The 59025-nt window shown below is 48.8% G+C and overlaps 1 protein-coding gene across 2 annotated transcripts; it reads right to left on the bottom strand.

Moving 5' to 3' along the window:
* Positions 1-14085: 14085 nt before the first annotated feature.
* On the bottom strand, positions 14086-32129 carry NCF4 (neutrophil cytosolic factor 4). Of its 2 annotated transcripts, none has more exons than XM_006207045.4 (10): positions 31845-32129; positions 26110-26194; positions 25603-25756; positions 23265-23335; positions 20520-20647; positions 19113-19170; positions 18318-18416; positions 16008-16138; positions 15673-15738; positions 14086-14462 (listed from the first exon to the last, which is right to left on the bottom strand). In XM_006207045.4, exons 1-10 carry the CDS (start codon positions 31874-31876, stop codon positions 14267-14269), a joined length of 1020 nt encoding a protein of 339 aa, XP_006207107.1. In that variant the 5' UTR covers positions 31877-32129; the 3' UTR covers positions 14086-14266. The 2 variants fall into 2 exon arrangements, 1 of the variants encoding a protein (XP_006207107.1); XR_012078645.1 differs by having other exon boundaries at positions 14335-14462; positions 15590-15738; positions 31845-32059.
* Between the last annotated feature and the right edge of the window lie 26896 nt (positions 32130-59025).

Here is a 59025-nt window from a genome sequence, read left to right as displayed (position 1 = left end):
TTGTCTGTCACCAGTGATGGGGTCTCCCTGCCAGCTGGGCAGATCCAAAACCTCACCTTTGTGCCTGCTGTCTTGAACCATTCCTGCCACTGAGTGTTACGGGTCAGGTTTCCCAGGAAGTAGGCTCTGAGAGAGTTTAGCATACAGGATGTTTAATCAAGAGTGCCCTTGGAATCAAAGACTGTGGAAGGGAGGGGATGGGAGAAGGACTAAGCAGACGGAGAAGTTGAACTGTGATTCAGGACTACAAATGCTCTGGCTGATCCCATAGGTGCTAGAATGTTCCTTCATAGTTGCCTGGAGTCTGACCAAGATAGCCAAGCCTTCATGCTGCATCCTTTAGTCACTGTATATACCCCCAACTCCACTCCCCTGGGAAAGGACAAGACCTTGGGCAAGGTGGAACTCCACAGCTATCCCTTAAGGGGCTTCCAGCTGAGCCAACAGCACCCCAGGCCCCGGGGTAATAAGTCCTCCTTGCTGGGGATGGTTCTCAGTGTTATGTCGGTGTCCACCACAATGTGGTTTTTAGCTTCTGTTCTCACTACCAGAACCTCACTCTCTCACCAAGTCTCCTTCATTCAAGTTCACAAAAGAGAATCAAACAGAATCAACTAATCCAGTATCACGGAAGAATAGCAAGCTGTGGGTTAGGATGGCTTTAGACGGGGTCAGATGCAGGGAAGGCCTGCTGACATTTGGCCTTCTAGTGTTTTTATCCATATGATGGCGATGTCCCCACCTACCTGTCACAGCGCTGTGGGGCAAAGTCAATGGAATTACCTATGCAGCATGGCTAGCATACAGTAGGCATGAAATTAGTGTAAGCTTTCTTTCTTTTTTCTTTTCTGTTTTTCCTCCCCCCGCCCCAGGGAGTGGGGAGGTAATTAGGTTCATTTATTTATTTTAATGGACTTAATGAGGATTGAACCCAAGGACCTCATCCATGCTAAGCACACGCTCTACCACTGAGCTATAGCCTAGTGTAAGCTTTCTTATCCTCTTCCTCCTCTTCAACTTGTAAACAGGAACTTGTAATTTCAACTCATTTCCTTCATGTCAACTCAGTTCAACTAAACAAATGTGCACTATGGCAGCCAGGGTCTGCTGTCTACTCTACGGGTTTGTGTTAGCTGCCTCTAAGATCACCCCAATGATTCCCATCTCCTGATTCATATTCATACAGTGACCAGTAGAATAGAGCCAGGCTTGGTCTGAGTGACCAAAAGAGCAAAAGTTAGTATACCGTTTCTGATATTAGTTTATGAAAGACACTGCAGCTTCCATCATGGCTCACTCTCTCTTGGTCTCTCTCTCTCTCTCTCTCTCTCTCTCTTCATCTCTCTCTCTCTCTCTTCCTCCTTTCTTCCTTCCCTCCCTCCCAACCCTCTTGCCCAGATCACTCACTCTGGAGAAGCCAACTGCCATGTCATGAGCAACGCTATGGAGAAGCCCACATAACAAGGAACTGAAGTCTTTTGCCAACCAACATGGAGGGATCTTGAAAGCAGATCCTCCAGCCCCAGTCCAGCCTTCAGATGATAACAGCCCAACTGACAGCTTGACTAAAACTTCATGAGAGATTCGGAGCCAGAACCACCTTGCTAAGCTGCTCCCATATTCTTGACCCTCAAAAACTATGTGAGATGATGTTTATTGTTTTAAATTGTTGAGCTTTGGGGTAATTCAATACACAGCAATAGTTTATGTATTCCTCCTCACCCCCACCTCCTCTTCTAACAGAACCATGGTTTTTCAGGTGTTGGGGAGATCCCTTGGGCTCAGAGAAAATGGGTCTTTATTGCAATCCACAAAAAGAAACACAATTTTTTAAAAAAAGAGTCACGACTGAATAAAGCAGTTTTGGAAACCTCTTCTGCTTGGGCAGTGATTGGCCTAAGGATGAACATCTGACCTGTTTTAACCAGAACAACAAGGGTAGTCTGCTGGAGAGAGCTCTTTTTCGCAAATAAAAAGACATAGGCTTGTGAGGAGATGGCTTTTTGCCCTCCCTTCTTCCCCCTCCTCTGTCCTTGAACATGGGTTTGAAGCCTGGAGCACAGCTATCTTCCAGCCATGGACCAACAGGAAAGAGGGAAAAGCCAAGAGAACGAACCATACACTGGACCTGACATTATCAAGGCAATGAACCAACGCTGGAATCCCCCTCACTTTCCCATCTATTCTGTGAAAGAAATTAAATCATTGCAGATGAATGCAACCCTAACTCAACAATAGATTAAGCTCCTACAGTGCTTGGGATGTGGTGCAGGCTTTGAGAACAGAGCTGTGAACCAAACAGCCGTGGTCCTGCCTCTGTGAAGTTCAAAGTTCTGTGCAGGACAGAGATAACAAGGAATGTACAATGGACCTTTTGAAGCTTTGTAAAAGGAAGAGTTTAACTGCTATAGCAGGCAAATTGCATGGCTGCCTGATCTAGCCTGGAGATTTGGGGATGCGCTCCCAGAGGAAGTGTCATTTGAGCGGAGACCGGAAGGGTGGGCAGGAGTTGGTTAGGGAGGGAAGAGTATCCGACAATCTCCCTAAGAGAGTATGAGATATCTGGGGAGCCAGGAAGAGTAGGGGATGTGAGGAGAGTGAGATACAGTGACCGCTCAGGTTCTGAGGATGCTGTTGGGCCACAGTAAGAATTTGGGGCTTATCCTCCAGACACTAAGAATCTCTAGGAATTTCGAGCAGAGGAGGGATATGATCAGATTTGCTTTCGGAACAGGTGATTCAGGCAGCTAGGCTGAGAAGACTGGAGATCGGGGCACCACTGGGCAGGAACTCGTCGGGAAGAAGATGATGCCAATTGGGACTCTCTCGTGGTGATACTGGGGAGAGAAGGTTGAGAGGATTCTAGACACATTTAAAGGATAGGATTACAGGGTCTGGGATGACATCATCATGTAACACTACGGGGCTGAGAGGGGTGGCACCAGGCGTTTCTCAGTATATCTGGGTGGGTGGATGGGAAGCAGGAGTAGGTCTCGGGGGAGATGAGACCTCCGAGGGCGGTTGCTCTCGGCCAGAGCTGAGGCCTGCACACAGAAATCATTCTTTCAGGGCTTGTGGTTGGACTTGGTTTCTCTGGCAGGGGGAGCTGGGTGGCCACATGGGGTCGGAGAATTTGTGTTTTGAGTTCCAGTGACTTCATTCCCTCCTCCCGCTGCCCTCCCTGGACCATCTCAATGGCTTTGCCCTGGATCACTAGCTCTTCCAAGGCCAGAGAAGCACCCAACACACATCTTCTCACTGGCAGGGGCACCTGAGTCTAAAATGGGGAACTGCATAAGAGGCCCCGACCCCCAAGCATGAAACCACCTGCTATTTTTCGAGGGTAGGCCAAGGCAGTGAAGGGGATACCAGGAACTCAACTGTGTGGTTTGGAGTCATGAGAAAGATAAGAGACTGTCAGCGTTTCATCTGTGCAGAGACTGATAAAACAACTGCCCTTGCATGATGAGATATAAGAAAATCCCTGCGTGAGAAATCACACTCCCTTCTGAGTGTTTCACAAGATCTCTGGGTAGTGGAGTTCAGAGCTAAGAGGCTTTGAGTAAATTAGTGGCGAGCAGCAGTTGCCCAGGGTCAGGGCTTCTTCACCCCTGGCTGATTATAGTGACAGGGAAAGCCAATTTCTTCTGAGGGGCAGGCTGTCATCAGGGAGCCCAAGGCCTGGCGCCCAGGAGTACCAGGTGCAAGGTTAGGAAGTCAGCTGGGGTGAGGGCATGGCAGGTAGGGTGAGCGGGACAGGCAGGACTCCATCTTGAGCTTTAAAGATTCTTTTTTTAAAAAAATGATTTTTTATTTTTAACAGATGTACTGGGAATTGAACCCGGGACCTCATGCACGCTAAGCATGCGCTCTACCACTTGAGCCATACCCTCCCCCTTACTCTAGTTTTTATAGTAAGTCAAATTTGGATAGTGTCAGTTCTCTGATTTGTTCTTCTCCTTCAATATTGTACTGACTATTCTCTGTCTTTTGCTTCTCCATATTAGACTTTAGAATTAGTTTGTTGATCTCCACAAAATAACTTCCTGGGATTTTGATTGGGATTGCATTGACTCTATAGATCTGAGAAGAATTGACATCTTGATGATATTGAGTCTTTCTATCCATGAACATGGACTATCTCTTCATTTATTTAGTTCTTTGATTTCTTTCATCAGAGTTTTCCTCATATATGTCTTGTACGTATTTTGTTAGATTTATACCTAAGTATTTAATTTTGGGGAGTGCTAATGTAAATGATACTGTTTTTAAATTTGAAATTTCACTTGTTCATTGCTGACATACAGGAAAGTGATTGACTTTTGTATATTAACCTTGTATTTTGCACCTTTGCTGTAATTGCTTACTATTTTCAGGAGATTTTTTTTGATCAGTTCTTTTGATTTTCTACATTGATGATCATGTCATCTGTGAACAAAGTTTTATTTCTTCCTTCCCAATCTGCATAGCTTTTATTTCCTTTTCTTGTCTTATTGCATAAGCTAGAATATCCAGGGCAATGTTAGAAAGGAGTGGTGAGAGGAGATATCCTTGCTTTGTACCTGCTCTTAGTGGGAAAGCTTTGAGTTTCTCACCATTAGTATGATGTTAGTGGTAAGCTTTTTGTAGATAATCTTTATCAAGTTAAGGATTATCCTGAGCTTTTTAGGATAGAGAATCTGTCATGAAGAGGAAGGTATGAATCCAACTGTCGGGCGTAAATGAGCCTTGGTTCTCAGAAATAAGGCTGGACCCAGAAGTGAGAACAGAATCTCAAGGAGGACTGGGGAACAGTTGTGACCCCATTCATTCCTCCTGTGGTGAATGGGAAAGGAGGAACTGGGACCATCATTGAGAAAACTGTCCTGTGGGGTTAAAAGCCATATTCCAGGTGAGAATGCAAGGACCTCTGGGAGACATCTTGGAACAAGGCCTGGACAAACAGGTTCCATGAATGTGACTCAAGGCATGAAGCTGCCTCTGACCGAGGGCATTCTGAAGGCAGAAGTCTGATGGAGCAGTCGAGCACAGTAAGTATGGTGTGCTGGGCTCAGAGAGGGCAGCCTAGGCTGGGACCCCGCACAGTCATGGGGAGTCTGGGACACTGCCACTGACTGACGGAGCTGACAGAGTGAGGGGAGGGAGATCAAGACCCTCGTGGCCCCCTTTCCCATCTTGGAAACTGCCATCCCACCCCATCATTGGCAGGGGACTGTCCATGACTGAGCAGGGAGTGCTCAGACTCTGTTCCTAGTTTCAAACACATCTTCCCTGGGGTCCTACATGAGATTCTGCTTTTCTCTAGCCTGTGGTTTCAGTCCTATCTCTAGGTTGCTGTCTCTGTTGCATAATTTGATTCTTTTGAATTGGTAGTTTCTTGAGTACAACAGAGGAAGTGGTAAGCATGTGTCTTGGGGTGATCAGCATGGGAGAGGGGGAGATGACTGGACACATAGGGTGTCTCACACCAGAAAGCCTTGGGTGATGGGGCAGGGGGAGGTTGGATTTTGGTGGAAAGGCAAATGAGGGGAGCTGAGTAGATTCACAATTTGTAATCCAAGGGGATGAGAGCAGAATGAGAGGACAAGTCAAAGGATTGTTTGCTTGATTACTTTATGTAGTATATACTTTATATACTGATCACTTTATATATTAGTGGTGGAATCAGGTCTGGAATCCAGACTTTCCAAGTCCCAGACAATGACAATGCAATAAATAGAATTAACTTATTTTGATTGTTTAAGTAAGTCAGGGTCAAATCCAGAGAAAGAAATTCCACTAATTATTTGACCAGAGAGAATTTAACATAAATGTCAAAAATAAAGTTGTTAAGTAAGTAACTAAAAGGCTAAAAAGAGAGAGAGAAAGAGAACTCTAAGTTATCATGGATGTAGCAACTGCCAGAAATAGCTACCAGCCTGAGGGCTGGGGGAACAAACGGAAGAGTTTGGAACTGTAAAAACTTAGACATGGAGTGAAGGGACCCCACTGAGGTGAGGCTGAGACCTCTGAGGAGGGGATACTGTTCAGTGGGTGCTGATGTCTTGGAAAGTGAGAGGTAGAGTTGCCCAACGAAGCTGGTTCTGCCAGTGCTAAGAACAGCACAAAATGGACTCAGCTGCTGCAATAGGAAAGAATTGCTGTGGCCAGGGTGAAGTAGAGTTCCCGGAGTGAGGCACACTGGAACTGCAAGGAGGCAGGAAGGAGCAAGTCCTTTCTCCCGCTTCCAGCCTCACAGCTCCTCTCCCGTGTCCCCGTTAACAGACACTCACAGGGAGCCAGCAGACAGAGCAGAAATGTGGTTAAGGAGTCCCAGGCCCAACATCGCAACAAAGCAAAGCACAGAAGAATGGGTTTGGAGCTGAGAGACCATAGCTTAATAATCAGCACAGGCAAGTTACTGATATGGGAGGAAAATAAGGAAATGGGTGAGAGTGGGTTGGGAAGGGGCTGGGTTAGCCAATAAAAGATGAATTTCAGAATTAATGCCAATGAACTATACGCTTAACATGACAATTTTTGTCCTGTATATTTTATATGCTTATTGTATATTTGAAGGAGATACAACTTAAAGAAATCTTCCCTACCCACCCCCTCCAAAACCACTGAATTCCTGTGGCCAAGTTGATCAGGAAATCCCTTGGTTCTCTGAGAGCTCCTGAGTGAAAGTCTTCCAGAGTTTAAAAAGCAGAGGACGCCCCCCACCCCACCCAGCCGAACTGTACTATTGCACAGTGCTAAGATGTGCCCAGGCCCTTCTGAGACAGCCGGAAAGTGATAAGCTGAGGATGGAAGTTTGCAAAACATATCAAATACAGAATTGATCTCAATATAAACAGTGGTATTACAAATACTGAAGAAACATGTGAACATGCCAATTAACAATAATTCACAAAGGGAGAAATGCAAATGCCCAATAAATGTGGAAAAAAATGTTTAACCAAGAAAATGCAACTGCATACCATTTTCTCAATAAGAATGATGAAGATTGAAAAGAATAGTAATACGCAGTGCTGGCAAAAGTCAGTGAAAGAAGAGGAACTCAAGTTCTCACACACTATTGGTGAGCATGTAAATTATTTTAAATTTCCCATGGGGCTACTTGTTAGTAAGTATCAGCAGCCTTAAATAAAACTACTCTTATTCCCTTCCCAGATACTCCACTTCTTGGAATTTATTTGAAGGAGATACTTAGATATCATGGATCTATACTGGGAAGTTCTTCAAAGTGCTTTTTGTAGCGTGTGTGTGCACACACACACATAGGAAACCACCTAATACTAAATGATAGTATCAGTTAAATCAGTTACAGTACATACTCAACCATAAAAAGATGTTCTCAATGTATTGTTGTCCCAACAGCCTTGACGAGATTTTCAGAGGAAAGCAGGTGGGGCATCTGGCTTTATCTGGCTTCATACATGGGCCACCCTTCTTCAATGGGGCAAAAAACCGTTTAACAATGGCTCCTACCAGACAGCCTCCACCTTCCCTGGGACAGGGGACAGGTAGCACCACTGATGGGCTGTCACCAGGTGACTTTCTACTTCAGGTTGCAGAACCGTTTTGTCCCTTTTGGGTGACTTTGAGCTCATCTGTCCCATGTTGGTTTGTTGTTTTGGAAGAGTCTGTCCTCTCACCCCCACCCCCAAACTCCACACTGATCTTCAGATGTTCTGTGACTCAGTCATGGGGATTCCAGGATTCTAATGGCCCAGGTTTCTGAGGTTATGAGATTTCAGCATCCACAAGAGCTAATATTGCATCTCAAAGACCCGCTTTCCAAACAGGAAGGACACAAGCCATGGACCAAAATCACCAAACATCCCAGCAGATGTTGTTTGGGTCCAAGTGGACACTGTTTAATGTCAGATGGGTGGGAAAAAGTCAATCTAGCCTTACAGGAAACCCGATGAATTCTCGACAGGCATGACAGGAAAAGGACACCGTTTGTGAAAGTTCACTTAACGGTAATGGCTGCGTCACAGGCACAGTCCCTGGATGGTTTCATGTTTACAGGAGCGGTTTTCTTCCTTGAGGGAATGTTCATAGAACGGATTGGCTGGGGTAGAAAAGGACAGTCGAAGTGTCTGTGGTTCCTTCCAGACCCCAGCCAGACTCTGCTGCGCCCTAGTTCCCCGCCAGACCACGGTTCCCCACTCAAACGCTGAGAGTTTCTGTTAAAACTTAGTGACTTCTCTTTAGGTGGTTTTCTTTTTATTAAGGCTGCATTTTGGGGTGGGTGCTGTGTGTCAAATAATGTACAAAATGTATTCCCTTACTTTCACAATAAGACAAAGCAGGGTGCTATTATTGTGATCCCATTTGATGCAGGAGGAAATTGAGTCTCTTACCCAAGTGACCCAGCTGGGAAGTGATGGAGACGGAACCCATGTTTTCACCCACGGGATCAGATGCTGTCCCTGCTTTCAGTCTCTCTGGAGCCTGCTCCAGGCGGGCAGCTGCTTCCCTATCCTTCCCCCTCCTACCTTCTGCCCTTCCCATCTGTCCCATCCCCTTCCTTTTGTCCATTCTTCCTTGCCCCTAAAGAAAAACCTCCAAATTGAGGCTATTGTGAAAGTTTATGGCACTGGCTGATGGGGAAATGGAACATTAACCAGAACTTCAAAGGTGGAAAGTCCCAAAGTTTACAGCCTGGGAAGAGAGTTCCAGGACAGTGTTTACTTGGATTCCTGCCCTGGCTTTTCTTCTCCAAGGCCAGGCTCACCCATCCACAACCTCATCCCACCTTATCTTTCAGAAAAAACCCACTTTTAACACGTCCTCAGCCAGGAGATTCAAGACAACATATTAAGGTCACATTCACGGATTGCCTATTGTAGCCCTGGGTGCTACAAAAATAGAAGTCATTTCCGCTCAGAAAACGGGCATCCTCCAATTATTACAGAGATGGGAATTGTCACCCTTCATGCCCCTTTTTGGAGCAGGAGAGAAAGAACTGATCAGTGTCACTTAATGCCCAAAAAGGTGCAAAGTGGCCCAAGGAGGGGAACCAACGCTTTCTTAGCATGATAATAGATTAAATAGTTAATTCACATAAAATGAAGCCAAAATTCCAAAAACCGGAGACTTTTCCCTTCCAAATTTTGATGAACAGAACTTCCTAAGTTTAATGTAATCGAATTTATTAATATTTATTTTTGTTGTGTTTAAGAATTCCTTCCCTACTCCAAGATTATGTAGACAATATCCTATATATCTTCTCAAAGCTTTGATTTTCCCTCCCACAACTTAATGCATCTAAAACTGCCTTTGGGAGTTGTTTGAATTAGGGGTCCAATATCCTTTGTTTGGGGTTCCATATAGGTGAGGAATTTACCCAAGTGCTATTCTTTGATTTTTTTTTTCCCTCCTCTCCCCGCCCAGTCTGCAAAGCAATTTCTATCATATATCAAATGCCATGTACATATGATCCAACAATCCCACTTCGGGTATATATCTGGAGGGAACTCTAATGTGAAAAGATACATACAACCCAATGTTCATAGCAGCACTATATACAATAGCCAAGACATGGAAGCAACATAAATGTCTATCAACAGATGACTGGATAAAGAAGTTATGGTATATTTATACAATGGAATACTACTCAGCCATAAAAAGAATAAAATAATGCTGTTTGCAGCAACATGGATGGACCTAGATATCTTCATTCTAAGTGAAGTAAGCCAGAAAGAGAAAGAAAAATACCATATGATATTATTCATATGTGGAATCTAAAAAAAAAAAAAAGGACACTATGAACTCATCTACAAAACAGAAACAGACTCACAGATGTAGTAAACAATCTTATGGTTACCAGGGAAAGGGGATGGGAAGGGATAAATTCGGGAGTTTGAGATTTAAAAATGTAAGCCACTGTGTATAAAAATAGATTTTAAAAATTTCTTTTGTGTAACACAGGAAACAATATCTTGTGATAACCTTTAGTGGAAAAAAATGAAAATGAATGTATGTATATATATGCATGACAGGGACATTGTGCTGTATACCAGAAATTCACACTTTGTAAGTGACTGTACTTCAATTTAAAAAATACCATGTACAAAACAAACTGTGGTTGCTTGGGGGATAGACGGGGAAGGGATAGATTGCGAGTCTGGAGTTAACAGTTACACATTATTATATATAAAGTAACTAAAGAACAAGGATGTACTGTATAGCTCAGGGAACTACATTCAACTTCTTGGAATGAGCTGTGATGGAAAAGAAACTGAAAAAATATATATGTATGAATATGTGTAACTGAATGGCTTTGCTGTATATTTGAAACTAATATTATAAATCGACTACTCTTCAATTAAAAATAAGAATAAAATATGCCATATATGCACAGTATTCCTGGGCTCTCTATTCTGTTCTGTTGCTAAACTGTCAGTCCCAGGGCAAATATTATACCATTTTCAGTTCCATTGCTTTACAATAAGTCTTACTGTCTGAAGGGCATGTCTCATCACTTTATTCTCCTCAGGAGTACATCGGCTATGTCAAGTCGTTTACTCTTCTAGTATAAATTTTAGAATACGTTTATGAAACTCTAAACAAAACAACAAAAGCAAAAAATTCACTGAAGTGTATTTTCTAATTAAACTCGTGGCTACCTGTGGGTCAGCGGGGAGAACTGACATCACTGCAGACAGAGCCTACATCGGCATCTGTGAATGTTGATTTTTCAGCATCGTTCGAAACGTTGGCAATTGTGTAAATGATGTTCTTAAGACTGAACTCTTCTGAGAGTGATGGAGGCTTAGACTCCATGATTATAGTGCGCACAGTCTGAAAAAAAGTGTCTATTTTTGCTCAGAAAGTCTTTGTACACAGGTGTAATACACAAGTCCCACTGGGGAGAAATCAAAGGAAGGGGGTGTGCAGAGCAGTTTTCCAGGAATGCTGATGACATCTCGCAAGTGTTTTTCTCCATTCTGGAGCATGCCTGCCCTGAGTATGCACCACTGGCACCAGGTGGTTGTTAACCAGTCAGAAAATATTTCTCTGGTTACCCACGCAGTCTTGTTTGCACAATAATGGACAGCATTTCTTATCTGAGCTAAAAAGAGGTTGGCTGCTACTTCACATCTGCTTTCTAAATGTCTCTTGCAAAATGTCTCTTCTGGCCCACGCTAACCTGGATCCATGCAGGGAAGGAAATTCTTGGAAATGTAATTCCAGTTTAGCGAAGTCAACACAAGTACAAAAATTATGTTCACCATCATTTTTGTTCATCATTTGTTCTTGCATCTCAGACTATCCCTTGAGGGCAATTGTCCTGCCTCTTGGAGCATGGACTTTAAAGTTCATGTATCTTGATGGCAAATTCTCACTTTGCATCTGTACCTGACCTCATTTCACCTTCATTATTGAAAGATATTTCACTGAGCATATAATTTTAGATTGAAAGTTATTTTCCCTCAAAAATCTGAAGGTATAAGTATATTGGCTTTGGCTTCCATTGGTGCTGTTGAAAAGTCCACTTCTCATTCAAATTGTTGTTGTTTTGCAGTCATTTCCAATTTCTCTGACTGCTTTTAAGATCTTCTCTTTGGTTTCCATGTTCTGTGGGTTTGAAATACTGTAACAAGTTGTGACCACTTCTTATTTATCCTGCTAATCAGACATGCTTCTTATCTCCATAGATTTCAGTTTTTCATTAGTTTTGAAATAGTGCATCTGCCATCTATTTAAATGTTGCCTCTTTGCCATTCTCTATATTTTCTCTTTCTGAGATTCTGATTTTTAAGAAATATCATTCTATTGTTCATATCTCTTAACTCCACTTCCATACTCTCCAACTACTTGTCTCTCTGTGCTATATTCTGGGTAATTTCTTTGGTTTTATCTTTCAATTCACTAGCTTTCTCTTCACCTGTATGTAATATACTATCTAACTCACCCACTGAATTTTCTGTTTCAACAGATGTACACATACACACATACACCTATATATAGGTACATGTATAAGTTCAATATATAATCCATCTTTCTTTTGCCAATCTGCCTGGCCATTCTCTTTAGCTCATTCATTTGTATGATTTTATCCTTGATTTCTTTATACATTTAGCCATGCAGTTCAATAATCTGTAGTCCCTGGGGGAGCTAAAGCTATCATTTATTGTCACTGCCTATTCTCACTCAGAGATTCAGTGATTTTTGACTATGAGCTTTTGCCTCATCTTAATCTGAGAGACTCCTGTCAGCCTAAACTGGGGACACTTTACTCCAGAGGAGATTTTCTTCTGCTTCTGCTTGGAGGCAGGGATGCCACTCTCTCAGGATTACCTCAACCCGTACCCTCAGGCCTTGACCCAACACAACAGCCCCTGGTCCAGCCTCCCCATGTCGCCTCCCTGAGGCTCGGCATTCTAACAGCAGCACTGCCTCTGCATTGCAGAACAACCTCCCAAGGGCTGTGGGTTCTGGTCCCAGCTCTGATCATAGGGTTTTTTTTGGCAGGGGGAGGGGAGTAGGAGGGTCATGGGAGAACCTGCTACTTCTCATGATGCTCAGGATTCTCTGAAGGTGTGTGCTATCTATCTAGGGTCTAGGCGCTTTGCAGCACTAGGGCCCTAAGGGAACTGAGTCAGGCAACATGTCAGAAGTCAAACAACTGGATTTTATGCAATAGACCTTGCAATTTCTGTTTAATGTTTCTTAAACAAATGTTCTAGTGAGTTCTTACAGGTTGAATTGTGCTTTCCCAAAAGATATGTTGGAGTCTGAACCCCCAGTAACTCAGAATGTGACCTTTCATGGAAATAGGGTCTGTGTAGAGGCTATCAAGTCACAATGAAATGATTAGGGTGGCCCTAATCCAGTATGACTGGTGTCCTCATATAAAGGGAACAGCTGGACACAGAGACGCTCACAGAGGGAAAACAATGTGAAGGGACACAGGCAGGGAGAACATCACATGAAGACGGAGGATTGGAGTGAGGCGCTACAAGCTAAGGAAAGCCACAGAACGCTGAGAAACTACTGGCAGCTGGGAAGAGGCAGAGAAGGATTTCCCAGCAGGCTTCGCTGGAAGCCTGGCCCTCCTGACACCTTGATTTCAGTCTTCCAGTCTCCAGAGCTGTGTGACAATAAATTTCTGTTGTGTGAGCCACCGGTCTGTGGTACTGTGCCATGGTGGCCCTGGTACACCATGTCAGGGGCTGTGATGGCCTGGAATGGCATTTCCACAACACGGGGCTGAGGGGTTGAGAGGCACTGGCAGCCAGCCCTGTCTGGGGTGAAATGGCGAAAGACTGGGGGCTGAGGGGAGAGGGAGCCCCCATCTTCTTGGCTGTGTCCACCTAGCGTGTCGCATCCGGAGTAGCATTTCCATCACGTGGAGCCGGGGGCGGGGAGGGGATGGGAGCACATGGAGGCTCAAATGCCACAGACTCATTCTTCTTGCTGGGATTTAGGAGATTTTGTAGAATAAACGCTTCTCCATTTGCTGTATGCCCTCAGAACAATTTCCAGAGACTTTAGATGGTTGGCTTTAAGCATTTTTCATCAGTGTTTCATTGGAATGGTGTTTCATTGGAGAGAGGGTCCACCAGGCTCCTTATGTCACCATTCTGGAGGTGACATCTGTTGACATTTTGGCTGGCTAGGAGAGAAAAGCTTCAGCTCACAGAGGGAGACCCATCATTCTGCCTCCTCTTCCTCCCGGGTGGGGCCAGCATCCGCCCTCCCCTCACCCCCTGCTTACAGAGGAGAGCGCAGTCACCAGGACCCAGGTCTCTGCCCCCTCTGCAGAACAGCAGATATAATAGGGCGGAGGAAGACTCTGACCCTGGTCACGCAGAGCGCCTGGCATTGGCCTGACCCTGAGGGCACCTGGGGGTGGATAACTTCCTTGAGGCTGATAGCCAGTGCCAGAAAAGGCTGCAAAAGAGAGTCGCTGGGTTTCTCCATACATGTGGACTGGGAGAGGGTCTGGGGTGGCTGGATTAGAGGCCCAAAGCCAGCACCATCCCCGCCCCTCGTCTGTATCTAAACAACCCCTAATCGATGCTCATTAATGGGTATTTTACTTCCTCGCCTCTCTTCCCTTGAAAGATACTATCTTCCCCTGTCTGGCCCTTTGACATAAAATGGTTTATTTAATCAAGAGACCAAATGTGGAGACAGTACAAGCCGAGGCCAGCAGGTCCGTCTGAGTCCAAACCAGGAAGTCTGTCCGCGCTCCCAGTCTTTCCTGGTCTGAATCCCCTCCAAGGGCTCTTTGCCCCCGCACTGGCCTGGGGACACGGTCAGCTCAGGGGACCGTGTTGTAGACCTTGTAGTCGTCCTTTTGGGTGATGTGCAGCTTCCAGGGGAAGAGGCGCTTCTGGGAGGGGAGACCTTGGGCCTGCCTCACCATGAGCCGCACATCCTCGTCTGACAGCAGCCGAACCAGATCCCCGTCAGCATCCTGGTAATTGAGGGCGATGTCTTGCCTCTGGAACTCCCGCCTGGGTGGGAGAGATCAGGGTTCAGGAAAGGCCCCGCAGCCTTAGGCCAAAGAGTGACCTAAGGGAGAGGGGATTGAGGGGGTTTTAGGGCCGGGATCCAAGAATCTGGAGGAGGTCAGCGCTTGACACCGGCCCTATCATCCGAGTGATCCAACCTCCCATTGTACAGATGGGGACACTGAGACCTGCAGGGGAGAACAGGACTTTCACAAGAAATTAGTGGCACAGCCTGAAATGTCTTGTGTCTAAATGTGCTGAAGATTTAAGGACTGTTGTGGGGAAGAGGAGCGGGATTTGCTGGGCGCAGAGTGGAGCAGAATAAAGCCCCTGGGAGAGCCCCGAGTGTGGCTCTGGAGCAGAACTCCTTAAGGACTGGACCTGTCTGATGTGGGCTGCAGGTAGATGGGCGTTCTGGTGACAGTGAAAAGCCATCAGGCCTTTTCTTGGGTAATTTGACAAAATGGGTCAGCAGCCTGTCAGACTTGCAAACAGCTTGATCCCAAAATTTCACTTCCAGACAAATAATCAGGGAAGTCAGCAAATACGTGAATCACAACATTTTTCACAGTAGTAAAAAAGTGGAAGATGACTTAGATGGCCAACAAAACAGTCTGGCTGCATTAGTTACGGAGCATCCACAGAATGATGTCGTGAAGCCAGTGAAAGTAAGATTTATGGGGCTGTGGGCTGGGGGAGGGGTGGGGTGTGCATTGAAAAAATCTAAATGCACATCAGCTAACAAAAGGAGGAGAATTCTCTATCTTCTTTATACCCTTCTGTGATTTCAGACCCCTCCCCTCCTTTTTAAACTATAATGACAAGATATTCTTTTCATTGTCAGAAATGTAACAACGCTATTTCCATTCTGTAAAATCACTGCCCATAACTAAACCGAAACTTGGGAGGTGGTAGTTGCCTGGTGGTGGAGGGCCTAAGTCCAACGTTTTGATCTAGAAAGACTTTAGCTCTAGCTGCAAGTTCAGGCTCACAAACTGTGTGACCCCATCTAAGCCCCTTTACCTCTCGGCGGTCCCCCCACTCATCTAATACAAGGAGGAGATACCCATCCTGCAGGGCTGGGCTGTGGATAAAACAAGAAAGCAAAATAGATGTAAAGCACCCAGTACCTGAATGCGCTGTGTTTCTCCCTCTGGTCTCTTCTCCAGGGTTTCTGGTACCCTCCTGCCCTCCTCCTGCCCCAGCCCCTCACCTCATGAGCTCCAGCAAATCCTTGTAATGTGGGGTGCTACTGAGGTCTTCCTCCACCGCGATGTCCCTAAGGGGACAACAGGCACAGGTGAGGAGGCAGCAGGCCAGAAAGGGGACACAGGATGAGGCTGGCCATGCTACATGGAACCTTGATATTTTTACAGTGGTATGGCTTGTCTGGAGGACAGTGGGAACCACTGCAGACTTTTAAGTGTGTGTGTTTGGTAGGGGTGGGGGCATGTAATCTGGTTTGGGTCTTGGAACCTGGAGTGTGATACAGAGGTGGGGGTGGGCAGCGGGGGAGGACAGGTCCCTCCCTCCCAGCAGGCCACGAACTTGATGGTGCTGATGGTGTCCTCATAGTAGTAGCATCGCAGCCAGTTGGTGAGATCTTCCTCCTCCGGGAAGTCCTTGAGGATTTTCACGAAGGACTCTGGGAAGATGCCTGTAGTTCCCCGGACAGTGCCCTGAGAGGGAAAGAAGGCACTGCCCTGTGGGGGCCAGGAGAGGCAGTGGGGCCATGCCTCGGGACCCTGGCCCCTTTATAATGATGGGGAAAGACAGATGAGGTCTGGGTTCCCTTATGCAAACGGAGGAGAAAAAGTGGGCAAGGTCAGTAAGCTGTTCACCCCAAGATATCCATTTTAGAACAGGTCAAGACCTGAACTTATCCAGAAAGCTGCTTTTATCTCATTCATTTAACCACACACTCAGTCGTTCATTCATTCTTGAGCGCCAGCTCTGGGGTAGGCCCTGGGCACTCAGAATAGATCAAAGTCCCTGCCTTTCCTTCTGGAGCTTCCACTGTGCGGGAGGGCGACAGACGGTGCAGAGATAAACAGGTGAACTTTGTGGTGAGTCAGAGCGTGGTAGGTGTTCAGGAAAAAAATAAAATGCGGGAAAGGGTGGGGCCCATTCATTCATTCATTCATTCCATGGATACCACCTGCTGTAGACCAAAAAGCCAGAAATCTCCCTCCAGCCAGGCCTCTCTTCTAAAGTCCTGTCCCACATTCTCTTAATCATCTCCATCCTATGGAGAGACACATTGTTTACATCCCGTTTACAGATGGATATACTGAGGCTGAAATAGTATATTCTCGCTCCTCCCCTAACCCTCCCCTCAGTCTGAGGTCAGGAGTTGGCCAGCATACTGATACATAGAACTTTCTAGAAAACAGGTCAACAAACGTTTCCTGTTTCTGGAGAATGCCCCAGAAATACCCCCCCAGGAAGCTCTTAGGGCTGTTGAGTGCCTGAGACGGGGCTCCAGGACTAGGGTAAAATCAAAACTGCCAAGCTGGTGAGACACACGGTGGGTCCTTGTTGCTCTTCAGCCCCTGGATGCCAAGGACCCTCCCCTCCCCTCAGTGGTCCCAGGACCCCTGGGCGCTGGCCCTGCCTCAAGACCTGACCCACAACCTCCTTCAGACACCCACTCAGGAGCCCTGAGAGAAGGGGATCTTTAATAACAACTGGACTTAATCCAAAAGGCTGGCACCAGGCCAGGGCCTCCCACGTGGTGCCCTTCCCCCCGTCTCCAGTCGTGAGCCCTTGTATGGGCCACGCTGGTCGCGCAGGGATGTGCAGTGACAAAGCATGACCAAGACAGGTTCTGGCTTCAGAGCCTCATTAAACTCCCCCAGCGGCCCCAGCACCGGCCGGACACCTCACATCCAAGCTCTCTGCTGGCCGAGCCCTGAATAGCCGCACCTCCTTTAACCCTTCCTGGAAACCTATTAAGAAACAGCCAGTGTAATCTCCATTTACGGGAAAGGAAACCACGGGATTGAGCAAGCGACCCAATGTCGCAGAGCCAGCTAAAAACAGCGAGGATGTGACGCCAGACTCCAGAGGCAAGCTCTTCCTCACTCGCTTCACTCGCTGCCCGCAAGGTAAGGAACATTACCCCAGATGACAGATGGCGTTTCTCAGCTGGGCGTGATTTTGCCTCTCAGGGCCAAATGCCTGGGGACACGTTTGACTGGTGCAGCTGGAAGGGTGCTACTGGCATCTAGTGGATGGAGGCCAAGGATGCCGCTAAACATCCTGGGACACACAGGGCAGCCCCGCAGCAGAGAACCGCCTGGCCCCACATGCCAGTAGTGAACAGGCTGAGATACCCTGTCACAGGAGATTAAGACCAAGAAATTAAACTCGTAAGGATAACTGGCTTGCCCAAGGCAACCGTTTGTTGGGGTCAGCACCAAAGGCTCCAGAATCTTCTGCATCAGCCACACACAACTGTATTTCCTCAGGCTTCCCCCATCCACCTGCCCAGATCTCCAGGGCTGTCTTTGAATAACATCTCTTCCCTGGGACCTTCTCAGATCCCTCCTCATTCTCTGATTCCCCACCAGACTCAAAGCGACCTCATTTCCAACTTACCTCCAGCCTCAACTCCATCCTCAGCTCCAAACTTGCCTCCATCCTCACCTTCATCTTTACCTTCAACCTCACCTCCATCCTTGCCTCCATTCTCACTTTACCCTCCATCCCCACCTTCAACCTCATTTCCATCCTCATCTCCTTCCTCACCTCCATCCTCACCTCTGTCCTTGCCTCCATCTTTACCTCCAACCTCAACTCCATCTTCATCTCGTTCCTCACCTCCATTCTCATGTCCTTCCTCACCTCCAACCTTACCTCCAGCCAGTCTTTATTGATCCGACTGCGAAGGAAGATCACATCTCCAACTTTGAAATTCAGCTCTAGTTTGCTGTTCCCGGTAAAGTCAAACAGGGCCTGGGGAGAAAAGCAGAGTAAGGAAAGAAGGAGGAAACATTCACTGAGTTCCTAAAGAAGTTTTTTTTACATACTTCAGTGTCCCATTTAACAGGTGAAGAAACTGAGGCTCAGGGAGGATGAGTGACTTGTCTGAGGCCACTCTATTTGTTAGTGGAGGAGCTGCATGTAGAACCCAGTTCTCCCTGACTCTAGAATGGGTGCTTCTTCCTGTTGGGATGAGCATGAGAGACAAGGATCTAAACTCTCTGGATCAGCCAACTTCCCTGGGCCCCAGGCCTCACTGGGGACTCCAGTGCCCCCATAACTCCCAGGGCACTGATCACACTACTTTTAAAAATCCATTTCTAAGTCTGCATCCCTGGGGAGCTGTGAGCCCCTTGAGGACAAGACCTTGTCTGAGTCACCTCTGAGGCTTCAGTCCCCAACGCGGGGCTAACCCAGCAGAACTTATGGAATGAATAACTGATGGATGTATTCCCCTCTGCTCTAGTCTTGTGCCCGTCACATCCCCTCCGCTCAGGTGGCTGGGGGCCTCAGGTGTCCAAGGCTGAGGCTGTGGGTCATTCCTCCCTCCGGTACCCAGCCCCATCCTAGGCACACGGCAGGCGCCAGCAGGAAGGGTTCAGTGGCTGAAAGGTGGAGCCAGGCTGCAGGCCAGGGGTGCCGTGGGAGGGCCTGGCCCAGCGGGGGTACCTCCGCTCGTGGAGCTGCCATGCGGTCAAAGCCGGCACCTTGTGGGGACTCGGTCTTTCTGTGGAGAGAGAAGAGAGGCTTGTCATCCCTCCTGGTGCCCCCCAGGGTCCACTCCCTGCTTTTGTGCCCAGAGGAGGCCCTCAGCAGCAGCAGGAAAGGTGAGGAAAGGAGAAGGTATTAAAGAGGCAGCTATGTGGGATTAACAGATACACACTGCTATGTGTAAAATAGACAAGCAAGGGTTTACTCTACAGCACAGGGAACTAGATTCACTATCTTGTAATAACCTATAACGGAAAAGAATCTGGAAAAAAAGTATATACATGTATAACTGAATCACCTTACTGTACACTTGAAACTAACACAATACTGCAAATCAACTATACTCAAAAAAAAAGGAAAAAATGCAGCTACACTTACTTCTCTGGCCAGCACACTTCCCCTCGTTCTCACGGCCGTGGACGAGGGATTGTATCCCTGCTTTGTGGACCAAGAAGCAGAGGCTCAGGAAGGAGGCGGGGATGGGGAGACACACTTGTTTAGTTCTGTAGCTTGCCGACTCTTTCGTATTACTCCCCACATTAGACCTCTAATTTTTCAGCTGAGGAAATGGGCTTCAAGAAGTGCCCTGCTCTGCTCCAGGACCCAGTCCTGCTGTGAGGCACGGCTGGAAGTCAGGCCACACCTGCCTAGGTGCAGAGGGGAAATGGCCAGGCAGCACAAGGGCAAGGACACTCAGAGATACTGGCAGGAGGAAGGAGGGAGGGGCTTGGCTGGAGGGCGGGGCTCGGGAGCGCTGTACCTGGAATTCTGAGCAGCCTCACATTTGGGAGCTCAGCTCTATTTCAGTGGCTTGGATTTTCGATGATTTTTTTCCCTGTTTAAGAGGGAGCTGGAGGGAGTGGCGGGCTCTTTGGAATAAGGGAGTGAGCAGCAGCATCCCCTGGGGGACAGCATGATACACTAGGAGCCACAGCAGCCCCACGGAACTAAAACTCACCAGGGATGAAGCATTCCCGGAGATGCTGGGAGGACTGTTTGCAGACAAAGTGGCTCCCAACCCCTTCCCCACTCCCTACTCTCTCCAGGCACCGAGTCCTTAGGCCATCCCCAGTGGTTGCTGTGGCACCAAACTCTCCCCATCACTGGTCCAGGCCTGTCCTCCAGTTCTCACTGTCACACATCGAACCACACGCACTCTCTGTCCCTGTAGGACCAACGCTTGTTCAAGCTCACCTAACAAGCCAAACCACCCTGTAGTGCTCAGGGATGGGCCTGGTCTCTGTTCCTTCTCTTCTTCCAGGGAAAAGAAGTGCCTTAGCAGCAAGGACCTCTGGGACAGAGCACTGGTTAGGAGCAAGTGGTCCAGGGCTCTGGCCGGCAGGAACGCAGGGACTGGTCACTTACACTTTCCGGGTGCGTGGGCGGAGCCGGCGGAGAGCCTGGGGCACCTGCTCTGAGTCGTAGGGTGACTGGTAGAAGAAGATCCGGACATCCTCGTCCATCAGCACCCAGATGGGCAGGCTGAGGAGGTGCTGCGTTTGGGGAGGAGGCAGCGCAGGTGGGGTGGTCAGCAGAAAGGTCCCGACATCCCAGTCCAGCTGCTCCATCCCCTTGCCCCAAACTGGTCCCCGCCTCTCTACTAATGCTTCTCTGCCTGATCACAGAAACTAGACATATTTTTAACCCTAAATGAAATGATGGTAACATTTCACAAGACTTGCCCCTGGGTTCAAGGTCAGGAGGGACCCAACTTGCTTAAGAACAGTTCATTTAGAAAAAGACCCAAAGGCCTCCAGACATGACAGTAAAGTGATGACGGGTAACGTGATGTGGTGGTGACTGTCCATGCCCTGCACTGAGCGTCACTGTGTGACCTCGCTCCATCTGACAATAACCTAGGAGTGAGGGCCAGAGAGGTGAGGGGACCTGCCCAGGGCCACACAGCTTAGCAAGCAACAAAGTTGGCCATCCTGAGCCATCTGCCACCAAGGCCCACCCCTGAGGTCAAAAGGAGACAATAGTGAAGGAAGGCTCCCCTAAATAAATCAAATTAACAATAATTGGTGGTATTATAGCCTAAAGCCACTTCCTGATACTTTATCTCATGTCACACTTGGGGAAACTGAGGCTCAGAGTGAGAAGGTGCCTGGGCTGCTTGGCAGAGCTAGGAGGCAGTGGGGTCAGGACTCTTGATGTGATGCTGGTTACACCTACCATGATGCAAAATCCTCAGGCTGTGAGGACAAAGATACCCAGAACCTGGCAAGGTCAGTCCCCCGAGGCTGCCCACTACACAGGTCCCCAGGAGCACCGTGGTTGGCTTTGGGGGCTACAGCTCCAGAGGCACTCGGATCCCCTCAGAGAATCCCACAGGGGCAGCAGGATGGGGAGGGGCTGGGAACTCCATCCCAGAGGAACTGGAAATGCAGAGCCTGGAAGAAAGGAGTCTGTCCTATGGGCAGAGGAGGAGGGGCGGTGCAGCCCAAAGGTGGATTTAAAGGCACAGACAGAGCCAGGCTGCGCCCGGCATAGAATCCCAGCTCTGCCGCTCACCTGCTGGGAGACCCTGGGCAAATGTGCCTCTGTATGCTCGTTAATAAAATAAAATGGGGATGATAGTATCTCCTTCGTGGGATTGTGTAAGGATTAAATTAAATACGTGCACAGCACTTAGCACAGCGTCTGGCACCCAGCAAGGGCCCCATCCAGGCTGGATATTATCATTGCTGCTGTCACTTTTATTGTAACCCAGAACAGTGGCTAAGAGCACAATCTTGGAGTCCCAGAGATGTGGGTTCAAATCCCATCCTAACTGCTCTGTGACACTGAGTGAGTGAGTCTCCCTCTCGGTGCCTCCATTCGCTCATTTTAAAATAGGGATCAGAGTATTGAACTCACAAGCTACTGAGGGAATTAAGTAAGCCTATCCATTTATCCAACAAATGCGTATCAAGAACCTCCTGGTTGCTTGTCAGAGCACTCCTCATAGTTCCAGCAATTGTCATTACCACAGGAGCCGTATTCTTCTTGAGGACAGAGGTGAGACCAGTGGGTAGAAATTACAGGGAGTCAGGCTTTCCTAATAGCTGTCGAACAATGGACAAGTGGCCTGGGTCAGGGGTGAGCTCCCCGTCTCTGAACGTTTCAAGCCCAGGGTGGGGTTACCATAGCAGATTCCTGCACTGATTGACCTCTGGGCTTCGAGAAGCCCACCCATACACAGACAGGCAGAGACGGGATCCGCCAGGCTGCTGGTTGCTAAGACCAGGTGTGGAATAAAAAGCTCCAGCTCCACAGCCCCTCCTCCCTCCCACCAGCACCCACTTCCCTCTCCAGACCCGCTGGAGGAGAGTGGAGCCTCCAGCCACCCTGCAGGAGCCACTGTCACAGCGCCCCCTGGAGGGGAGATGCTGCCAATGCTGGAGCCCACAAGCCTTTGCATCCTACCTCTTCTCAGCCCAGAGCCCAGGACTCCTGCAGCCACCTCCTCCCTCTGCCCACCTCTTCTGCTCTCCTCCTGCTCCCTCACTCCACTCGGAGTCACAATCTCTCACATTCTGAAAGCAGGTTCACAGTTTACAAAGCACTTTCCTGTCCTTTTCTTAATAGATCCCAACATTACTCCCCTCCTGTGAGACCAGAGAGCTGGGGGCACTGCCCTGTTTCACAGGTGAGAAAACCAAAGCCTAGACAGAATAAGCAATTAGCCCTAAGTCACCCAGTCAGTGTCAGAGCAAAGACTAAAGAGACTCCTAGCACGGTGCTCTTTTTCCATAAGAGTAGAAGAGGAGGGAGAGGAGTCTGCGAGGATGACTCTGGGCTATGAAGAAAGCTTCCCTCCCCAGTTTCCTGAAGTTGCCATCAATCACGGCTTGTATGCCTCTAGTGATGGGGTGCTCACTATCTCATGAGGCACATTATCCCTTTCTTGCACAGCTCTAATTGGTGAAAGGCCTTTCCTGACCAGCCTGGTTTTTGCCCTTATGATGCTCCTTCCTTTGTGCTCCTGTCTCCTAAGGACGCCAACAATTTACAGGTTGGGGAATAAACAAGGGCATCCATCCATGGCCCAGGGATGGTACCTGGGCCCTCCGTGTCTGTAGCATCCGATGCCCTCCTAACTGCCACGTGGTCTGGCCCCACTGTTACCTTCATGTAGGCGTTGAGGGCAGGTATCCGCGCCTCAGCGATCTCCTGTTTCACACCCACGTAGACTTTGGCTGAGGAGATGCAAAGAGCTGTCCTGAGAATCTGGCCCAAGAGTGAGGTCTCTGGGCTCAGAGCTGCCCACCCAGGCCAGGAACCCTCCCCATTGGCTCAGCACTTTCCCCCCACATCTTTCCACAGCACTGAAGTGGCCACCATCCAACCTGCATTCTCTGAGTGGTACTAACGCCAGCTGGTATTTTTCCTATTTTAATTGTTTATTTACCACCTGTTCCTACACACACACATACACACACACACACACAATTCTTCGCTCCAAGAGAACAGCGTGGCTCACAGCTGTATCCTCATCACCTAGGACACTGGTCCTCACCCTTGGCTGCACGTTTATGTCACCTGAGGAGCGTTTAAAATCTCACTATGTAGGACTCATCCCAGAACAATTCAGTCAGAATCTCTGGAGGTGGGACTCGGGCATCAGGATTCTTTAAGTCTCAGGATACTTTCAATATGCTGCCAAGGTTAAGAACCACGGCGTAGGATAATGCCCAAATCAATAAATATTTGTGGAGTGGATGGTTGGATCATTCCTCAAAAGCAAGGCACAAAGGGGAAAGTGGTGTGGAGGGATAAATTAGGAGTTTGGGATTAACAGATATACACTACTATTAAAAATAAATAAAGCAAGGTAGAGAAGGTAGAGTGTTTGTGGGGAAAGGAAGACAGGTGGTGGCTGATCAAAGACAGATGTGCTCTCCAGGACCCTCAGGCACAGGCCCTGGGGGAACCACCCCAGAGAGCCCCCAGGAAGGCCAAGCTGAAATGAGTCTGGCTCCCGCTGCCCACTGCCCATGAGACACACTGGGCTGGTGTCTGGCGGTGGCAGGGGAGTGGCATCAGAGATCTGGGTTAGACATTGAGGGGTTAGTGGCAAGAAAGGGGCAGTTAGAGTCACTGGCACAGGTCAGACTGTCTGGGAGAGGGGGAGTGAGAAGACAGATGGAAGACGATGGTGCAGAGGACGCCCACTTTCCAAGGAGCAGCAGAGGAGACAGATTCTGTAAGAAGCTGAAGGAGCAGCAGAGGAGACAGATTCTGTAAGAAGCTGAAGGAGCAGCAGTGAGGTCAGAAGGGAATTGGGACACGCTGGTGCCATAGAAGTTTGGAGACAGCTTCCTGGAGGGAGAAGGAAGACGTCGAAGATGAGGTCTGGGATGTGGCCATGGATCAGTGAACAGGTCACCATCCAGAGGGAACTTCAACGGAGGAAGAAGAGCTAAAACTAAGCTGGGGGGTTGAGCAGAGGTTGAGCAAGTGAAGATTTATCATCAAAGAAGGAGAGATCTTTGAGGGCCCTAGGGGCTCAAGGAAGCTTGTGGCCCAGAATGCTCACTTCCGGCATGTGCTTGTTTGAAAATGGAAGAGAACCCAGCTGCCCCTGTAGAAGCTTGGCAGAGTCAGTAGACAAAGGTGAGTCTACAGGGCAAATGCGGAACAAGATGCCAGGGGAAAGTGCGGAGCCTGGAGGAGAGGTTCATCTAAGGGCAGGAAAGACCCTTCTCCCTGGCACCAGGGACGAGGGAGGGGCGGAGTGAAGGGACCAGTGAGGCCCCTGGAGACAGCTTCCTCCCCGGGGCTGGATGTGGGGAACCTCAGGCATTTGCTAAGGCAGAGAGCAAGCTGGAGGTGGGGTTTAGAGCCTGGAAAAAAGGAAGTGTCTGCCCTTTGTGTGCAGCCTGCGGAGTGTGGCGAGCACAGCCAGACCACCCTACACCCCACTCCAGGGGGACTTCCTTCTGCTGAGCTCACGAGAGCTGGCCTTGAGGAGCCAGGGATTTGGGCCTGGCCAAGGTGCGTGTTAGCTGGGAAGCAAGGCCAGGAGGCAGAGGGTGAGGGGACTGTCCAAAAGCAGAGTGTGTCACCCACAGCATCCCAGCAGAGCAGGAAGGAGGGGGAGCCCCGGGGAGCTGGTGAGTCAGAGGGCAGTGCTCACAGAGGGGCCGGAGGGAGGCTGGATGAGTCTGTGTGTTTAATGAGGGAGACATGGGAATGGGTGGGGGCCGATGCGCTCCAAACCTGGCCTCGGTGGTGGACGGCTGAAGCAGGGCGGCCGTAAAGGTCATCGGAGCACAGGGGGTCAAGGACTCTGAGGCCAGAGAGCTAGAGGTGGCAGCGAGCGCTGACTGGCAGGAGGGGGGCCACGGACTAAATGAACGGTTTTCACATGCACTAAAATAGAAGCACGAAGGGCATCAGCAGAGCTGGGAGGAGAGGCAGGTGGATGCAGCTCTGTCCTGGGGCAGCCGGCCGGCCGGCCTACCTGGGAGCGTGGGCAAGACGCAAGTGAAGGGGCTGGTCTTGTTCTCTGGCCCGAAGCGCTCCTCCAGCTTGCTCTGCAAGGCGTAGAACTGGCGGTAGCGGCGGTAGATGAGATACTTGGCTCCCCCTTTCGTCTTCACCTCGATGACAAAAACCTAAGGACAGAGGGTGTGGGTGGGGCCTCGCAGGCCAGGGGCCCAGAAGGGTGGTGGTCCAGAGGTCTAGGGTCAGAGCAGGGCTTCCCGACCTTGGAATTACATGTGGGGTCTGTCCTGTGCACCGCAGGGCGGGAAGCCCCATCCCTGGACTCCACACTATAGACGCCCCACCCCAAGTTGTAATAAACAAAACTGTCTCAGGATATTTATTGCTGAGCATCCCCTGGCGGGCAGAATCACCCTGTTGAGAACCACTGGGATAGAAGTGAAGCAATGAGAGAGTTGGGGGTTCAGAGGTCAGAGGGTCAAGGTTCAGAGGCCAGAGGGTAAAGGTCAGGTGGCTCTCTTACAAAGTAGCTGGTGAAGCCTCTCTTCTCCTCGATGTCGGCGATGTTGGCTGAGATGGCAACGTCGTCGGGAAGCTGGTCAAAGTCGCTGAGGGAGGCAGAAGAAATCCTGGTTATCACCCTGCTGGGTTCGGTGTCCCCTGGGGGTGAGGCCGTGTGTAAAGGGAACCAAGGTGTATCCGGCACCCCCCATCAGACACCCCTCTCGCACCACGACACAGACCAGACGACCTAGACAGTGAAGGCACTTGGAGTCGGGTCCATACGTCAACAGCCACGTTAGAGTCTAGCAAATCGCTTTGCGACTGGGTTATTCATCCGGGAACAGTGTGTCAAGCATCCCCCCCTCTATATCAGACCCTGTTCCAGGCCCTGGGTCACAGGGATAAACAAAGTTGTTGACACACGTCTTGCAGACAGAATGGCTCATTATGTCCAGATTGGGGAAATCCTCACACAGGAGGTGACCTTCGATCCAGGTCTGGTCTAGAAGGCTGAATAGGAGTCTACCAGGTCAGACGGGAGAAGGGGGAGGGCCTTCTGGGGGGGAGGGCCTCCTGGGCAGAGGGAACAGCATGCTCTGAGGTTACCAGGTCCGAGCAGCGGGCCCAGGTCTAGGATGGCTGCAGTCTCATGTGATCAGAGACTGAACAGGAGGATGAGGCCAGGCTGAAGAGGGTTTCCAGCACTGAGCTAAGGATTTTTATAGGCAACTGGGAGCCACATAAGACTTCAGAAGAGTGGAAACACAATAGGATCCTGGCTTTAGGAGGTCAACTCAGGCAGCCGATGGAGAGGAAAGGAGGACAGAGACTAAAGGGACAGAGCACCATTGGGAAGCCCTGAAGTGGTCCAGCTGAGAGAGGATGTGGGCCTGCGCCCGACAGTGGGGACAGGAGGAGAGGACAAATATGAGGGACACCACCCTTGGCAGACACTGTTCCATCTTTGTGTCCCTTGTTTCCTCCTGCTAATTAAGCTCAATTCTATTCAATGCCTAGCCCCAAGTTGATAGATCAGGATGGGTCTGAGCCAAACATAATAATCCCATTCTTGTTTCCCAGCCTCCCTTGTAGCTAGGAGAACCATGTGACCAGTTTTGGCCAATGAGACCTAAGAGGAAATCTGCTGCAGGGGCCGCTGGGAGAGCGTTTGCTTTCTTAATCCAGAAGGATGGAAAAGGCCAGCATGGTCTCCTCCCCTTCCCCATTCTGTCTGCCTGGAAAGCAGGTGTGACATCTGGACCTGCAGCAGCCATATTGCATCCATGAGGCAAAAACATGAGCATGATCACAGGAGTCTCTGGGATGCTGGTCTTGAAGTCACTGAGCTGCAGAACCAGATGAGGCCAACTGCTAGACTTCTTGTTATGTGAAAGCATAAGCCCTTGTTTGTTTCAGTCACCGTCAGTTCCTCTGTTCCCTGCAGCCTTATGCATTGCCGACAGACACACTACTAATTTATGAGTTATTCTTGAGTTGTGACCGGCAGGGTTTGGGGACTGTTTGGATGCAGAGGTGAAAGAAAGGGCAGTGTCAAGAGTGACACCCATATTCTAATCAGGATGGGTGGGAGGGGAGCCGGGTTGATGGACTCAGTTTGGGGCATGCTAATCTGAGAGGTCTCTTGGGCACCCAGTTCGAGATCCAGCAAAAGCTGGTGTGTGGCTCTGGAGTTCCGCAGGGGTGGGGTTGGGAGGAGGGGGTCTTGGCTGGAGCAGGATAGATAAGAACCATGTGCCTAGTGACTGGTGGGTAAGACCCCCAGAGAAGAGCAATCAGTGAGCAGAGAGGGAAACTGAGAGGGACAGATAGTGGGAGAGAAAACAGCCAAGGAGATGGAGAAGGAGCAGCGAGGAGTGCAGCTGCTTGTGGACAGAGGAAATAAGAAGCAATGGTGACTGCATTGCTGCAGCAGTTGGGAAACAGGGTGGAAGCTGGGGGCAGGGGCTGCCACACCCAGGCCTCAGAGCTGGCGGGGCCCTCAGGAGACATCGGGTTTGAAGTCTCCACACCCAGTCCCAGCCCCTGCTGGTCCCTACGTGACCAGGGCTGCTCGGGAGCGTGGGCTGCCTCAGAACTCGCCAGGCTGCTGCGGGAGGCGATTCTGGGCGGCCGAGGCGGGCAGAGGAAATCCCCAGCACTCCCAGGGCACCGCGCTGGCCGCTGGTAACCTCCCCACTCACTTTCCACCCACGGCCTTGCGGTAACCCCCTTGGGAGAAGCTTCCCCCTCCACTTTCTCCCCTGAGACGGTGCATTTCATGAGTATTTCACTTGCAATCGGATGCGAGTGGGGCAAGAAGGAGCCAGAGAGGTAGAAATGGCCCTTCACAGGGGATCAGGCAGGTTGGGTCATAATAACTGCAGTTAACTATTTCCTGGGTGAACACCAAGCACCAGGTGCTCTTCTAGACAATGTCACCTTTTTACAGGCAGGGAAACTGAGGCACAGAGGGGCTAACGAATTTGCCCGAAGAAGTCAAGAAGCTAGAATATGGCTCCAGAATTTTGTTCCCAGACTCTGCTGCACTGGCCCTGGTTGGAAGCTTCTGGCAGCTTGCTGTGTGAACGCAGATAAATTCCCAGCCTCTCAATTAACAGATGCACATGGCTACATATAAAACAGATAAACAACAAGGACCTACTGTATAGCACAGGGAACTATAGTCAGTTTCTTGTAATGAGCTGTAATGGAAAAAAAATCTGAAAAAAAAATATAAATATATATATATATATATATATATATCTATAACTGAATCACTTTGCTGTGCACCTGAAACTAACATTTTAAATCAACTACACTTCAACTAAAAAATAAGAATTAAAAAAAAACCAAATCAATTAAAAAAATCCCAGCCCCTCTCAGTTTCCCCATCCGAAGAAATAATAAAATCACACACCCTTGTTAGCCCCGATTGTAGCTCAGACACGGTTCTAAGAACATTAGGACATGGCCTCTGCCTTCCTGGGTCTCATGGCTGAGCGCAGGAGTTGGACACTAAACAAATAATTACGTAATTTCAGTGGTCACAGAAGCCGTGAAGGAAAAGCACATGATGTTTGTAGCTACAACAGAAGCCTGGCCGTTATATTCGCTCAAAGGATCAGTGAGGCTGTGGGCAAGAGAGCACGGCAAGCAGACACTTCTAAGATGGGGGTGACATTTGTCAGAGAGAGAAGCAAGATGCTGTGCATGTAGGAGGGCAAGGCTCTCTCAGACCGAAGGTGGTCAGGGAGGGCTTCCCAGAAGAAGTGGCACCAGGTCAATGGAAGAAACAAAGAAGAATTGGTCCCAGGATGACAGCAGGCAAGGGAAAGAGTGAGGGCAAAGGCCCCAGTCGTGCAAGAGGGGGCACGTTATGAGGGATGAAGCCAGCAAGACAGGCAGGGTCTGCTCACAGAGGGCCCTTGTGCCTCGCCCTGGGGTGGTGGGATGAAGGGGTTATGTCGGGAGGGTATCAGCGGGCCTGTGTGTCACAGAGCAGGAGGGCACAGGTGAAAGATGAAGACCCAGGTCCCCGCTCTGCCATTGCCAAGGTCAACAGACTTGGAAAGACTCCTCTCTGTGCTCCAGCCCCTTCCCCACTCCAAAATGGGGACTGTAGAAGTAGTTACATCCTTGGAGGGTTCGGAGGTCATATCTGTAAAAGCACAGCTGGAGAATCCCCATGAGAACAGGGGCGCTGCTCACTGCTGCATCCCCAGCGCCCAGAACAGCACTGTTACCTGGTAGGCGCTCCACCCAGGGGCACTCCCTGCATCTGTGTTTCAGCAAGTCCGCTGGAAGGCTTTGTGGGAATGGCCTGGCGGCCTGGAGGAAGGGAGGGGTCCCCGGAGCCAGGAAGCTGCTGCACTGGGGCGGGGCAAGGACAGGGGTGCCGCAAACCCAGCTGGAATCGACCAGCCGCTCCCCTAGAGACCTGAGCCAGGGCCCCTCCAAGCTGAAGTCGACTCAGGGCCCATGGGCTTATGTTGTTCATGAGAAGTCCATTTTGGAGCCTGAACGAGGGGCGGAAAGACCATGGGGCGACAGCCCATTCAGGTTTTGTGCCTGCTGCATACAGTAGGTGCTCAAAACATGTTTGTTGGAAGCAAAGTCGCTATCCTCATGGCAGTCCTTGCCATCTTAGACATCTCAGGCCTTAGAAAGTCCTGCTGCCGAAATCCATCAACCTCCATCGGATCCTCCGCTTCTGCCTCAAGCATTGAGGGACCACCTTCAAATAGACATCTGAGGTGCAGGGAGGCCAAGGGACCCCAGGGCCTGGCTCTCTGGCCCCGTGAAGGAGGGGAGCAGGGCGCCTTTCTTCTGTGAAGGAGCAAGGGTGGCTGAAGAGGGATGGGGAGTGGGAGGGAGGGAACCCACTGTCCAGGTGGCCAGCTCTGGGAATCCCCTGTGTGGCCCATGTGCCCTGAAAACAGGAAGTGCCACCAGCCTCAAACAGCAGCTGCTTCCCGGAGGCTCGGGCTCGTGTGCCGGAACAGTCTCTGATGAGAACCTGTGGACCAGAGGGGCTGGGATCTGGTGGGACGACCTCACCCCAGCCCCCAGCACCGCCCTCCGTGGCTTTCGAAGGCCATTCTTGATTCACTCTCCAAATAGTGGTTTCTGCTGCCCCTGCCTCCATGCATACTGACAAGACTTCCTTCTGCCATTTGACCTTTGGGAATTCCACCCCCGGCTCCACTCCTGGCCCCAGACTCCACCATGGGCCCCCTGCTGTTAACTCTGGCCCAGGCCAGCCTGACCTATCTCTGGTGACCCTGCAGGTAACCTCCACACTGTTAGCACTCTCCTTCCCTGATGTCACCTGCTGTTCCACTCCAGGAGGGAAGGAGACAAGCCCTGTGTCCTTGGGTTCCCCCAAAGCTTGGAGCACAGGCCAGGCAACAGAGGACATACTCAGAAAAGACCTCCCGAGAAACCACACTAGGCCCTGGCGAGGCTTGCTCCAAGCCCCAGCCCTGCCTCTCACTCCACGTGATCCCGAGCAAATACTTTATTCTCCCTGGGGCTCAGTGTCCTCATCCATATGATGACAGGATTGGACTAGAAGGATCTAAGGACATTTTCCAGCTCAAAGATCAATCCATTCATACATTCATTCATTCAGCAGCATTTACTGAGCACTTAGTCTAGGCTGGCATTGCTCACGCCCCCGGGGGGTACAACAGAGACCAAAAGAGACAAACTGTGTGGAACTTGCTTCTAATGGAGGAGCCAGTGATAAAGAAAACAAACAAGTGTGTATAAAATAATATGCCAGTAGTGTAAGGACTCGACAGGAAAAGGAAACATGGCGAGGGTTCAGAGGGAGCTGTCAGGGAAGGCTGCTTGGAGGAGGTGACATTTGAGCCAAGCCCTGGGTAAAAAGGGAGAACGAGCTAGATTCTGTGACTCTGAACAGAAGATGAAAAGCCATTACTGAGCAATGCGGTGCAGCGAGGCCCAGCTTGGGCCCCAGGACACCTGAGTTCCCCATCCAGACTCCGCCATCCACTTGTGCGTGACCCTGGGAAAGTCACTCCCCCTCTCTGAGCCTCTTGGTCTGTGCACTATTTGGAGTTTCCTCAAAACAGTTTTAAGAATCTTCATTTCTGAGTATTTGGGTTCTGACTCAACTCCAGCCCCTCAACTTTTGACATTGATAAGTGTTGCGGGAGGGCCGGCCTCCATCCCCCGAGGCCTGCCGGGAGCAGTGAGGAGGCCCTGGGAGGGAAGCGCCCCCACACTCACCTCTCAGCCCGCAGCTGCTGAGCCACAGCCATGGCTGCCAGTGGTCCAGGGGAGTGGGTGGCAGAGGGTCTTGCTCAGCTGGGCCCAGGCTGAGTTCTCCTCTCACTTCCCTCCAGCCCCCCTGTGTCTCAGCTGTGGTCCCAGGAGCCTCCAGGAGCTGCCTTTGGGGAGGCCCCACCCTGACTCCTCTTGATTTTAGAAGAGGCTCCTCCTCCCGGCTCTCAGGGTCTGGCCTGTGGCCCGCACTTCCTCTTCCCCCACCAGCTGCACCACAATTGGGGAAGTGCGCAACCTCTGACGCTGGGTGTGCAGGAGTCCAATGATCTGGGGGCTTCAGGGACTTCCTCAGTGTTAGTTCTTGGTGCCAGGCCTCGGCTGGGCATCACAGAGCCCCACTCCCATCAGAGATGGGGTCCCAGTGCTGGCTCAGCCACCAGGGGGACTTACAACCTTGAGGAGTCATTTCACATCCACCGGCTCATCAAACTCAACCCCCACCACCTCACTGCTGAGACTTTGCCAAAGCCATTTCCCAGGCCTGGAGTGTTGGCCTCCACCTTGCCTGCCATCCCTCAAGCCCAGCTCAAATGCCACCTCCTCCAGGAAGCCTCCCTGGTCCTCCAAATTTGGGTGGTGCTCCTGGGCACCTGTGTCATATTAGACTGTGAAGGGTGGTTTATGCTTTTGTCGTCTCCCTCTCCTGGAGCTCCGCTCTGTACTTTTCTCATCCCTAGGTTCCCGGGCCTGCCAGGGCCTGGCACAGCCAATGCTCCCTACCCGGCTGCCCACCAGAGTGAGCTTTACATTGCAAACCTGATCACAGCCTTCCCTACTTAAACTCTTTAACTGCTTCACTGTGCACTTAGGAGAAAGTCCAGACTTCTAGCCCTGCCTGCCTCTGAAGCTCTGGCACCCTGCTGGCTTTCCCAGTCCCTTTCCTGGGCCATTTCCTTCCCACATTTCTAGAAAGTTCCAAGATGTCTTCCCATCTGGGCCTTTGTGCATGCTGTTCCCCTGGTGGAATGCTGTTCCCTGCCATCTTTGAGGCTCAACTTGGAAGTCATCCCTTTAGGGAGGCCTTTCCTAAACCCTCACCCCAAATATCTCACCCTCCCTATGCTATTCTTGGCCAGATCCCTGTCCTGTACTTTTACTTCAGAGCATTTGGAACTATTGTGATTTCATCTCTGTGTATTTATATGTGTAGTGACTATCTTCCCAGCTGGCACAGCGCCTAGCACATTGCGAGCGCTCAGCGAATGAAGACAATGCTTCCAGCTGGTGATTCTGTGGTTCCTCCAACAGGTTCGGCTATTGCATTTTGAAGGGAGCTCTCTAAAGAAGAAGTTCACAGCCACACGCAGTAACCCCAGTCACACACACACATGCACACACCCACACACACTCTCACACACTCTTGTTCACATTCACACTCACTCATGCATCACCGATGCGAAGCAGAATGGCAGCAGGGAGAGGATGTAGATGAGGGAGCCACTGAGACTTCCGGGCCCTTCTGACTCTCTCTTCCCCAAGCCCATGCTGAATTAGGAACCCCCAGGACTGGGACAGGAGTCTGCAGGGACAGAGCCAGCCCAGTGGAGCGCGAAACGAGGATTTCTCATTGTCATTTCCCAGACGAAGGGACTGGGGACAGGAGCCACTCTCAGGATCCCCGGGGCTGTCTGGCTCCAGCCTCAAACCCTTCCTCTGAACCTCATCCCTCAGCCACCCCAAGGGATCCCCTGCCCCAGATAGAGTTCAGAAAGGAGCCAGAGTCCCCAGAGGGGCGTATGCCCTGAGCCCAGCACTACGGCCCTGACCCAGTGAGGTTTGCCCTCTCCAGCCAGCCAGCCCAGGGCCAAGGCTTCTACTGAAACCAAGATCCTTTACAGACTCCTTGTGAGGTAGGGACAGTGTTGGAGAAGGATGGAGGAGAGGACAGAAAGGAGAGAAATGGAGAGAGATGTCCAATCGACAGCTATTTATCGAGCGAGGCATTTGGAATACAGACATAAATTAACAGGGTGAACACAAGCTGAAATTTCCCATCCTACTCCAGGCACATGAAAAACACCGTACAATATATTTTTAAGTATCTTAAACATATAGAGCCCAGCTCAAAGGCAAGAAAGTGTGATTTTCAGATTCTAAGAGAGGGGGAACCTATACCAGTGAGAGGCGCCCCGCACCCAGTGGGAAGACCAAAGGTGGATATGGGTTTGTAGGGCTGGGACTTTAATGCCTCATCTGGCACTAGGTCCAGGCTTTGGGTCTTGCTGTTGGCAGGAAGCTCAAATCTGAGTTCCTAGACTGAAGTGGGGTGTCAGAACCGATTAGAGGAGCAGAATGCCTCAGCTATCAGGCTAAGGTCACTGCAGGAACTGAGATTCGTTCCCAGGCCATGGGTGGAACAAGAGGCATGTACAGATCAGAGCCTCAAGCCTCAAGCATGCACTGGTGTCATGCCAGGATCTAAGCCGCCCGCAGAATATACCCCTAGAAACCCCAGGCTGAAGCATTGCATCAAAATAGTTTGGAGCCCATGAGCCTGCAGGGCAGTAACAAAACTGCCCTGCGGGCTCACGGGCCCAAATGACAAATCGTGAAAAGAATCCCCTCCACTATGAAAGACAGCTTATGGACCCAGCATACGGAAGATTTCACACCCGAGGAACGAGAAACATACAAACAATGACTCCGGCCCGTCGTCTGGAGGATGAAACAAATGAGCAGGACAGGGTGACAAGTGGCAGGTGTGGCAGGTGCCTGTGAGCTCTAAGAGGTGCAAGCACCTAGCCGGGGCTGGGGACAAGGAGGACGCTGGCCTGGAGCTGGTCGGGAATGACAAGAGGTGACAACAATTTTAGCAAGAAAGTGAGATCCAGCGCCGGCGTGTGATGGTGTGACCATCACATGGGTAGAGTTGAAAACATGTATTGCATATAAACGTGCTGGGCAAGTGTGGGCGTGTTTATGCTGGGTCTGTCCAAGAGCGTGGGATGTGTATAGTCGTGACATCGTGAGTTTGAGAGAATGTATTTAAATGCTGGAATCTAAGTGGGCACGTAATAAGCATAGACGTGAATGCACTTATAGCACCTGAACTTGGACAAGCTCAAGTGTCTTTTTTGATCCTTTCTTTATTCACCTGTAAAATAGATTTACTGAATGGGGTTCTCATAAGAATTAATGACAAAAATGCATGAAAAGTGTCTAGACATGGGAATTTTAAAATCTTGTTTAAAATTTTCCATTTGTGTGTGTGTGTGTTTGTGTGTGTGTGTTGGGTAGGACAAGTCCTCAAGTCCATCTTCCCGGGTTTCTCAAGGTCTTGCCTTCCCATCCCTCACTCCCTCCATCCCCAAGAACCCTCCTGTGACCCTGACTCACCACCGGGCAGCCGCCTCTGCAGCGGGGGACGAGGTTGTCCAGGGAAGGGCCCGGAGGACGAGGTTGTCCAGAGAAGGGCCCAGGGCCTGCGATGGGGCAGCTCTCCCCTCCCCCACTCCTCTCCCTTTCTTCTGACCCTGCCCGTGGTTCTGCTGAATATGGCTATTTTGTCTGGCTCCTCGTACACCGAACACTGCTGCTAATTTTGTGCCCGAGCTCTGATACGGTGTAATTTGAGGCCAGACACCCTGTCAGCAGTGGGCTTCCATCCTGCGGCTTCTGGGTTCCCGTGTCTTCTCCCCCGCCCCCCGCCCCCACCAGCAGTCTCCTGCTGCTGCTGTTTGTGGGGTGGGGAGGAGGTCAGGCAGAAGAATCGCCAGAAGAGGAGCCAAACCCTTCACCACACCAGGAAGCAAGTGTGTACGGAGCCTTTCTGGGCAGGTACCAAAAGATGCCTGAAGTGACCTCTTGCATATGGAGAGCTGACGTGTGATATCCAGCTCTCTCCATGGTCTGTGAATAAACCGACACACAAGCCATCAAACAGTCTGAATTGGTGGCTCCCCGTCCTTGCAGTAAAACTCATATAGTTTATTTACAGAAGTAAGCAGGCTGGCCCTCCCTTCCCACCAGGTTACTTAGAAAGGACGCTCAAACTCACCAGCTCAGAGATTCAAAGCACTGAATTAGGAGGGAGAAAACTGCTAGGGGCCATCGGAAGCAAATGACAATTAAGTGACATTCTGGCAGTGACAAAGGGGATGGAATGCTGAAAAATAAATAGGCTCAAGTACTCAAAAACAAATACCAGGGGTTGTTCAGAGATGGGGCATCGCTGCATTATGAAAGTTTACTAACGACCATTCAGAGCCACATCTCCAAGGAAAGGGTCAATACGCTCAGAACATACCTGAGGGATTGCCAGCGCCTGAATAAGGACCGGATCTGAAAGGCACAAAATGCATAGCGTTTTCCAAAGCTTGCTCGTTCAGACGCCACAGGTATGCATGATAAGGCAAGGAAAGTTGCCTCCAAGTAGCCGTGAGTCAGGGCTAGGAACTCCAGCTGTAGGAAAGGGAGCGTGGTGATGGTCAGGGGCTGGGGAGGAGGCGAGCATCTCCGGCAGGACCGGGAGATGCCCCACAGGAGCTCCTTATGCAAACACAGTAAATGCTCCCTGCCTGAGTCGGTGAGTCTCCTAGGGAAGAGAAGGAAAATCCCAGATGAGACTGAGCAAGATTCCTGGGGATCCCGCGTGCACTGAATTCCCCAATCCTGACCCACATGTGTCTCTCTTTATAATTTATGAGGGGAGCTTCACTGGACCTCCTCCCTGAGCCATAAATAGCCAACCTGGCAGGCCCGCGGGAGGGTGTGGGTGAAGCCAATCAGACAGCAATCTCCCTGAAGGCAGAGGGATCTACCCTCCTCCGTGACCCTCCAGCACGCAGCAGACCTGGGTCTGGGACTCAGGTGCCCTGACTCAGGCACGCACTAGCTGTGTAACCTCTCTGACCATCAGTTTCCTTGTTCACTTTTCTAGATGGAGATGATAATACTTGCTTCATGGGACTACTTCCTTATTCATGTGTTCAAAATGTTTGAGCACCTCCTGTGTTCCAGACACCTACTGTGTGTCCAGCTCCCGATGGAAGTCATTGTTCTCATGGCACATATTTTCTGGAGGTGTGCTAAATAAGACAGTGAAGGCCAAGTGCTTAGTACCATACCTGGCACACGGAAGGTGGGCAGTAAATCATTGGTGTTAATGTTATCATTGATGATAATTGCCTTAATATGCCTTGGTCCCTTCCTGGTCTTTCTCCCCCTGCACACTTTTCTCCTCTCTGTCTTAAAACTTATCACACCAACTTCTATTTTTTCTTCATTTTTGTCTTCCACTGTCACTGCACTGACTTGTGGAAATGGCACGGAACATAATCAAAATATTGACGGAAATTGACCACCAGGGGGCGCTGCGACTCAGTTGTCCAGTTCCCACTCTGCAGCGCCACCTAGAGGACAAATGCTATAAACAGCAAGAGAAGGACTCGTCCAACCAGAGGGTCAAATTGTGAGCAGGCCTGGCAAAGCGCTGTCTGCGGGAACTCACAGTTCTCTCCAGACCACATCATCAGTCACAGTCCGAGTAGGACTCGTGAGAAGATGCCCCATCAGGCTTAAGGATCCTGAATCTCTTCTCCACTGATCATAAATATGATTATGGCCAAGATGCTCTGAGTTTACTGTTTAACCACCCCTCTACCATAAAATTGTGGGAGTATATGAGTTAGCACTTGCAAAGCCCTTAGAACAGTGCCTGGCTCAAAGTCCAGCTCAGTACATGGTGGCTCTGACTATTGCTACTTAATCCTCACACCAACACCCATAAAATAGGTCATATTTTTATCCCTGGTCTGGAGATGCGGAAACCGAGGCTCTCCGGGATTAGGAGACTGAACTCAAAGTGACTTAGTGGATGAGTGGCAAAGTAAGATTTCGACCTCCAATCTGGCTGACTCCAAACCCACACTGTTACTCATGGTGCTCTACTGGCCCATTCATTCATTTATTCATTCCACAAGAACTCACTTAGCATTCCATCTGCACAGGGAGAAAGGATACAGACGAATCTGGCACAGTGGCTGCCTTCAAGGAGCTCACACTCCTGCTGAAGCACACATGCAAACATGCATACACACATGCACATGCATACCTGCACACATGTGCACATACACAGACGTGCGTGCACATGCACACACATGGAGACATGCATACACATACACACAAACGCATACACCCATGCACGTATAAGCACATGCCTACAAAACAAAGTCCAATTTGGGGAAAAATCAGGCGATACATGTTAAGAATCCAGTTTCCCAGATTCCATGCCCAGTGCTGTCTTCAGCCCCCAGGGATTGCAAACAAAAGGCTTCAGGGGCCTGGCAGGTATCCTCACAGTTTCATATGGAGACAGGATGGAAAGGCAAGGCAGCGGGGTGCAGGCTGAGGCTTAGGATCTGTCTTCCACGCAATCACCTTGTGGCACAGAGCTCCGAGGACTCCAATTTCAGATTTGAACCTGACCTTCCAGCTCTTCATGAAGGTCTGCTTGTCAAGATAGAAGGACAGGATTGTTTTATCAGCCGTCTGTCGGCCCGATCTGCAGCTTCATATATTAAGACACGGCTTTCATTTGTCCTGTCGCTCCAGGTCCCCTAGTGTGGGGGTCAGCAAGCAGGGCAGAGGCGCTTGTAGGCCACAGTAATCCTCAGGGTTTCATTCAAAGAGGAAAGAGAATCCACCAGAGTGTTTAAATAAAGACTGATGTAATCTGATTAACGTTTTTAAAAGATCCCTTTGTCTGCTGCTTGGAGGGTGGCTCAAAGGAGGTGGCAATGGAAGTTAGTAGACTACGTGCCCCCTTCTGACAGCATTCCAACTCAATTTTTAAGAATCAGCTTTTTCGGGGTATAATTTACATAGAATAAAACTCACCAACTTAAAGTGTATAATTTAACAGTTTTTGACAATTTCATAACCACCACATCACAATGTAGGATATTTCCATCATCCCCAAAAGGTCCCCTAAAAGATCATGCCCCTTTGCGATCAATCTCCTCCCTTCCCCACCCCAGGCCCTGGCAACCACTGGGCTGCTTTCTGTCATTCTATTTTGCCACTTCTGAAATTTCATACGAAGGGAATTGTAGAGTATGTGATCTTTTGCATCTGGTTTTTTTTTTCACATGGTATAACTCATCAGTGTTGATGTGTGCATCAATCATTTATTCCTTTTATCACCAAGTAGCAGTCTACTGTGTGACTACACCGCGACTTGTTGTCCATTCACACGTTGATGGACATGAGGGCTGTTTCCAGTTTGGGGTTATTAAAGTGAAGCAGCTCCTAACACTCATGTGTAAAGGCTTGTGTGGATATACGTGTTCAATTCTCTTGCATAGATATCTAAGAGTGGGATGCTGGGTCTTGTGGTCCTTGCATATCTAACTTCACGAGAAAGCCGTTTTCTAAAGTGGTTGCACAATTTGGCTTTCCCACCAGCCAGCATATCAGGAGGAGGATGGTCCTTGCTGGCTCAGAGACAGGGGCTCCAGGTCTATAAACACCAGGGGTCTAAATGTAGCCCTGGCCCCTGGGCTAGTTTTTATCTCTTCTCAGCTCCAGACCTACCCTGCTGCGCACAGCTCTCTGGAGCTGGGGTTAGGTCTCCAAACCATGTTTCTGCTTTGCCAACTGATTCCCATTAGTCTCTGCCAGTAGGGGGCGCTAGAGGAAGATGGAAGGATGGAGAGAAGGAAGGCATTTATTCCTTCATATTTGCTCGCTGTACCCAGCAGTGCTACCTTGGAAGCCATAGCTGTTTCAGTAACAATCAGTTCTTGTTTCTAGTTTTTTTTTTTTTTCCAACGTTCCCAGGATCAGCCCACCCCCTCCTCAGAGATCTGAAGTTCTAAGTCCCAGCTCCCTGAGGGCCCTTCTCCAAGCTCCTAAGGCACCAGCATCAGCTGGGTGACAACATCTCCTATGCCAGCTTCCTCCTCCAAGCTTTTAGGTTATGAAAATCCCACTCTCTTCCTTCTGCTCCCCCAGCTGTAGGAAGCAGTTACCTTCCTCAGTTATCTCTGGTTACCTCAGTGTCCCTCTTTGCCTTTTCCGTTCTCCAAGATATGATAAACCAATCCCCTATATTAAGTTCTCACTGCTAAAATAATTTGTGTGATGTTTCCCCAACACCCAACCAGCCTAGCAGGCCACAAGTCTAGCTCCCAGCTAGGAAGTCCCGAGGGAAGCCGGACGGTCAGACAGGAGGAGCCTCACGCCAGGAGCAGGATAGGCCCCTGGATAACTCAGCTGACCACTCTGACCATCAGTTTCTTTCTCTGTGAAAGACATCCAGCTAAAGCCTGATATAACTGAGGGCTCAATTAATATTTGAGGAAGGAAGTGGGGGAAGGAGGCGTTTTGTATTAGTTACTGACACCTGCTCAGTTTGGGCGTGTTACAAATTTTATTCCAGTGCCCTATAGGGAACGCAAATTCTTCCCCCTCCCTACCCTGCTTTTGTGCTTCTTGACCAGAGACTGCTAAAATCCCCTAGAACCCACACTCTCCTTCTCCCTTTGGTAATGAAGTCCAAAGGAAGTTGGTCTGAACTCATGGCCACCCAGCTAAAAGTGACATTTCCCAATCTACCTTGTGGCTCCATGTGACCACGTGACCAAGCGCTGACCAGTGGAATGGGAGGGGAAGCTGTGGGCACAACTTCCTGGCTGTGCTCTCCTCCCCTTCCTGCTGGCTGGAGAGGCTGAGGCCAGAGGACGGTTGAGCAACAGAGGAGAGGGAACTTGGGTCTCTGACCAGCCCCAGACAGCTGCCTTTCAGACTGTTCATGAGAAAGGAAGAAATCTCTGTTGTGTTCAAGCCACTGATATTTTGACTTTCGTTACAGCAGCTGAGCCTGTGTCCCACTTCGCAGGCTAAAGCACGGTTGGCAAATATATTTTGTGAAGGGCCTGATAGTAAATATTTTAAGTTTTGCAGGGCGCCGCTCTTGGTCACAACCACCGGATTCTGCTGTCGCAGCGCAAAAGCAGCCATAAACAATAAATAATTGAATGGGTGTGGCTGTCTTCCAGTACAACTTTATTTACAAAAATAGGCCACAGACGTGGCCCTCAGCCCATAGTTTGCAGATCCTTGCCCCAGGGTTCAGAGCCAAGAGTCTCCCTGGCAACAGGGATGAGGCAACCCAAGGGCGTGGCCCTGCCCCGAGCCAAGGTCACCTCCTCCCTGGGGGTCCACTTCTGCTCCTTGGTGTCGCCATGATGCCACTACCTTTGGCTAAAACTCCGCCCCAGGAAAGGAGCTCTCCTCTGACTGCTTTTGTGCAGCCTGGCCATGCTGGAACTTGACTTTCTTTCTTTTTTTTTTTTTTCAGATTCCATTTTTTTGCCACTTTTTGAAAATTGAGGTATAGTTGATTTACAATATTATATATGAAAGGTTACCTTCCATTGGTTATTATAAAGTATTGGCTAAATTTCCCATGATGTACAATATAACCTTGTCACTTATTTATTTTATACATAGTAGTTTGTGCCCCTTAATACCCTACCCTTATCTTGCCCCTCTGCCCTTCCCTCTAAATAACTTTCTTGAAGGCACCAAAAGGGGGAAAATATAACCAACAGAAAAGCTATGGCTCTGGGCTGTCCAGGGTCCGCATGGTGCTCTGTTCAGAAACCAGGGCTGCTTCCCCTCTCAGGAGCTCCTCTTCCCCGCCTCCCTCCTTCACACTTTGGGGCTGCGCTGAAGCCCCTCCCTTGCCCAGGCTCCACTCCTCCAGCCCCCAGGGCATGTTTTCCTTCTGTTTCCTGCCTGTTCCTCAACCTGCAGATCAACTTGGTCTCTCTTGGTGATGCCTTCTCCCCACCTTCCTCCCACCTCCATGATTCAATGGCTTTTCCTCATCCTTTTAATTCTCCATTACCCTAAGCTGTCATAGATTTTCCTTGAAGGCTGGGACGGCCTCTCTAGCCCTGGGGGCGGTGGGGGGTCCCCTATCAGAGCCTCATCTAGACTTTCCACCTCTTCCTGCTGAGGATTATGTACCACGAGCACATGTAGGTCAAGGGCTGTGTCATATTCATCTATGAATCTCCAGTGTCCAATACAGGACCAACAAGTGTTTGTGGGAGGGAAGGAAGCAGGGAGGGAGGGAAAGTATGAAGAAGGGGGCACAGCAGGTGAGTGGCTTGCAGACACCTGGGACCGGGCTTCCAGGTCAGGGAGATCCCTTCCCCCTGGGCCAGGCTAGGACCCTGGTGGCTGAGGTGTGTCTCCTCCCTTCATGGCTCTGTCTTCTGTGTTAAGGGAAGTGCTTCCTCTCTTCCAGCCCACAGTGTGCAAGAACCGCCCAGAGTGCCCCCATCGCGCTGGAAATGCATGCTGGGAAATGAACGGCTTTGCAACATGAGGTCCTGGAAGCCCTGTAACTGCCCCTCCATCCTCTCACCCTTTGGCAATCTGCTCCCACCCCTGACATCCCACGACCTTCCGCCAGGGATGTTGGTGCTGCCCTCAGTGCACCCACCCCAGGCCTCCGCGGGGCCCCTTCTCCAGCCCTGGCCTCTGCTGGTGCCCACAATGCTGCCTCGGTTCCTCGGCTCCACCTACTCCACCATCTCCACCGGGAGTCTGGGGGCTCCATCCCAGGCTCCTTTCCATCTGCTTCCTCAGCCTCCTTCTCACCCTCCACGCTCTCTCTGGCTGTGGGTTTCATCAGCTCCCATGACGGTTCCCCAGTCCCTCCCCGGAGTGCCAGGTCCCTGTGTCCCGACTGCCTCCTGGACACCCCACCCAGATGCTTCCCAGCACCTCGAATCCGGCCTCCTTCTCTCTGCAGAGCAGATCTTCCTCGGGCATTCTGGCCCTGAATTCACTGAAGCCAGGAACCTGGGAGTCATGTGGCTATCTCATCCTCCTTTAGCTGCTACATCCTATCAGTCAGGAATGTAATTTACTGCCCAGGGTCCCTCCAGCGGCCCCATCTCTCCATCCCTACAGCCTAGTCTCAATTCACACTTCCTGCCTCTTTTGCCTGAGCTATTTCAACAGCTACCTAACTGGTCGTCCTACCATCTCAGTTTATCATCCACACTGGCTCCAGGGAGCACTTCCCTAAATACATCTAACTCTCAGGCTTCCAATCCTTCCGGCTCTCCGGAGACCAAGCCCAGATTGCTCTCATTCAAGCCAGGCTCCAGCCCAGCTCTGGCCTCATGCGTCTCCTCTCCCGATGAAAGCCCGCGATGTAGGCTGGTCCCCAGTCATGACCACAGCTTCGCAGCTTGACCAGCTATTTTCCTGGAAGACTCTAGTGTCTTCTGTAAGAAAGGCGCCACAAGGATCAGAAATGTGTTATACGCGAGGCACACAGTAGGTGCTCGAGGAAGTTAGGACTGTTATGTACGGTGGGGGCCCTAGGGCCCTGGGTGTGTGACAATGGGCATTGTTACTGCTTTCATGCAGATCCCAGAGTGGGCTTTATCCTCATGACGACAGCTGATGCTCTGACTGCTGGCAGCCTGTGTAGTGTAGTGGTGAGAGCAGAGGTCATCTTTTCCTCATTTTACTTAACAGCAGGATCTAGATTTTCTCCAGCTCCCAACCCTGATTCTTTCCAAAAGTCCCCTTCCTCTAGTAAGAGGAGGAAGAGATTCTTATCTCTCTACACTCCTGCAGCCACACCCTTCCACCTGTACCCCAGGCCCCTTGGGCCCTGGAGTGTCCCATGCGGGGCATGGTTCTGCTTCTCATTTCTCCCAAACCATATTGACAGATTTATATGGAAGAGTGGAAGGCGTGGGCATGATCAGAGGGACAAGGGGGTCCTTGCCTGCTCCTTGTCTTGGCTGGATGCATGGCCCATTGAACCAATCTTCTCTTATATATGACCCTTCCCTTCCAATTCTCTTCCCTGCCCAGGAACTCTGTCTGCACATGTTACTTCTTTTCACTGATATGTAAATGAACAAAAGATGCAAGCACAAAGAAGATTTTGAAGAGCCTCTGCCCTCCCTTTCCCATCCCCAAAGGAACTACTTAAACCTTTTCCATTATTTCCTCTAAATTCCTCTATATTTCTAAATTGAAAGCTTATATTGCTACTTTTGCTTACTTACTTGCTTGCTTGGTTGCTTGATTTTAAAATAATCCATATTGGTTCCCTCTTATGGTAAATGAGAATTCATTATTCTTGCATGGGTGCACACACCCACACACATACATTGCAATACTCCTCTCTCTTCCCACCCTCCCAAAATATTTATAAAACTACTTTTAGTTAAAATAATAATCCTTGTGTACAAGTCCATGACTATATATTTTACTTATTTAGGATTCATCATACGTATTATGATTAAATTTTCTTGTAGGCAACTTTTGTTTTTCCAGGAGTTAGTAACTGCTTTGACTTTTACTTGCCAGAATGTTCCTAATATATACTGTTAATTCTTTCCAGGATCTCCATCATTTTACCTAATATATTATCTACTCTACCAAATCCACTTTTTTCTCAAAGTTCTCTGACTGCCGACCCATATCCTAACTGGCTGTTCTCTCAGCCTCCCCATTCCTTTCTGAGGCTTTTCTCCATTATGATATCTCCCTAAGAATGAATGCATTGGAGGTTAATGTTCTGAGTCCTTGCATGCCTGGAAAGGTCTTCACTCCATCCTCACACTTGATTGGGCTTAGCTGGGTATAGATTTATTTGTTGAAAATAATTTTCAACAGAATATCAAAAGCAATTTTCCACTGCTTTCTAGCATCCTGTATAGATCTTGGGGAAAACAGAAATATCAACTTCATTCGTACTTTTGTTTCAATGTATTAAACCTATTTTTTCATCTTGGAAGCTTTTGGGACTTCTCTTTTTCTCTGGTCTTCTGGGATTACATGGTGATATTTGTGGTGTGGATTATTTCTCATTCATTTTATTAGTATCTGGTAAACCTACTCAATCTGGCGTCTCATGGTCTTCATTTTGTGGAACTTTAATTATTCTTTAATAATTTTCTCTGCTCTCTTTTTCTTTAATCCTTGTAAGTCAAATGTCAGACAGCCTGGATTTTTTTTTCTGTCTCTTTTTCTCTCTCCTATTTTTTTGTCTCCATTTGTTCCTATCATACCCCCAAAAGTGTTTCTGTGACTTATTTTCCAAAGCTGCTACTGAAATTCTTATTTTGGCTACATTATGTTAAATTTCAAGATCTCTCTCTTGTCCTCTGCTCAGTTATCATAGCTTCCTTCTTGTTTTATGGTTTGTATTAATCAGATTTTGCTGTGTAACAAACAAACACAAAATCTCAGTGGCATACAACAATAAACAGTTTATATTTGCCATGCATCTGTGGCTTGACTGGAGTCATTTTGATACAAATGACTTATTCTTGAGTCCAAGCTAGTGGTTCCGTGTTTCTTCCAGTTTCTTTTTCTTTTATCATTTCAGTTTGATGTCTCTGTTTTCCAGTGATGGCTTTCCTCATGTGTCTAATGCTCTTTGGTCACTAGCATTTAAGACAAATGCACTAATAAGGCAGATCAGAAGCTCTGCAAGTGTGGATGAGGGCTTGTGGATTGACAGGTGTCCATTTGGGTGTTGAGACAGGGAGGCAGCTATGTTGTTGGGAACCCTCACAAAGATAGCATGGGTAAGTCTTTCTCTCTAGCAAATTTTCCAGTAACTTGTCTTGCAGTGGACTTTATGCTTGGAATATAGGAGTGAGCAATAGTGGATTGGGGGTGGGAGAATCAGGAGGATGTTCTGACCATTTGGGATGCAGATTTCTAATTAATACCATATACAGCCTAGGGTGTTGCCCCTGTTCTCTGTCATGCTGGTAGACTTGGTGTCCTGAGAGTCTCCCCTCCATGGTCTCCAGAGAATGAACCTCCTACAGGAGGCTCAAGGGTTAGCACTTGACTGCTGGCTCTCAACTCAGCCCATAGTCCTCTCCAACGGCACCCCTTCAGTCCTGGACCTTGCTGGGGTTCTGGAGGCTCACTCGTTTTCCTTGCTCTGGAGTCCCCTTCTGTGTGCCCTAGTTTCTGTTGCCTTTCTAAATATGTTACCATCATCCCAAACAAATTCCTCTTCTAAAAGTGTGCTGCAATCTCTCATCTCTTGATGTCCTCTTTCTATTCTCTTTGTCCTTGTCAGATTATACTGTTTATATATATTTTTCTCCATAATGTCAGCTTGTGCTCAGGAGGGAGAAGAATCCAATGCTTCTACCTTTTTCTACAAAGTGGTTTATTGCTTTCTGTGTGTATAAACGTCTTTCATCCAGGCTGTGCCCGGGAGGCCTCTCCTTTCTAACAACATCACAAAAATTAATCAAAGTATTTAAGAAGCTTTCTTTTACCAACTCCTCCAGGAATAAAGCATAACGGGCATTTTATTTAATTTTTTTATTTGGCAATGCATTTTTTTTTTCTTTCCTTTGCGTCATTCCTCTCATTTCAGAGATGAGGAAACTGCAGCTTGGAGAGGAAAATGAACTGCCCCAGGTCACAGAGCTGAGCTGGGACTTTTATTTCCATCCTTCTCATTTCAAAGTGCCTGCTGTTTCCCCTACACCATGCGGCCGGGGGCCCAGAGCGCCACCTGATGGAGAACGGAGGTGCAGGGGCCACGCGCTGGCCAGGAGCTTTACCTGGCTCATTCAGCACTGCCAGCTGCAACAGCCCCTGTTTTATTCACAAGGAAACTGAAACTCGGAACAGCCAGAGTGATACACTCCACATCCTCAAAGGGCAATTCCCTTCCATGTAAGGCTGACCTCAACAATTTCCTGATGCTTCTCTTGCAGACGTTTCTAACTTTGTCACACATTCAAATATGGTTTCCTGATGTACCCATGGGCGTCCAACAAGCTAACCCATTGAGCGCCACGGAGACCACGAAGCAACAGACACATAGGAGAGGGTTTACCTTTGGAGACTGCCATCTCCCCTGGCCCGAGGGGACTAGAGGCCTGGAGAGGCTGAGTACCTGGTATAAGGTCAATGGCTCCCATCAGCCCAAAAGCTCTCAATTCTCATCTCCAGAGGGACAACGCTCTTCCTTTTTTTTTTTTTCCTTTTTTTTTAATTGAAGTACAGTCAGTTACAATGTGTCAATTTCCAGTACACAGTATAATGTCCCAGTCATACATATATATACACATATTTGTTTTCATATTCACCCTTCTTTTTTTAAAATGTTGTTACTAAACTGTGTCTCAAAGGCTAATCCAATTTGCAGACCTATTTGTATGGAGGACTCAGGTGGCAAATCATTATTTTGCCTGTCATCCTGCTGTTTGTTTAGTGTGAGCCGGGGAGAGGTGGGGAATAGGCTGCGAGCTCCCTGCCACCCAGCTTGCATGTGTGGCCCCAGAGCTGAGGGGCTTTTAGGCTAAAAAACCAGGCCAGATGGGTGTCCTCAGTGCCATGTGGGGAGGGAGGATTTCCAAGCCCTGTGGACAAACTCTGTAAGAAAAAATGGGTCACCCTAACATTGTACAGTCTTCAAAATAAAAGTCTCCAAATAGTGATGGGTGGGAGGTGGCCACGGAGCAATAGGGCAAGACCTGAGGTTGCTGGGGAGAGGGGAGGGAGCAGGGGCCAGGGATGGAGAAGGAGAAGTAGGCACAGCTATGCCATTGTCACAACACTGATATGCTTCTACATCACTCAGCTAAAAAGCATTGCCCCTTTATGCCTGTGGACCTGCCCCCCTGACTCTCCCCCCTGGACCTCCAGAGCGTCCTCAGAGTCCGGCAACTAAAGGGTTAATGCCTGGTACATCAGGCAGCCTCCAGGACACTGCTGTGGACCAGACAAGTGTGGTTACAGATTTTGAATATGACCCCTGAAAAAATAACGACATCAACGGACATGGATGCCACGCTGGCTTAGAGCATTCACTCCGCGTTATCCCACGAGCACGTCCATGGACCAGGCTTTAAGGAGCCTCTGCTGTGTGCCAGGCCCTGTGCTGGGCCCTGGGGAATCTGGCAGGAGGCAGGTGCAGCTCAAAGTCAGGCGAAGCTTAGAGACCTAGGAGTTGGTTAATTGACTGAAAATGGAGCAGGAAGGGAGAGAGAGGAGAGGAGAGGCAGAGACGTCAGCAGAGGACAGACCAAGAGGGGCCTTTAAAGTCAAACGAAGGAGGCTGGGAGGGAGCTGAGCAGAGGAGGGACTGGATAGGATTGTATGTTTTACCTAGAACACCAAGGAAGCCAAGGGGAAGATGGGGAAGTGGAGGGTGGGGAGCAGGGCAAGACCAGAAGCTGGAAGACCAGGTAGTGGGCTGAAGGTACCTCCAGGGGAGGGTCTCAGGAGAGGGACAGGGAGAAGGCAGGATCACAAAGTCCCTGGCTGATTCCCTGCAGCCACTGTGTACTGAGCAAGACTGAATATCATCCCCATTTGAAAGGTTGGGGATGTGAAGGCTGCAGAACAACAAAAGCAGCCCACCTTCAGGGCGTTCAGCAATGCTCCAGGGGCTTTCCATGTAAAGTACCCAGTGAGGTACAGCTTCCTATGGTTCCCATTCTACAGATGAGGAAACTGAGGCACACAGTGGGTAACCAGTTCAAGGTCATACTGCTAGGAGGCAGCATGAACCTCAGCAATGTGAGAAGAGGAGAAAACTCAAGAGACTCATGCTGGCTTTGAAGAACCATAGATTCAATCTCTGTGTCTTTAAAAGGAAATTCCAGGAATAGGAGTAGAAGGAAATGCCAGCTCCTTATAAAGAGTTTCTAATGGGCCAGGCTGCCTTGGGAAGAAGTAAGCTTTTGGTCAGTGGCATTAGCTAAGTCAGGTCGGGCCCCTGCAGGGTGAGCCACCTGGAGAAGACGGACATCCTAAAAGGGGCTCTGGACCCAGACAAATTGGGTTCAAATCCCAGCATGCTACCTACCACCTGAGTGACTTCAGAAAAGTACTTAAGCTCATTGTGGCTCAGTTTTGTCATCTGTAAAATGGAGCTAAGAATAAAGTCTGTCTCAGAAGGTGGTTAAGTGGGTTAATATGAATTAACTCACTGTTATCAGCATCCTCATAACCTGAAACCGAGCCTCCCCCAAAATAGAGTTCCCCTACCGAGCTTATGATTTCTCTCTCTATCCAAACCCTTTCTTGTCCCCTCTGACCTTAATCCTGTGCTACCTGAACACTAATCAACCAAAGTCAGATGACTAAATTGCTGTTGTCAATATCATCATTAACGGACAAACTCAGGTTGTTTGTCCAGGGCAAGATGAGCTCATAGGTCCCCGAGCCATGGACCACCTGGCCAGAGATTAATAAACCAGAGTCACCCCCATCCCCAAAACCATGATTAAGAAATGTCCCGAGATGACGATTAATCCCAGCTTCTTTGTTCTTCCCCTTTAAAAACACCCCCAAATCAAAGATCATGCTGGAGTGGATCTGGGGCTTGTCTCCCACTCCCTCGCTTGGCGCCCTGCAATAAACTCTTACTTTGCTGCAAACACCTGCTGTCAGAGTTTGGCTTTGTGCATCATGGGCACATGATCAAAGCAATCTTTCTCTGGATTCTCTTGACTGATAGACCACAAGCAGGTTCCGAACACTGGGTGGAGATCTGAGCAAGACGTGCCTAAATGCATGCCGTCGCTGTGTTTACTTCTCAGCTGCCCTCCCTTAGGGTTTAGTGAAGTCTTTTGACAGATTCAGGCTGATTCTGCCTGCATTCTGAGGATAAATGTAGAACGGCTGTGGCCCTGGCTGGGTCCGAAGAGTAAAGGGATCACAACATCCCCTTCCCAGCTTGAGGCCAGAGTGAAGGTGTTGACAGATCCAGGCTCCAGGGAAGGCCTTGTCCATTACCCGCAAGGAAACTGGACTTTCTGTGCTTCACCTTCATCTTCTGCTCACACCCTTCCTGTCGGGTTGTAAAGGTAGAAACCAAAACCAGGGGGAGGGAGACAGATCGGTAAGTCATATGAGAAAATCTATCTCATTTCTTCAAGGTCAGGAGTCATTTCTGACGCAAAATGGTATTTAGATGGCCCCTCCCCCTCCCTTTCCCTTCCCTCTCCTCCTCCTCCTTCTTCTTCCCCAAGAGTGGGGTCTAAAGAATGGTTACTGCCCCAAATCCAATTTACCTTGTGCATCACCCAGGGTCTAGCCCCCAAAGAAGAAAGCACACCAGTTCTTTTCGCAGAGAATTTACTAGAGGGAATTGTTCAGACGGGTCTTAGGACCTAGAGGTTCAGAGAAGGGACTCCAGAGAGCTGAGATCCAGGCAGCTGGGGAGGGGACACTACCCAGCTGGCTCTGGGATCTGAAGGGAATGCAATGGGGCTGGTTTGGGGGTGCTGGAAAAAACTGAAGATGGTAACAAATGTTGCCGTGGAGATGAAAGGCCATTGCTAGGGTGCAGAAGTGAGGCCGGATGATGCTCAGAACAGCAGCCGGAAGGGAGAACCCAAGGCCTTTCTCCTTCCAGCTTCGCAGTCTCCCTCCGGCGCCCACTAGTGGCAGGGCCCAACAGGAGGCAGCTGGCTGCAAAGAAATGGATTTGCAGTCCCAGCCCCAGCACACAGAGTGGAACACAGGGAAAGGTGGATTTGGGGCTGAGATAATAGCTTAATAATGCTCTGGAAGGAAGACTACCTTCCTCATTGGGGGCTCACAAAGAAATGGGCCACAGGCCTTGGAGCAACTCCCAAGGCATAATTTAGAGGGATAAAAACTCAAGAGACAAATTCTGACTTACTGATCACCAACTATGTGCCAAGCATGGTGCTGGGTACTATAGGGAGGCTTGGAACCAAAAAGGTCTTCAGCGTTGAATATTCAAATGCTGGCTCTTTATTAAGAAAAATTACAAAGCAAATGCTGGCTCTACTATTAGCTGCTGGTGACCTCGGACAAGTCACAACAGTGACCTCTATTTCCTTGATCATCAAATGCAGATGAAGTGGTCACCTTAGTGTAGACCTCGTGGCATAATTAGTAGAATTGCATGAGCTAATGAATCAAAGTGCCCGCACTCAGGAGCCTCCAACTGGTCTCCTTTTCCCCCTCCTTTTTATTCACCTCATAGTGGTCCCTCCTCTGCTCCTGGTCTTTTTTTCCTACTCGTCTTCCATCATCATCATCATCACCCATAACTAGGCACCTCTCACTTAGATGCTGTGTTAAATGCTTTACACATGTTATTTTATTTACTCTTCTCAACCACCCTTTAAAGTGAGTAATATTATTATCCATATTTTATGGACAAAGAGCCCGAGTCTCTGAGAAGTAAAATCACTTGCCCAAAGTCACAGTACAAAATAGGAATTATTCCTCCCCTTTTACAAAGGAAACCAGTGAGGCCCAAGGAAATGAAATGACTTGCCCAGAGTCATCCCACAGCCTAACAAATGGCAGTCATTCAGGTGCAATCTTCAGACTTCGTGTCTGGTACTCCACTTGCTGAAAACCAGGTGCAGGTTTTTCTATTTCGTCTTATATTACACGTGATAGGGATTTTTTAAAGTCAAAAGTAAAAACAGGTTAATCGCCCTGTGACCCAGAGTATACCCATAAACATTTTAAAACAAAAACAAATGATGTGCATGTTAAAAAAAAAACCCAAACAAAAACCAAAACAAACAAACCTCCAATGGTATATTTCACTGTATGGCTAATCCGTAAGTGTCTCCCATTGATGGAAATTTAAATTGTTGATAGTTATTTTTGCTGTTATCAAAACCTTCTGAAATAAACATTCCCTTAAGGAAATTGTCTAAGTATTCATAGGGTAACCGTCTGAGGGTGGAATTTCTGGGTCAAAGGGCTTGTGCATTTTTTAATTTGGATAGAAATTGCCAAATTTCCCTCCTAAAAGGGAAATTTACATTTCCTCTCTTCATTGCCATCGCTGGGTATGAACATACTTTAACATTCTTGCCCATCGACAAGTAAAAAGAGTATTTCATTTCTATTTTTGTTTCCCTGATGGTAGATAAGGCTGAGCAGATTTTTATACATTTATTAGCCATCTGTATTTCTTTTCCTTCTACCCTCCCTTTTAATGTCCCGGGACTCTTTTTTTTTTTTTTCCTATTGGATTGTTCATCATTTTCTCATTCATTATGAGCGCTCTGTAAATCAGCACCAACCGGCCCCTTTTCTATTGTGTGTGTTGCAAATATGTTTTCTGTCCATTTTGTTGTTTGCTTTTGACTTTGTTAATGGCTTTTTTTTTTTTTTGCCTCGCAGAAGTTTTGCGTTTTCTGCAGTCAAATTTGTCAACCCGTTTATTTATGGTTTCTGGGCTGCATGGTGGCTCTAGAGCTGCCGCTCCCCTGGTCAGCAGGTAGCTCTGGGTTGCTTGGCGACTCGGGACGTACTGCGTCCCTGTTCTCGCCCTCCGCCACCCCCACGAGGAGGAAGATGCTGCGCCCTCAGAAGATTCAGCAAACGCGGTCCCTTGGCCGGCTCTTCTCTGGGAGGGCCCGTGCCTCTCCTTTCACGGCCAACTTCGGGATGCCTCCGCTTTCCTTCTCCCCTGACATCCAGCTCCTTTTAAGGAACTATGCATCTTATACGTTCCTTAATCCTCCAACTAAATTTACCAGCTCTTGCTTGCAGCCAAGACATCGGCTAAATTAAACTTTGGAGTCGTGAACACAGTGTATCAGATACACCCCGGTGAGGAGTGGTGGGAGTAGCCACGCCCCGTCTGTCCTGAGGGCTGGGGGTCAAACTCCGCCTTTCCCTCCAGGCATCTCCCTTCACTCAGAAAAGCCATTGTCCCGCCCTAGGACACCATTTATATTGAGTTACCTCCACCCTCCCAGGGATCCATCCATTCATTCACTAAATATTTTCTGAGTGCTTCATTTTGCCAGACACCGTTCTAGGGGGTGGGGAAACCTCTGAGGTCTTCTTCCTAGTTGGGGAGACAAAGGATGGAGAAATGAACATGCAATCCCCAGTCAAGCAGCGGAAGAGCCTTAAAGAAACAAAAGCAAGTAAGAAGAGAAAGAGAAACAGAGGGAGGGCTGGATGCCACTGTAGACACGGTGGCCAGGGATGGCCTCTCCCAGGAGGCAACATTTGCGCAGAGACCCTGATGAAGCGGGAGAGAGACATGAGGATAGGATGTATGGGAGAAGGTTCGGGGTGGAGGGAGGAGCTAGGGTAAAGGCCCGGAAGTGAGAACACGCGTGGCATCGTGTCCTGGGGCCAGCAGGGCCGCCAGGGCCCCTGGAGTACACAGCGACGGAGGACGGAGGACGGGCTGAGATGGGAGGTGAGGTCAGAGGGAGGGCGGCTGGGACACCCAGAGCTTGTGGGAAGCTTGTTCTGGGAAGGAGCTGGGGGTTCCTTCCACACGTGACGGGGAGTTGAGGGAGGGTTGAGAATTGGGAGTAAAGGGATCTCCTTTTCATCTTTCCTGGGTTTGGTTTACATTTCCCTCTGTAGCAGCCTGCCTGATGGAAAGGTCTGCCGTGGGTTCCCACTAAGGGAGGCCTGCCTGGCAGCTCCAGGCGAGCTCTGACAGCCGTGTTTCAGGCCCTCCCCTCCCCCAACCACTCCTGCTCCATTCTGGGGATGTGCCTGAGGCCCTTCCTGCTCTGGGCAGAGTCACTGGCAGAGAGGTCGACCTGGCGCAAACCAGCATCCTTCTCACCTGGAGGGAGGAAGCCCCTCCATCACTGGAGACTCAGGCCCAGCAAGCATGGATGTGACCCTGCTTCCCGGTGCTAGGCACTAGCTGCTCAGCCTGGCCTCTGAGGATGGAGTGGAAGTGGCAGGGGGCAGCCGTCCTGTGCGGACACCACAGGCTGGGTCTGGCCCTCAGAGCTGAATTGGCTGGCACACCCAGAGCTGAGTCAGATGTGCAGCCCGGTGCCAGCTTATTAGGCTCACAGGAAGAGCAATTATAAAGCACCAGAGCACACCTGGTAGACAGCCAGCCCTAGGTAACTTGCTCCCTTTGGGCTCCCTCCCCTATCATGGCAGGTGAGACATGTGGACATCCCGGGGGCAGCCGAGACAGTGTCAGAACCAGGAGGGGCCCAATCATAGTCTGCTGACTCGATATCCACCATTCACACACATACACACACACATACACACACACGCGTGCGCACACAGAATCAGTTCCATATGAATGGGTCCTTTCACCCATTTTTGTAGAGAGAGGGCTTCCAGGCCTAAGAATCACCCCAAGATTCCATCATTAAGCCCCAAATTCTATTCTTAAATTCCACCTGGACACTGAACTCTGCATACATGTAAACGTGACGAAGCCTCATTTAATTTGACTTTCATTGAACATACAGGGCAGTATATGTCACTCAGAATGCCTCTTGGTCATTCAGCACTCCAGTAAATTGGAGGTAGAAATGTTATGCTGGTCCAAGAAAAGATTGGGCTAAATCATCAAAGTTTTATGTGTCTAGGTCCTACGCTGGAGCAGCTGCAAATGTCATATGGGCAAAAGTAGCTGAAAATAAACACAACCACGACTTCTTTTTTAACGTATTCTCTAATCTTCCTGCATAAATCTTCCTCCAGACCAAAATTAGCTTTGCGAAGAGAAGAAAGCACTCCTCTAGCGTTTCCACCGCAAGTTAATTCTTTTTTAGTCCCTGGGATGATGGCAAATGAGAGAAAAGCTCTTAGGAGCAGAAATGATGGCTCAGCATTGTTGGGACCTTTTGAATGTAATCAAAGGAAGAAGCTGGAACTTAAAACACCCCTTGACCGAGGAGCCTGTCATGTCAGGGGAATATGCAGCAAGTCTGAGCAGATCAATTTCCTCCTGGCATAAAATATTCCTTCTGATCATAAAGAAATCTGCTCACTCCAGAACTGTTATAGGAGAGGTGCTGGGTGACAAATCACAACTTTGATGGCAACAAAAAAGAGAGCAAGTGAGCATCTCTGGATTCATCTTTGCCCTTCCCTGTCATCCTTCAAAAGCTAAATCCCCAACCCTGCCCTCACCTCCACTAGAGAACATTAAGTCTCTCACAGCCTAGTATGAATTAGATGGTCTCTGAGCAGATGGGCAGACAGGTAGATAACCCTGGGAAAGAAGGAGGGTAAGAGGGTCAAGATGGAGAAACAGGATTAGTCATTCAGCCTGGTTCCTGGGCACTTTTCTGAATGTCCACCATCTTTTGCATCGGGAAACAGGAGGTCCCAAAGTGTGTCCCACAGAACACAAATCACAGAAGATCCTCCAGTGGAAAAGGTTCCAGAATATTTAGGAAAGCAACATATTATCAGCCTCGTTTTGCCCCCTTGGAGAGAAGGCTGCAATTAAAGAATCTTATTTACCTTTTGTTTTTTTCCACTGTGCATTTCTCGAGTTTATTTGGCCATTTGACAATCTATTTGTCAAGCACCTGTAACAGTATGTTAACATGGAAGTATTTCCACCTAATTTATAGCTGAGGGTCCCAGACAAGAGCTGCCAGCTGTTCCCACATACCAAAGCGAGATTCTAGATTGGAAATTTTTTTCTTAAAAGGCCAGATATTAAATACTTTAGGCTTTGTAGGTCAGAGTTCATGAGCCATTAACCAAATTATATCTCAATCAAACTGATGGGGGGAAGGTAGTTGACAGAATTTGAGCTATAATTTGCCAACCTCTGACCTAGATCCCTCATGCAGGACTTGCAGAAATGAAAGGGCCAAAAAACAGTTTTGTGACCCTCGGCCTCTCATCTACTGGAAGCTATAAGAAGGTTAACGTTGGAGAGGCAGAGAAGTTGAAGGATGAAGATTTTTCTTTAGAGGGATTTGTTGGAGGGCCATGTGCCGCTACCCCAAAGGGAAATTGTTGGGGTATGTTTCAACTACCTATTACTAGGGGAAAAACCATCTCAAAACTTAACCTTCAACGATATACTGTTTCTAATGACTCTTTGGGTTGGGTGGTTGGGTAGTTCTTTTGCTCCATGTCGTATCATTTGAAGGTTAATCACATGGCTACACTCAGCTGGGATTTAAATGCAACTGGGGGACCAAGATGGCTTCACCCACAAGTCTGGCACTTCAGCTGGGGTGGGTTGGAGAGACTGGAGGCTGGCTGGGACTCTCTCTCTCTCTCTGAGCTCTCATCATTCAGTGGTTTAGCTTAAGCTCTGTTACAGGGTAGATGGATCCTAAGAAAGCAAAGGTGGAAACTACAAGACATCTTAAAGCCTAGCTCTGAAACTCACACGATGCACCTTCTACCTGTGCTGTTGGTTAAAGCAAGTCACAAGGACATTCCAGAGTCAAGAGGTTGGAGAACTAGATTCTGCATTTTGACGGGAGGAGGGACATGGGCACGCAGGGTGAGATGGGGAAAAGATAATTGCAATAGACACTCATTAAAAAACAAGGAGAGAGAGAACTGAAGGTGCATAGCTGTCAATGGGCCATAGCAATGTGAAATCTAATGAGGCACATGGCGCCAGTGCATTCAGTATTTGTGTGGGTTCAAATCCCACTTCTGGTAACAACTCCTGTATCAGTTTTCTCTTGCCAAGTAAATGTTAAGCCCAACATTTAGTATCTCAAAATAACAACTGTTTGTTTGGTCATGATCTGCAACTAGGCAAAGCTTTTGGTGGGAATGGCTCATCTCTGCTCCATGGGGTGTTGGCAAGGTTGCTTCAGCTAAAGCTAGAGGATCCAAGATGCTTTTTCTAACACCCTCTGGCACCACTGAGAGAGAATGGAATGGCAGGGGGTTGGCTGGGCTTCTCTCTCCCTCTTCGTTGTCCTCCAGGGCTTCTCTTTCCAGCAGGGTGATCAGATGTCTTTACGTGGTGGTTGGCATTGCTGTTTTGTGTTGGTCAAAGCAAGTCACAGAGCAGCCCAGATTCAAAGAGGGGGATACAGATGCCGCTTCTTGACGAAAGAAGATACAAAGAATTCATGACTGTCCTTAATCCACCGTAGTCTACCCTATGGCCACAGAAATCCCATATGTAGGGTACGCTTCTTTCCTTCCAAGGTCCCCAAAGTCTTATCTCATTTTGACATTAGGTTTAGTCCAGGATCTCATCATCTCCATCAGGTCCTGGTACAGATGAGGCTCCTCAAATGTAGCTCATCAAGTTCAGTTTCCTCTTGATTCAGAGATGCATGAACCAAAACACAAGTTTTCTGCCCCTCCACACACCCAGCATACAATGATGAGACAGGGACAAGATCAACATAACAGATGCTCCCATTCAAAAAGAGGAGGAAAGGTAAGCACATAGAAGCTACTGGTCCATAGAAAATCTGGAAATTCAGCTGAGCACGAGTTACCATTTTCCCCTACTCTCGAGTAAGAAAAGCTACTTCACTAAGGAGTAATTCCCTAAGCCACTGCTCTTGGCTGTTGGTCTACTCTCTGAGCTCTTGGCTCCAACCCGTGAGTCATCCTTCCTTTTCCATAAAAAAATGGCCCATCATCTGCAGCAGAGTAGCTTTCTCAGCTTGCTTCCTAACTATAGAAAGCTGAGATCCCAAAGACCTTTTTTTTCAATTTGAACTGTCTCTCTTTCTCTGAGCCCCAGCTGATGATCCTTTCACCAATCACTTTCTTTAAAATCTTTATAGGTTTCCTATGAATCTTATAGGGATTTACTCTGTGTCCCAAAAGACCCACCATAATTCTTTCCAAGACAGATTTCATTCTACTTTGACATGGCCGGCTGTGTGGGAAAATTCCCTTAAAATTTTTGAAATCCTTTGGTCTTTCTGAAAGAGTCTATAAAGAAAAACTTTAAATGTTTCCAAAGTCCCAAAAGAGGTCTGACAGCCTTGATATAATCTTTATCTTGGGGCCATACTTTACTGGAAGCATCCCCTGTGTTTTATCTTTGCCCTGAGACTATTTCTTATTTTGAGAATTTTTTTGCCGACAGAGACTCTCCTGGGTCCTCTGTTTCCTCAAAATTCTACCGAAAATTGAGCAGTTCCTTCTTTTTTTAAACCTTAAAAAAAGTTTTTAAATTGAAATACAATTGATGTATAATATATAATTTATAGGTGTAAAATATAGTGATTCACAATTTTTAAAGGTTATACTCCACATTTACAGTTATAAAATACTGGCTATCTTCCCTGTGTTGTACAATATAACCTTATAGCTTGTTTCACACGTAATAGTTTGTACTTCTTAATTCCCTCCCTCTATATTGCCCCACCCCCTCTCCTCTCCCCACTGGTAACCATCAATTTGTTCTCTATATCTGTGAGTTCTTTCTTTAACTAATTTTCTTTTGAAATACGTATTATATACCAGGAAAGAAGCTAATTGTCATGTCAACATTCTGCCTGAAAATCCCCTCAGAAGATCCACAAATTCATGAAGTACCTTTTTAATCATCTGCATTATTGGAGGTAACACTGTTGTTAAAATTTCTGCTATTATGTGAAGGGGTCCACCTCTCTACAGCCTCTAGGAGCAGCTTTCTCACTGCTCTTGCAGCCTCCACTAACAGTCTCCTCTCCACCCTTCTAGCTCCACCTGCTGCCAAGTCCCGAAGCCAATTCCATGACTTTTAGCCTTTGTTCCAGCAGCACCGGCTTCTAGGTGCCAATGTCTGTGTTAGTTTTCTACTGTTGTGATGAGCAGTTTAAAGCAACAATGTGTTATGCCTCAGGATGCTGTGGGTCTACTCGGCTTTGCTGGATAGTTCTTCTGCTGCACGTGGGGTCAGCTGGGGACATTCATATGGCTGCATTCAGCTGAAAGCTGGAGTGGTTGGAATGGTGGGAGGCTGGCTGGGCCTCTCTCTTTTCATGTGGCTTCTCATCACTCAATAGCCTAGTCTGAGCAGAAGCTCAGGTGACTGGATCCCAAAAGAGCAAAGGTGGCAGCTATACAATATCTTGAGGTTCAGGCTCCAGAACGTGCACAAATCACTTGTATATTTTTGGTTGGTCAAAGTAAGTCACAAGGTCATCTACACCCATCAAAGGAGAGGAGGAATAGACCCCACCTGTTGCTGACATCAACGGCATGCACATACAGATGAGGGGAATTGTTCATGGCCATCTTTGCAGATTAATCCACCAAGGAGTGCTTGAGAAGCTCCAAGCAGACCAATAGGAAAGTTGGACCCAAGTATTCTGGAAACTTATGGGCCCATGGATTGTCTGATGAAGTGGCCAGGGGCAGCAGAGGACAGATCTCTGATTGACAAGGGACAGTATTCCCAGCTACAGAAAGTCTAATAGCTTAT

The sequence above is a fragment of the Vicugna pacos genome, chromosome 12, assembly GCF_048564905.1.
Source record: "Vicugna pacos chromosome 12, VicPac4, whole genome shotgun sequence".
Lineage (NCBI taxonomy): Eukaryota > Metazoa > Chordata > Mammalia > Artiodactyla > Camelidae > Vicugna > Vicugna pacos.
The sequence above is the reverse complement of the archived record's forward strand: the minus strand, read 5'-3'. Positions and strand labels throughout refer to the sequence as shown.

Coding starts and splice junctions, on each gene's coding strand:
- NCF4 (XM_006207045.4), bottom strand. CDS start 31,876: ATGGCTGTGGCTCAGCAGCTGCGGGCTGAGAG. Junction 25,757..26,109: donor GAGGCTTCACCAGCTACTTT/GTAAGAGAGCCA, acceptor CTCTGTCCTTAG/GTTTTTGTCATCGAGGTGAA. Junction 16,139..18,317: donor TCAATAAAGACTGGCTGGAG/GTAAGGTTGGAG, acceptor TTTCCCTCTCAG/GGCACTGTCCGGGGAACTAC.